This window comes from Cinclus cinclus, chromosome 1 (genome assembly GCF_963662255.1).
Source record: "Cinclus cinclus chromosome 1, bCinCin1.1, whole genome shotgun sequence".
Classification (NCBI taxonomy): Eukaryota; Metazoa; Chordata; class Aves; order Passeriformes; family Cinclidae; genus Cinclus; species Cinclus cinclus.
The window spans coordinates 127,038,670-127,110,758 of NC_085046.1; the positions used below are offsets into that span (position 1 = coordinate 127,038,670).

A 72,089-nucleotide genomic window follows, 5' to 3' on the forward strand; every position below is an offset into this window, starting at 1 on the left:
AATAAATTAACCAGACTACTAAAAGTACTCTGTAGTCAATGGCACCTTCTGAGTTCTTATAGATCAGGACCCTTAAGACTGGAATTAACTCTTTGGGGGAGCCTCATTCCCCTCTTCAGCTGTGTGGGAAGCTGTTCTTCCAGGCTTGATAAACAATGAGTGACTAAAGCTTTGCAATACAAATAACCTTACGATCCCCTCTCTCAGGGGGAGCAGAGCAGGGGTGTATGGACTGCTCAGGACCATTGCTTACGCCTGAGCCTGACAGGTACTCTGAACTGAACTTCTTTGGGTTTGGATTAAATATATGTAATGGTTTAGAAATGGTACTTCTAATTCACTGTCCCCTCCAAAACTATCCTAAACCACACACCTGCTTCCCTTTGCCCTTCCCCCCTTCCCATTCTCTGGGATGGCATTGAGAACTGGAGGCACAGAAGACAAAGATAATGGGTTAAGGTAAGAATAATTTACCAAAAAAAGAAATGAAATAAGAAAATGTGCAGCAACAGCAACAATACTAATGACAGCTGTTATAAGAAAATAAATGATTTAGATGGGGGAAAAAACCCCAATACTAGAAAACACCAAGTTTTCTCCATTGGAAGGAATCCCTTCTCCCTGAACAAGTGTCCCTTTCTCTTACCCACAGCAATGACATGAGGTGGTTCAGAATAACCTCTGTGCCCTAGCCATGCCCCCTCCCAGCTATTGCTAAAATTAACACTGTCCTGGCCAGAACAAGTACATCATGAAATCATTCTAGATGCAGACTAACAATAACAGTTTTCTTCTACCTTTTCTTTTGTGGGAATGTTGCAAATGCAAAGAATTAAAGTACAAAATTTTCACTGTGCTTTCACGTTGTTTTGCTTCTGACCCTTATGCTTTGATCCTCTCCTTAATTCTTTTTCTTAGATCTTATGTGTAAATGTCTGCCTTATCCACCCAGTCTCACAGCAGGCTTTTCCTCAACATGAGCCACAATCACTGCTGGATGCCCCTTTACCCTCCCTCCTCCCCCTTGGCCAAGGGGTGCAAACCCAGCCTCAGTAAAGCACCCTGCAGTCTTCACAAATGGCCACTTGTTTTGAGTCATTAACCACTAACATCTCAGTATCTCTCAATGGTTTTACATCATATTTGTTTTCCTGGTGGTTTAGGAAAGATCTCCAATCCATGCAGACTGCTTGCAGGCTCACCTGCTGATGCTTATCCCTGTTATCTGTGTTGGTTTGCCATTGAACTGCCCTGTGGGTCCAGTATGGCCTTTGTCTGCTTTTCCTTTCCACCAGGTGGATATGGGACCAGAGGGAAAGGAGGAGGGCAGGAAAGCCATGGGAGGAGACTCAGGCCTTGTCCCAGGAGGGAGCTCAGTGAGGGTAAAGTGAACTCCCAGAGCTGGGAACCTTGAAGTGTTTTTCATCTGATGAACTATACCAACCACACATTCCTGTACGGGTGGCTGACCTAATGGTATTCCAACACTCTTTCTGGGATTTTGTACATCCACTCTTGCTGACACTGGCACAGTTACTGCATGTTGTAAGGGAGAACTTACCTTTTCATCACCAGAGTCCAATTCCTGGTAACACCGAGCTGTAGAGATACTGGGTTGTCACTTGGGTCAGATTAGTCCATGCCTGGGACACAAAGTGAAGGAAATGAGAGGTGGCCTCTTGCTTCCTCTGTTTCTGCTCATATTACAAGCCATGGCAACAAACATACTAAATCTGAATTTTCTCTGTTTTTACTTTTTGACCAGGAAAAGTTATGAGAGAGCAACTACAGGGGCAGCATTTGAGCACCCAAACCAGAGGCAGGTTTGGCGTTTGCCTACAGAGCACCAGAGCGGATGGTCAAACCATGACAAAACAGCAGGTTTTGAAAGCTAAAGGAGGACTCCGTGTAATACTGACTCAGCCCTTTGGATACCTACCAGTCAGCTCCTGCAGTGAAAAAAAAAGACCATAAAGCAGATTCATTCCCTGAGCCAAGTGCAAATAGTACTGTCCTTCTGTTGGAAAGGTTGTATTTTGACATAAGTATTACACAGTATTTTTCCTGTCAGTTAGAGGCCACACACATAGAGTGTGGAATCATGGAGTGGTTTAGTAACACGATTAGACACTTGGGCACCTTGCATTTCCTCAGTAAAAAGGAAGTTTTGCTGTTTATCTATCTCAGCATCAATGGCTCTTGTTGCACATCACAGTCCACTGCATAGGAAATGGAAGGTAGCTCTTGCTGCCAGTTTTCATTTGTTTTTTTTCCCCCAGATTAAAGGGCAAAATCATTACACACTTGCTAACCATTTCACATGAACAAAGATGCTGGCAAAGTATCTGGTTTCTAAATGAAGGTTTAATGATTTGACACAAATCAAGAGAAAACTGGGTTCTTTTAGGTTTTATCCTCAGACACACACAGAACAACTTTTATTTCTTGTACTAGATGGTGAGCAGCACGGGTCTGTGGCTGCAGAGGGGAGCATGTCACTGAGTGCTGACCTTTGCTAAGCTCACCTGGGCAGGTCACAAAGCCATCATCCTCCCAGTAAGGCAGTACATGTACTCCCACATTACAGGGCACCACACAGCTGCATTCCCCTCTCCTCACATCTTCTTGCTCAGAGACAGAGGAAGATCATTGAATGTGTATGGAACCTAGTAAAATTCAGAGCTCCAGTTCTGCTTCTGGCATTGATATTGAGCTATTGCTTCAGGTAATTTTAAAGCAATATAAAAACTATCATCATCATCAGAAAGTTTCACATATACTCTACTCACAACTTTCTCATATAATAAAAGTCCTATGAGACATTTTTTGATTCTTATTTTTAAATTTTTACCCTAAAATATCAAGATGGCACAATAGTTTTTCTTACAATTTTGAAGGAAGGTGTCTGTAGACAAACAAAATATTCTTAGTGAATGTTAAGGCTAAGCAAAAAGAAAGGTAATGGTTCTTCATCAAAGGTCTTTTTTATTCCAAGATTGAAATTAGTCCAAAAATTTAAATATATAAAATATTAACGTTGTTGTCATAAAATTTAACAAAACCAAACCCCTCTACAGTCTAAATAAACTTGTTCTTATTTCCACTCACCCTCCTGGTTCTTGAGACAACCTTTAGAATTTTTTCTTCTTTCCTCTCTCTGGAAAACAATATATTCTCATACTTCCATCATAAAAGTCAGATTTAAAAAAAGCCTTTCAGTATTATTGAAAAGCAAAAATAGCCTGAGATGATCTTTCCATCTCTTTTTCAAGCTATCTTTATTAATTGAGAAAAAAATTGCTCACCCTGTGAAATGCCTTGTCTTTCCAGTTGGACAGTTCTCTCTTCCATCTCTCATGTTTTCCTCTGAAATGTGGAAAAGGGAGGTGAGAGAAGCAGAAACTTTCAAGTCACACCACGGCTGAGGCTTTTCATCCACAAAGGTATTTAAAAACCAAAACTTCACTCTGATATTTGTTAAGAAGCATAGTATCATATATGGTAATCATTAACTGTGGTATGTAGTATACAACACTGTTGTAATAAATTATGTATAATTGCAATGCCAGCTGTTCGTGGTGTGTGGTGGGAGCACAGAGTCAAAGCTCCTGTTACACAATGTCCATGTGATAACTTATTGGCACGGGTCTGCAATAGTTCTCCTCAGAGCTCCCCTCCTTCTCCCTCACCCGGGACCCTTTTCCTGTGCTGCCCTCGCCCTGCAGGCACTTCCCACAGCTCCCCGCTTGCTTCCTTGCAGGAGCACCAGCACTACGTGCTGCAGCCCCTGATTTTTTTGGCCAGACCACTTGGAGGGATATTCTATTTCTATTTCTATTTCTATTTCTATTTCTATTTCTATTTCTATTTCTATTTCTATTTCTATTTCTATTTCTATTATTTCTATTTCTATTTCTATTCCCTTGTTAAGAATCCCGAGCGCTTTTGCAGAGCGCAGTGTTGGCGGTCCCTCCCCGCCCAGCTGTGTGGAAGCAGCACCTGCGAGCTGGCGGCTTGTGGTTTGCTTGAGAAAGATCTCCCAAAAGTGACTGCTGAAGGGGAAGGCGGCCAAAAGGACCGTGCAAAGGTGGCCCGAGAGATCGCAAGACCCAAGGTTCTTTCATGGAGAGAAAGCGAGTGTTGCCAGAGCGCGCTTGAAGGATGCAAGAGGGTGCGCTCCTGCCCTGCCCTGCCCTGCCTGGGGCGGGCTCTCGGGGCAGCCGGAGGGACCCCGGGCCCGGCCCCGGGCAGGCTGTGCGGGAGCAGGGAGGCGGAACGGGGAGCGGGGAGGCGGAACGGGGAGCAGGGAGGCGGAACGGGGAGCGGGGCTGCGCATCTTCCGCCATGTGAGTGAGTACGCGGCACCCCGGCACGGAGCGCATCCTTGAGGATGGGACACCTGCGAGTGTCTGGGGAGGGGGCACCTGGTTGCTTGTGTTTTGCCTTTTTCGCTTGTCTTTTTTTTTCTCTCCATTCTTCTTTTCCCCCCCTCCCCCCATTTTATTTTATTTCTTATTTTCTTTTTTTTTCTTTTCCTCGAGCTGTTATCTCCTCTTTCGGTGTAAGGGGGTGAAGCCCAGTGAGGCTGTGAGGCTTTCCTTTGCCCTTGCCCTTGCCCTTGCCCTTGCCCTTCACCTCCCCTTCCCTTTCCCCTTATCCTTTTCTTTTCCCTTTTCCCTTTTCTCTTTTCCCCTTCCCCTTATCCTTTTCTCATTTCCCTTTTCCCCTTTTGCATCTAATGTCTGCATGTGTGAGGAGAGCAGGTCAGTGTTTGGGGGTGAATAGGAGAAGTCCTGGGTGAAAACAGTCACTTTTCCAAATAAGTTGCTTCAATTTTTTTTTTATTTTTATTTGAACAGGGGAAGAGTAGCACTTTTCACTAGAGTTTCTCACCCTAAAAGTGTTGGGTTTTTTTCACTAACCATGCAGGTTCTTCCCATCCCTTTATACCCCAATGAATTTGAAGTGCCCAAAGTCAATGTGGAGAGAATCCTGAACCCCTCAGCCCTTTGGGGGTGAGCCCAGGGATGTACCCTGGTGTGCCTCTGGCCACACAGCCCCCAAGAGGTGACATGCTAGACTGTCACCAAGGGCTCAAGCATCTTGCAAGGTGCAGCTGTAAAGATTTTTTTTGTCTGAATTTGTGCAGCACAGAGCATTTCTTTGTTCCAAGGGAAATCCTGGTGAAAGGCAAACTCCCACCCAAAGATCTTCAAAGTATCCCCTGACCTTGGTGAGACCTACAAATCTTGAGACCAACTCTGATCTGCTTCAGACCAGCTCTGGTATTGGCATTATTCCACAATATCAGCTGAAAATGGCATGTAAAGGACTCTTTATCTAGATGTTTTCTCTGATATACCCACTTCAACTTCCCCAACCTTTCCCCAAATTATTTCAACCAATCCTCATCTGCTCATCTCCTGATTTCTCTAGCCTCCACAGAAAATAATTTAAGTAAGATCTTTTATTGACTTTTATTATTTCAATTCAAGTGTATATTGAAAATACAGATTTGATTTTTGTCTCAGAGATACCACTTGTAAAAGAAATGGGAGAATTACAGTCATACATCACAAAACCAGAAGAGAAATATAAATTGCCAGGAAAGAGTTAAAAAACATTTAATGGAACCAACTCCCCGGTTTAACTCAGCACACTGGGTTAGGAAATTCCCATGGTCAAATTATCTGATAAACTGAAAACCAGGTTTCTTGTCCAGCCTGGCCTCTAGCACTGCCATCCACAACCTCCGTGGGCCACCTGTACCAGTGCCTCAGCACCCACAGTAAAGGGTTTTTTTCCCTAACAACTAATATAAACATATTATCTTTCACTTTGAAGCCATTCCCTATTGTCCTGTCACTAAATGCTCTTATAAATAATCTCTCCCCAGAGATACCTAATGAGAGTGATTAATGATTGTTAAAGCAACCTCTTCCTCCTCCCTGGTCTTATGTCAAACTCCCTCTCAAGTGTCTAAAGGATTTTAATATTTCCTTAAGGTTGGGGGCAGGGGAGTTAATTAAAACAAATTAATATAAACTTTTAAAAAATATTATAAAATAATAAATGTATAAAATAATTTATTTTAAATAATTTTTAATTATTTATGCAGAAACTTTTGCCACTCTTGGCCCACGGTTATGGAACATTTCTATTTGATTGAAACTCCACTGCTGCATCCCTTCAAAAGTCCAATCCTTATACTGAAAATTGAGTATATGATTTATTTGGAAAAATAGGGAGGGAAAATGTCATTTTACTAAGTAAATTTCATATTTTATGTGCTGTAAATTTGGTCCAATGCAAAGTTCAGCTAGAAACCATCTGTGAAGTCCTGGATGTGGGTCACAACTCTGTTGGTTTCCTGACAACCCCACCCTACACAAAACCATCATGAAAGTGCTCCAACAGAGCTTGGCACTTGGATCCATCTTGTGTGGTTTCACTTCTAGGAGCAGAGCAGTCATGGCATGTGATGGTGAAGCTGTTTAAATGCTACTAACATTTTAATAAACCAGAGAATGTTTCCATTGCTGTCAGCTCTCAAAAATACACGTTCCAATTTTGAAACACTTTACTGATATTCACAGCAGCAATAGAAAGTACATTTGGAAGAATTGCTATTTTTCCTTTGCCTACATTTGTTGCAGCATTTTCTGGATGCCTCCCCATTGCAGTTCAGGCTGAAGTAGCCTGTGACACCGAGTCTGATCCCTTTGTGCCACTCGGCTCCTCTCCTGACTTATCCCTTTGCTTCTTCCACCCACACAAACCACGAGTCTTTCTCATCATCTCAGCACATCCCCCCAGCCATAATTCTTGCTCTGTTTCTTTAAGCTTCTTCTCTCAAACCTGAATCCAGTATCATGGTAGCCATATGGCATCAGGTTTTGTGCCTGAACATCATCCTTGCAATCCATAAACAAACTAGAAATAAAGCTGGTTATTGTTATGGTTTTGGTTTTTAGTGCACACAGCAAGGGAGGAGCTAAAAAAAACAAAAAAAACCAATACACTGTGGGAAGGATGGATACAGATTAAGAACTTTAAAATTTTATGCAACTTTGTGAAAGTGTGATGTAGACCCCAAACTGTAAATATGTACTAAGAAGAACATTGTTACTAACCCATACAATTTTTTTTTAAAAATGACTGTGTTCTTTCCGTCTCTCTTTTTGTTTAGATATTAAGAAGAGCAAACAAGAATGGTAAGATTGCTCCCATGTCTTGCCCCCTTCCTTTGGAAAAAATAATCCATCATTAATTCAGTGTTTTAAGTCATGTTTTTAAATTCCTAACAGAAAAAACAGACATCCCTCATGTCATTTTAAGTTTCCTGCAGATTCAGTACCATGTATTATGTTGTACTCTGATCTTCCCTTCATTAAGAACAGATCTTATGCTTTCACAATCTGACATTTGTGTGTCTGATTTGCACTTTGGCTGCATGTGGGTGTTTTCTAGTGACACTGACTCAAGATTTGAAATACTTGGTAGTAGCTCCATCTTACTACGTTTTAAAAGCACCACAGGGAACATCCAGAAATCAGACTTGGTTTTGTATTTATTCTGTATTTGTATCACACTATTTTTGTAGTGTGTTAGTAGGAAGAATAAACCCTTGAATCCAACTCACATATGTATAGCACAGAAGTCATAAGTTTTATTAACAAGAGAAGCATTGAACAGTGTCAAACCCACAGATCAGACAGGTCTAACCCTGACGAGTAATTCCCGGTCCAGTCAATCCTCAGAAAACAGATACTGTGTGCATTCAATAAAGAAAAGTTAAACAGATACCACTGAGAAAATCAGTGATAGTAGCTTACAAGGGAGAACTCTTGGACAGCAAGTGGCTGCTGTACAATTTGGTGGTGTAACTGAGCACGTTGAATAACTGTTTACTGTTCCTGAGAGAGAAATCCCACATCCACAGCCCACTTCTGGTTGCTATTCCTGTCCCAGCTCACATGCAGCGACTGGCACTTCCCACAAGACCATGGCAGGCTCCTTCAGAGAGCTCAGGAGCCACAGAATCCATCACTGTGAGAGTCTTTTGGTAGTGTTTCCTTTGTTATCTCCCTCAGTCTGCTTGCCAGTGGTTTGCATGGGCAGTGATGGTTGAATTCCAAGGTGAATTCCAAGGTGAGGGCTGCCATGGGGAGGAGGAGGAGGACTCCATGCATCTGCAGTGGTGCATCTCTAGCTTGGTCACCTGCCAACCACAGCAAAGCTCTGCTGGCATCCCCCTCAGACCCCCTTGTGGTGTTTGGAATAATGTGTGTGTATCTGCCCTGAAGATGGATGAGGGTCAGAGCACACGGTACAGAGCAGAACTCATCACACCCCCAGAGTCCAAACGAGACCCCAGAGTTTTGTGTCCCTGCCCTGCACTTTGGGCTCATGCTGTCCCAGCTCTGGTGGATCCACAGCACTTTGGTGGTTAGGAGCACTTCAGTCCTCATTTGGGCTTCCCCACAGCTCATTATTATACATTGCTATGAAAACAGGGGAACAGCTCCCAGTATTAGTGAAAAACCTGCTTGTTCCAGAACAATACAAAACTGCATCAACCTCAGAGACCTTGGTCACCGTATTCCTGTACCTCGGTCACTGGTATAAGGTTTCTTTGCAACATGTTATTGGCAGAAAAGTGACTAAGTTCAGTCATTTCAGTTCTATTAATTTAAGTCCATGAACTTGAAATTATTTCAGCTTTTAGGTCTTAATTGTGTTTGCTCAACCATCAATTGCCCATGGGACTTCCACTTTGCTTATCTAGCAATGCACAGACTTGTGCCACATTGATAGGAAGATTTGTTTCCAGGCTGTGAAGTTAAGTACATTTTCAGAAAGGTTATTGGATATGTAACCACTTACTGAAAATATTTACACTGTTGTCACCATAAATTATTAGCTTTGGTTAATGGTTGGTCTACTTACATGTTCAGTGTCACCTCTGTGTGCTACAGGAAACCAGCTATTGGCTTTCAGTAGCAAATACTACATTACTGTCCATGACACAGCCCTGTTAAATTCTCCCATATACTTTTAATAGAACCTTCTCTGCCGTATTCATTTGCTTTGTGAGATTAAAATACCTTCAGAGAAAATACCATCACAAACTTTACTAGATTCTTGCTAGACAGCAAGGAAAAACTATATTTAAAAAAAAAAGTGGATAAATAGGAGCATAGTATAAACATTTTTACTATGAATCTGTGGGCTGTGGGACTTCAGGTAGCCTTCCACCGCAAGGAAAGACAAATATTCTTAAAAAGGCAATATAAAATGAGAGTTTAAAAGAGCCAAGAAATTCTGCTGAACTGCTGGTACTCAAAAATGCTACAGTAATTTATGGCATCTGTGTTAAATTAAGAAAGTCCTTTAACAAACAGCCTTGTGAATCAAGTCATAAAAATGGCTTCTTTCTTTGCCAGCCCCAGTACATATATCATTCTGTTACTGTCCTGTTTCTGGAAATATCAGCTTTGCAGAGATTCTGTGAGAGGATCTGCTTCATAAACTCTATCTGTAGCTCTTATTTCATGGCTGTGCAGCTCTTCTTTTTGTGGAGGTGATTCATGCACCTCCCATAAATGAAAAGGTCATATGATTTTTTTTATTAAAGGGAGAACAAGGCATAGGGGAGGATTTTTAAGAACAATATGGTTCATAATATTGACAAAAGCAACAGAAAATCTTGAAGGGAAAAAAGCATTTTCATAAAGGTGAGATGCTGTACACTGACCTTTTTGGAAAGAAGTTTCAGGTGCATGTGACGAAATGAAATTTTGGTCAGGTTTACTCAAGAGAACTCCATGTGCTCAAAGGAAAGCATGTGGATTTCACACAGAACTAATTTGGAAAAAAAATCCAGCTAAAAGGAAAAAATCTTCATTTGTTTAATTTCTTTTGCTGTTTAAAACAAAATCGAATTCATTAATTCCCTCTCAAAAAGTAAATTCTTGTCCCTAGACTGCAGGGGAGGGAGAGAAGACAAATGGGGAACTGGAACTGCCAAATCCAGTCTTTCCTAACAAAAAAAAAAAAAAATTACTTCCCTCATCTCAAAGGCAACAGTGGTTGTCTCACCTGTGTGTGAATGCAGCACCTGTACAGTGCTTGTCTGCCTGAGGTGTCTCTTTTATCCCCTGATATGCCAGGAAGGACATGGGCACCCCATTTGCCTTGCAGTGACCTGCAGTCAAGTGAAATGATATCAGTTGTTGATGAATGTCACCCAGGGGCCTCTTCTGACCATGCAGCTGTGACATGTGCCCAATTAGAATTGCCTCCTGCCAGAATTCCCTCCTCTTAGCACAGAAAGGGAATTTCAAATATGGACAACATTGCAGAAATTCTATCACAAACAGTCTGACTGTGAAAATAGATGGGGGGGAAAAAAGGTAATAATCTACTGAGAATGCAACCCTTGATCTTGCAAGAGTAAATCTTCCTTCAGCATGGGGAAGGTGCCGGAACACTGATGGTTCAACACAGACCAAAGACAAAGAACACCACAAAATAACCAGAGAAAAGTGCCCTGCCTTTGCTGGCATCATGGTAGGGGTCATTTCCCATCCCTCTGGGGAAGAGGACCACTGCCTTTGCCTTTTAGCAGAGTCTATCTTCTCCAGCTCTGGCTCTCCTCTCCTGCTCTGGAAACATGGCATGTTCTGGCATTTGAGACTCCCCTTGGCAGTTTTCAGTGTCCATCCAGTCAAACCAGGAGGGAGTGACTCCTAGCCCTGTCCCCCAGGAGCAGGACCTTTCAGCTGTCTCTCCACAAGATTCAAATTGGCATTTGAATATGACCTTCTTCCAAACCTAACAGCTCCTGCCCCTAAGATCTTGGATACCTCTAAGCCCTAAGGAGGACAACTGTAATATGAGAGGTTTAGAAAGGATGGTCTGTATACAGTTGCTTTCATTGATTTGCAAATACAAGTCAGCTGTTTTGAAAAAGCACTGAGTAAAACCTATACCTCAAACATTCTACCTCCTAAGAGGAAGGTATTTGAAAACATCATTGGTAATATCAGGTACAGAAGCACGCATTTTCATGAAAACCCAAAAAGCCTGAACCATAAGGAACACTGTAAACAGTATGCTTCAGGCAGTCAGGAATAACTGGAAACAAATGAGGGAAATTTTTAAAAACTGGCTAAACAAAAGAAGACTAAAGCTCCATAGACTGGCAAATCTGAATATCAAACAACCAGCAGACTTGCAACACAATCTTATTAATGTCAGAATCACTGCATTTATGTCTGGTTTAATTTTTTTTCCTCTGAGATTTCAAACAAGTACTCACTGAAAGCTTTTTTTCCCCCCTAATATATATATATTTTTTTTTAAAAGTATTTGAACTAGGATCTGTAAAATGAAAAGTAGTCAGATGGGACTAATCTTTGCATTCTGTCATATGCCTTCATTCAGTACCTCTGATGTCCATGATATAGAGCAGGGACACGAGGCTTTTAAATGTAAAATTCTGAAACTATATAAAATACTGTGATAATACATACAGGATGTTGATTACAATAATCTGGGGATTTCAGCCCAGCTCTAAAACTGTGCAAACATTGGCCCAACAAAAACTGTGGGTCATAAATAAAGGATTCCTTAAAATAAGGCAAGTGAAACAGTAGCACCTTGTCCCTTTCACTGGTGTCAGTGACAAAGGTATTGATTCACTGATCATAAGCTTTTGAGTAACTCAACAAGATCTCCAGAAAATAACCAAAACTCCTCTGAAGTGCATGATCATCAGGAGGAGATCTTGCAATGCCTACTCCAGAATCAGTTTTGCAGAGGTCAGAATAGGTGTTTTCCTATTAATTATCTATTGACAGTGCCATTGCAGAATAAACACTGACTTTACAGGTGAGTCTTCTACCATCTGTGTTGGCCCATGTGTGTGTAGATGAGCTCTGACAGGTTGAAAGCTGCCTCACTGCATCAGTCCTCACACTGTGACTTCTCAGTGGCTCCAGCTTGTTTACCAGAGTGCTAGTTTATACTGTGCCACAGTATTAAGGGAAATTGCCTCTGAGAGGCAGAGAAAGCACCTTGGGAAAGGGATCTCTTGAATCTTCCCGAAAGTGAACTGTCAGAGTTGGCCTGCAGGCTCTCAAGATTGCCACTTAGTGGGTTAAACTTTTTTCTGAGAAAAATTTTTGAGTTATACCAAAGCAAAGAATGCCAAGTCCTCAATTTCAGCATTTTTTATCTAGGCCAGTATGTCCTAACCTTTGGGTGTTTGTACTACAGATTTAGTGAATTACTTTGCAGAGCACATTTTCTATATAGAAGCCAGAGGACAGAAATTCTCTGAACTATAACATTCCTGATTTAAGCTCCCAAGTTACTCAGTGAATGGATTAGTAAGGCAAAACCACTGCAGAACATCCCACGAGCTCTCTCTACACTGCTGTTTGCTTCCTGACCATCTGGATCCACTGCAGATCCTGCATCCTTTTCCAGAGCCCAGGCTCAGTCTAGGGTGGTATTCCCCATCCCACCCCCCTGGTGCAATTCAAGTGCTGCAAGGCTGGACTCTGTGCTCCAGAGCCCCAAAAATATTTCTATAGAAATAACCTAACCCCCTTCCCTGTTAGCCTTGGAATCATTTGGTTGCTTGTGTGAAGCTTTTCCAGCATAACAGGTTGAATAATGGCTCAAAATTCTTCTTTCTGATTATATCAACATACAATACAGATCAGAGTCAGTAAAAGCTTAGTGCATTTGCCCAGATTCTTTAAACCTTCACCCATGTCTGAGATTTTTCTGATGCAGCCCCTTATGACTGAGTGGATATTACTACCGTGCTCGCCTTGGACATTGAAATTTGTTACTTTGGCAGATCTTTCATGGTCTGATTCCAGCCTATGTGCTATATGTCAATAAACCATGTGGGTTTTTGCATCTGGTTCAGTCCATCTATGTCTGTTGTGATGTGCCCCCCACACTACCTGGTTTTCTCTGTGTATGGGGCAATATCTTACAGCACTCGAGTAATCTGATCCAAACCTTTTTCAGCAAGTGTGAACTGTCAGTTCCTTCCAAAGGCCAAGACCCACAGCAGGTTCCCAGGAGCAGGTGAGCTGGGAGGAGGACCCACATTTACACCTTTAAAGGGCATTTGCTCTAGACACGCAGGCAGCTGTGGCTCACGTGAAACACTTGAAGGCTTTAGGTTCTGTAATCTATAAAGGCAGATGGATTCAAAAATCCATAAAGGGCTGTCACAACCCTCACAAGAGATTTAGAAACTGAGATCCCATCAAGAATTGTGAGGGCCAGGATAGGTCTGTATTTTGGCCCTTGGCTTTCCCATGGCACAAGTGACTTTCAGTACTGTTACTTCCTTGTCCCTTCCTGAGACTGTACCTTCCTGGTGAATAAATACTTTCTCCCTCAGGGAGTTCTTCCATTTATTAATTTCACTTGTTGTTTTCTCTTCTTCCTTTGCTAATTGTTTGCCTACGAGGGCAGAGGTCTGTGCTTATAGAGCCCCAGACCCTAAACAACCTCACTGCCCTGGTAGTGTGCATGCTGCCAGCCTGGAGGCAGGCTTGGCACTGTCTGATTGGGCCAAGACAGCTCTGAGGGCTCGACTACCCAAATCACATCCTTCTAAGGTGAACCTCAGGATGAGCTCTAGCCAAGTGTGGCTTTCCCTTCTGGTTGCCAAAAACTCTTACATGTGGCTCTGACAAGAGCATTAACGCTGGGGTTGCCATTCAGCCATGTAAGCTCCATCTGATGTGGCTCCTGCTGTGAAAAGACTGTTTTTTAACTGCTGAGAATGCCTTGCAATCCTAACAGGATGCTCAAAATAGGGGACAGTGGAAATGGTTTAATGTCCTCTAGCATTTGCTGGTACCTCTGTGAGACATTCTTCTTCTCTACATCACTGTAACTTCCTTCACTGGCTGTAGTCTCACCATTTGCCATTATTTTTGTGCACACAAACTCCAAATACATCTGTGCCCTTGCCCATTATTCGCTTGATACCTTTTGACTCTCTGAAATCACCTTTCAACTCAGAGATTGTGTGTGACTTTCCTCTGTCAGATATGCTGCTCTACACTGAAGCCATCAGCTATCCAAAGGATATCCTGGAGATTATACCAGTGTTTCTGCAGCAGACTGGCTGGGGGATATCCCTTGGGCATATTTTACACAGAAAATCATCTATTCAATAGACAGGTGAATTTTACTGAAATAAATGTGAGAATGCAATTGTAACCTGAAGGAAGGCTCCTGTAAACCTCTGTGTGAATTTATTCCTAAATTTGCAAGTGCAACTTGGTGAGATTCATTTTATTGTTTATATTTTCATTCTATTTATTTGTCTGCCAGTTGGGAGACAAAGGAGAGCAGGTGACTGTGCCTGTTTATGAAGAAGCCCTTCTTTTAAAAAATGTCAGAGAAAACAGACAAAAACAAGCAAGTCTTACAAAACAGCTTCTTAAACAACATTGCCAAGGCAAATACAGCTGAAGGTTGATTTCCCTGATGGATGCATAGCTTCAGAGAAGTTTGCCTTTCATTACTCATCCTTCCCCTGTCACTTTGCCAGCAGCAAGGATTGAAGGATCTCTAATAAAGGTTTTTGCTCGGCTACTCTGTAGCACTTAAACCAAATAGTGTTTATCTGGGCACTCCAAGGGCAGTGAGGTGTGCCCAGGGCAGTGGTGCTGAGGACACATGAGACAGTCTTTAAAATAAAAGCTATTCTTGACACTTGGGGAAAGAGAAAAAAAAATAAAAAAAGAAAACCCACCAAAAAACCAAAAACCTGTCTAGGCAAATGACTCTTCAGTTAAACAGCCAAGGGAGCACTTGTTCAGCCTTGAGTCTGAGCTTCCTCTGAACCCTGAGGAAGCACAAGGATGGCCACTGGCAGTGGAGCCCTCCTCAGCTGCTCTGGCAAATCATTTACACTCATACAAAATCAGAGAAATGCCCTGGATAATCAAAGCGCTTTTTTTGACTAAAAGTGACCGTATGGAGTCTGTAAGTACCAAACAGGTTCGAAAGTCCTTGTGTTTTGCCAGAAACAATATCAGTGATTTGTCACTCAATGTCAGTAACATTCAGAATGTTATTAAGAATAAGCAGCAATAAACCAAAAGGCAATGTCTGCTCTTGGATGACAAATAATTTAAAGAAAATAGCTAAAGTACCCAATCTGTTGGTGGATCAGTGATTTTTCTGGACTGAGATAAAGCCAATTATCCTGAAGGACCAAAATAGATTTGTTTAATATTTTGTGTCACACCCCAGAGTATTCTGTGGGTAAACTCATATGTTTATCTCAGGAAAGTTGCCAAAAGTGACTAGTTTCTTGAGTATGTGTATGATTTACATGCATATCAGCCTTCCCAGCAAAGGATAAAACTTCAGAGGTTGTTTGATTAAGCAATCGATTGCATCTGTAAAAGCAAAAGGAAGCATGGCTGTGAGAACACTCAGCTCAACACCCTCAATATTTTTATATTCCTCCTCTGTAACCAGAGCCAAATGGCAAATGTATTTAGATTTTCCACTAGGTAATCGTTGCAGTTTTGTGGCATCTTGGTTTCTGGCTCTTGAAGATCTTGACATGTTATTTTGATTGTAATGATGATCATCTCCAGCTAAAATTTGCTTTTTCATATTAAACATTTCAAAATTGTTTTGTTGAAGGAGACATTTAATTTGTACAATTTTGAAACCTCTTCAAGATATCTGAAGCCATATATTCCAGACAAAGTAATTATGAGACAATAGCAAGTAAAACAAGAAGGAAACTTCTCAGCTCTACTCTTCAAATCTGTAGTACAGCATGTAGTTACAGGAATTAGGGACTGCCTTTTCAATATATTCTTCACCACTATAAAATTAAGTCACAATACATTGTAGATTAATCTGATGCTTAGAACATCTTAGTCTTATCCTGTACAGTTTTTAGTGCCCTATGAGCTTTTCAGTATGTTACTGAAGGAAAGAAAGAAACATGTGTACTTACATTTAGTGCTACCCAAAGAAGTTATGAAGTATTAGGCTATAAAAATATTCTTTATGCTTTGTGCAAAGGCTCAATCAATTTAGATAAATTATTGCTTAAGTACAATTTATCAGCCTTGCATTTAAAATGTAAATTTTCTACATCAAAAATGAAGACGTAGAGGTTTTTATTATTTCCTCTTCTACTGCATTGAATTAAATAAGAAAACAAATAAATTAAATTAAGTCAATTTCAATTTCTTCATTGTTTCAGATGATGGAAAACTGTCCTTTGATGAATTCAAAGCTTACTTTGCTGATGGAGTTCTGAGTGGAGAAGAACTGCATGAACTTTTTTGCACCATTGATACACACAATACTAAGTAAGTGCCCCCTTCTTACAATTCCAGCACCACTTACTGTACCTGAGAATGGAAAACAGACATCAGGCTGATTTTAGGAAACAAGTTTATGTAGAAAGGTGCTTGAGGGAAGCCAGGCTGTGTCATATGGCTATAAACAGTGTAAGTGAAGTATTTTGAAAACTTGTTGTAATATTTGCATATTCCAATAGATGTGATTTGGGTCCTGAAAATACAGGGTAGAAACTGGATGATTTCTGTATTCCCCCACCACAGAAAGGAAAGGAAAGGAGCTGGGGTCTCCTTCAGTCTTAAATATCAATTCCTCAATTCTGTCAATTCCACTGAGTCACACTGAGATGAATACTTGGAGCAGATGTTGAGAAGGAAATAAAATAAATGAAGCAATTATATATAGTAAAGTGTTGGAAAAGCCATCCTGTCTGGTGGCGTGGTACTTGTGCTGGTGAGGTCCCAGGGGATATTCCCATTATGGTTGGGTTTACCTGGGCCACAGGGAAATAAGCTGACAGGAACGTCATGAAGTTTGCAAGGAGAAGTGCAAAGTCCTGCTTCTGGAGAGGAACAACCCCAAGCTTTTGTGGGAAATTTAATCAAATTAAATGTGGTTTCATAGTAGAATTCACAAGATTTTAGAGTTTGTTCTAAAATAATGTCCTGAAGTAAGCAGAAGAAATGGTAATCAATCTTGCGGGGAATAAAAAATACTGCAGGTTTTATAAGATGATTAAGGGATGAAGTGATGGAGACAGGGATGGGGAGTCACCACCCTGGAGGTATTTGGGGGATTTGGTTGTGCTGGGTTTTAAACCCCCCAAGGGTTTTAGAGGTCTGTTCTAAGCCAAACAATTCTATGATTCTATGGTTCCATGCACCAATATATGATGGAGCCCACCCAGCTGGAAAGCAGCTTGGTAGAAAAAGATATTGGGTGAACACCAAGTTGAACTTGAGCTAACAATGTGCCCTTATGGCCAGGAAGGTCATTGAATGGTATGAATGGCCCAGAGTCAAAAACTTATTTCAGAGCCAGACTCATTCATACATCTTTTGACTTCCTCATATGTATTCCATATCTACAAAAGTGGTTTTATTTTACCATATTTCCATTTGTCTGCAAGCATCCTGATAAGGGCAGAAATTCTTGATACTAATCAAGATTTCTAAGAAAAAAAGACAGATGTTCTACATCTATTTTTAATTTATTTTTATTTGTAAAGCTTTTTTGACTTGCAAATTGTAAAATATTTTTGTTTTTATTATTGATACAGAATTTTCTCTTTAGCAGAGAGTGTATAAACCTGAAAAATATGTAGAAAAGTGAGGATGGCATTATGTTTTTCCTCATGGTAGATAGGAACACCTGAAGAATAGGTGCAATTGCTGAGTGCTGCTGCTATTAACTGAAAATAGGTAATTAGACTGTCATAGCAGTCATCAAGAGAGAGAGATCATTCTCACTGTCCAGAAAAAGCCTGGCAAAAATCTGGGCACGAAAGTCACAGAATAGATACTGTGAAGGGTTCAGTTTTCCTGTATTTCAGGGAATGGAGCAGGTGGAAGATTAAGAAAAGCTACTAAATTAATTTTATGAACCAGAAGAAAGGGTGCTTTGTATTGGTGGATTAACATTTTTTCCAGGAGGAGAACCTAGATATGGTTAAGAAAACATACGTGAAACTTGGATTTAAAACAGCAACAAGAAGCTTTTAAAGTGTTTCTTTTCATGGAGTCATAAAGTGATAACAGGCTTTAGGGTGACTTTGCAGCTGAAAAATGTTCTACTAGCCTTGATATTTAACAAATATATTTTAAAGCCTTTCCCTTACCCCTTTGTAAGCTTTTGAGAAACCTGTCAGCAAGATGTCACAGGCCAAATATCAGATATAGCAAAGAGAGACAGTATAATAAAATTTCCCTGTTAGCATAGGTTTTTAAAAAAGAAACAAAAACACACGGAGAAGATATAAAGAGGCAAAAACTTTATTCACTGGCATTTCCTGAAAAGGGCAGGTTATGTAAAACATCTCAAATTAACGAGCTAAGAAAAGTAGCAAAATGTTCATTGAACCTTGGGAAGTGTTTTAATGTAAGCATTAGGAGAATCATGTGCATATTAAACAATCCCCAAACCATCTATTTTTAGATGTTTTCACTTCCAAATTATCCAAGGGAATGAAATGGAAATGATGCAACTCAGAAGTAGTTTATGGCTGGTTTTCAGTAGGGGAGGGCAAAGAATTCTGCTCAATTTTGTAGCTAGTGGGAGGAGATTTGCATAGATTATTTTGTCTCTGTTATCCAATTAAAATGCAGACACTTTCAAACTCTGGGCAAATCTTTTATCCTCTCTCTGCTTCTCTTCACTATTTACAGATTGCAGGCTGTGGCTCCCTTTCCCAGAAATATTTCGTAAGCATTGAGATTATGCAGTGATTTACACTACATGTAAATGCCCAGGACAGATGTCTAGGGAAGCATGTCATGATCCCTCATTTCATTTCTTGGAGTATCTCGAGATTTCATGACCAGCTTGTCACAAGAGCAGACTTTGGGTTGTTTCCACCTGTGTTAAATCCTTTAGCTCTGCTAGCATTCAAAACCTCACTGTCTGTGTGCACAAGTCTTTGTACTTTAAAGCCTGAAGATGAAAAAGAAGACGTAGCCTTGGGGTGATAGCCATGGACCACAAAGTCAGGCAATTTGAATTCCCTTCTCAGCTATGGTAAAGCAACTTTTCAATAAAATATTAAAAGCACGAAAGACTTACACTGGCTTAACATTTCCAAGAGAACCAAATTAGGCAGGTATTAAACTCCACTCTTACACAGGCCCTAATGTCAGTCTTGTTGAAGTGAGATTTAGATTATTAACTTTTAAAAAGACCAATCCAAGCTAATGCAACATGCTTCTCAAAAAAGCAGATAGACTGTGGAAGACTGCTGAAATGAGTAATTACCATTTCCAGTGTGGTAGCGGGGCAAATAACAGAGGGTTTGACTTCCCAGTAATTCAGGTTGTGTCTGCTTGACTGACTAGAATGTCTGTACCTTAGTATTTGAAGCACTCAGGTGTTCTCTTTTTACAAAGCAAAAGAAGAGTCAATTAGTGCATAATCAGCAGGGGAAAAAAATTAAGATGAGTAGGAATTAGTCACTGACACATAAAGTTTCCAAGACATAAGTTGAATAGGATCTTGTAATGATAGGGTGAATTTAAATGTACAATTTTTCTAGACCCTAAAGTACAGGTTATTCATTCAGGGCAAATAATTTCTTTTACTGAAAATTTGCATTAGCTGAGGGTATTTCCTCAGTACATAATTTGGACATATATTTTGCAGTTTAGGGAAGTACTTCCATATATACTATTTTTCTTCCTATTTAAGAAATTTATTCTTTTCTATTTATTATATTTATTCTTTCTATTTATTCTATTTCTTTCATACCTTTTCATAACATTTGAAATATTAAATAAATACCATTAAAGACACAGTGTTCAAATTGATTGCCTAAATTTTTTACCTTCCATTCCTTTTTCCTTTGGATACAGCCAGAAACAAATGCATAAGACAACAAAACTATGTGAAGTAGTGTATCCATGCAAGAAGGAATTTATCTTTCCTTTATTTTATTTATTTATTTTTGCTATGATATTTTACCTTTCTTGAAGCTAAGCTTTGATTAGGCCATACAAAGAGAATTCCTGACAGGTAATTAGTACAAGGTGACTGCTTTAGGGGGGTATCAGTTATCCATTCTTCTGTCAGTGCAGTTTCCAGTATTGTCATTACTTCAGAGTGAATCTGAAAGCTGATTAGCCATTTGACTGCCACTGAGAGTCACTTCTATTTGTGCTTTCCAGGATCTCATGACATTTTGGGGAATCACATACCATTAAATGGCATAAAGAAGCATTTACGGAGGGTCCACACTCAGCTGCCTTCAATGTGCCAGTGGAAGGAAAGGCTTTGCATTGTCACAGAAGTGATCAGGTCTAGGTTGTCACAGCCAAATCTCCAGGTTCTTAGTGTTCATTTTCTTCTACTGCAAAGTAGTGTCTTGTATTTAAAGCCCCTTTTAAAAACCCCAACCAAACAAATATAATCAAGAAATCAAGAACAGTGACTTAAACTTCAACCTGGAGTTTGTACAGTGGTTCTCCTCCCTTTTTTCATAATGCTTTAAGTGTTTTGTAAGTAGGCCCAATATAAACACACTCTTAAGCATCTGGGCAACATCTTAGGCTCTTTTTAAGTTATCAGGAAGCCAAGGTAGATCCCCACAGTTTCTTGAGTAGGAGCCAGGCCCCCAGAGTAAGACTAAGACCAACATAAGTGCATGTCTGTGAGCAGGAAAGGGGCAAGGGGAAGCTTATCTTTGTGTCCCGATTTGACATATATTTGGCATTATATCCATGTTATACATCTGTAATGTCAGTTTGGACCTGGTGAGTGTTTGTCCTATCACTTCAAAAGTGTTTCTCAGTGCACTCTATTTGAAAACTGAGTTAGCTTTTTGGAGATTTGTAAGGGTGAAGGAAACCCAGTGTGGTTCCTCACAACTTTCTCCTCCCCTAGTCTGATCTCCAAGTCCCACAGTGCTCAGTGAGGCTCCGTGGGGCTGATGGGAGCAATGGGAAAAGGGTGCTGGAGCAAATGTGAGTGCTCCAAAGACACCAGAAGGCTTTCTTTGTGCTGACAAGGAGGATCATGGAGAACATGGTCTGCAGGTTGTAATAATTTTGGAGCTGAAGTAATTTCAGAGCTGAAGATCCTACATACTCTGCTGTCTCAGAGCATTTTGGTTATTAACTGAATGCAAAACATCCTTCATATAAAACAGCGTTGAAGCACAGTTGAGGAAGCTCTGCAGAAATACAGCTGTTTTGTCTACATGTGTTATTGCATGAATAATTGTACTGAAAGTAGAGAAATGTATCAGAAGCACAGGTCTTTTTATACATGGAGAGAAACATACAGGAAAAGTTTGAAATTAGCAGTTAAAGAGGTGAAGGCTGTTACAACTCATTTCATTGGTAAATCATCTACTTAATTTTAATGTCAACTCTCATGAGCTTGTGTTTCAGCAGAGGAAGAATCCTTGACATGATTAATGGTTTAGTGAATAAGCCTTCACAAAAGTCATTGGAAATGTAACCTCCCTTTTACTCTTACCCCTTACCCTTCCCAACCCCTCCCACTCATGGCTTCCATGGAAATTGCTTTAGCATAATGGCATCCTTTGGGAAAAGGAGTCAGAAGATAATGAGAATATTTGGCAAAGTTACAAACTAGGAGATATACAGAAGGTCTCAAGGGGATTTAGTCTGCAGCACTGCCAGAGAGATAGTGCTTTAAATGCTTCACTGATTAGTGACTCACAGGTCTCTGTGGGGAATCAGACTTATTTTCCCCTCTTTATTCATTGGTAAAATGAAGTCCTGAGTCAGGACCCTAGTTACAAAGTAGGAGGGATGGTAGAACTATTGAGGGCCTGGGGCACAGGCAAGCTCCCAAAGATAGGGAGGTCCCATTAAACCTTTGTGTGTGGTGTAAGTTAAACTGTGCACAAGCACAGTTGAGTTTGGTGAGGATCTGAGAGCCTCGGCCACCTGCAGCACTGAGCTTATGCTGGGCATTTGGGAGTGGGTCATGCTGCATGCACAGCAGATGTAGGGATGGACTATGGAGACACATCTGCACTGGCATGCCTGGGTGTCTAAGGCTCCCTCATGGGCAGGGAAGTCATTGGCACCTAAGACATGATACTGTTCATATAGGCTTCAGCAAATGCCCAGGGATTGGGCATTTAAGATACTCACACTTGAAAATCAGCCCAAGGTAGAAAGGATAACACAGGAGAAGTAGTAGGGACGTGGGTGGTGGGAGAAATGCTAGGGCATTTGAAGCAACACTAGATGCCTGTGTTATACCAAATTACTTCTGAGTCTCCTCCTATCTGGTCTGTTAAACTCTCTGAACTCCACTGAATACACTGGGGCTCCTTTGCCTGGCAGGGGAGGTTGGACAGCCAGCACACATAAGGACATCTACATTTAGGACTCATCCTCAAGGTTAATAAACTTTCCTCCCACCTGCCCAGGTCTTCATTAGCAGAGCCCTAGTTCCTCCCTTGGATCAAAAGGGATATGCTGAGATCATCTGCCCTAGCAGCAAACTCCAAAGGTGGCAATAGGATGTTGAGAAGAAGAGGCTGGTTAGCAATCCTTGCAGCCGTGGGAACCCATGAGCCTGGAGCCCAGTGCTGTGCCCTGGAAACTAAAATGAAAGGCATATTTATATGGACCAGAATGTTTCCTTCAAGTTCTAGTTGCAAGCTTAAATAATAACAAGCCCTCAGTAATTTAAGGTTACTCTAAATGTACTAATTATCTCTACCGTGGGTGGTTTCCTTTTGTTTTAGTTGGAATGCATATTTCAGTCTCGTGCTATTGCTGATCTTTCACAGTTCAATACATGTGCACAGAAAAAGTAATTCACTTCTAAGTAAAACAAGGAAAATTTAAAAAAAAGAGAAAAATATGACATACAGACAGGATTTTTAATTAGGTGAACTGCAGGTGAGTAATTTTTTAAAGGCATTTTTGAATGCAAATTTGCAGGAGGAAAAGAATATATTGGGCTTTCATGATATTTTAAAAACTGGTTCTTTTAGATTAAATTAGAATTTCAGGCACATGGTGCAGTATTGGCATGAGAAAGGTGTGTTGGCCAATATTTAAGACATGTAAATGCTGCTATTGGCCTTAACATAGATTTCTCAAGACCATAGCTAGAAATCACTTTGGAAACGAAGCACATATACAAAGGTAAGATACTGGCCAGAGTGAGTTGATTATACGTTTTAGTATTCCACAGCTGATCAAAACAAGTTCACCAAGAATGATTTGGAAAATCCTCATGCTAACAAATCCTCTGGTCAGACAGACAAGCTGCCAATAGAATTTTGCTTGGAAATTTTTCATATGAGTGGTTATTTTTAATGTGAAATTCAGCCTTCTGCAGAAACAAATGGCAATCCCTCTCAGTGAAAAAATCAAACAGTAATGACTATTTTCAGTTGCCTTAACTAAAAGGAGCTGACTTAAAGTCAGTTCTGCAGCAGATAGCATTGGCTTTCCTGTAGTAAATTTCTTGCTTAATGGTAGGTGTAGTTTGGAAGCCTGGTCCCTTCTGTAATCTGGGTTTCCCAGAGATCCACAAGAGTTTTCAAACTGCTCAAAAATCACTAGGAGAGGTTTTAGCATGACATCAGATAGCTCTGAATATTCTTAGATGAGTCCCACAAGGCCCCATAGATTTGTGGGGATCCAGCTGAAGCAGCAGATCCCACACAATTTCAGGGTCTACTGAGAATCAAACATTCTCACAGCCATGGTCCTCCAGCTCAGGGCAGTGCTCCACCATCTCTTGATCCATCATCTGTGTTGAAGACAGAGGCAAAGAATGCATTAAACATCTCTGTCTTGTCCATGTCCGTATTTGTGAGGTGCGCATCCTCATCCTGAACAGGCTGATGTTATTTCTATGCTGCCTTTTGCCATTAATATATTTAAAATAGCTTTTTATTTTCTCACACATTTCTGGGCAGATTCAACTCCAGTTGATCTTTGGCTGTATGAATTTTCTCCCTACACTGGCAAGCTGCATCTCTGTATTCTTCCCATGTCACCTGAACTTGCTTACACTAGGCACCTTCCTTTTTCCAAAAGAAGATGCCTGCTCAGCAAAGCTGACCTTCTTCCTTGTTTGCTTGATTTCTGATATTTTGGAATTGCCTGCTCCTGTGAATTTCTATGGACTGTAAGAAACCAAAGTAAACATTTTATTTCCTCTAAGAATAAATAAAAATTTAATCTCAGAGCTTTGTGGGGTTTTTTTAAATAATTTTGTGACAAAACCAGAAATTGAAACGTTATCCTCTCCTATGGGGTTAAAACACTGAAATTTTCTCTCTGTGGCAAAAGAGCCACTGTGATGCTGCATCTCATTTCCTCATTCAGGTTTGTGCTGCTCAGACTCTGCAAAAAAATCATAGCCCTGCAGCCCTTGTACAGTGCTCTAAAATTTTAGCATATAACACAAGTTTAAATAGCATTATTAAGCCTCTTTTAGCAACACCGAGGCTGTTACAGCTGGGATGATTAACACGACTTGTCAGCTATGTAGTCATCGCATCCCTGTGAATCACTGCTGAATGCAAAGGACTAGAGGGTTGTTTTTTCAGATGAAGTTCTTAGTCAGGAAAAAAACCCTTTATTCTCTCCTTCAGTCCTGCCACAGGCAGAGCAGGAAGTGATGATTCTGAAGTTATCACTTAGCCTGGAGCTAAGCAAACCAGGCAATTATTTAATGATGCAAAATGTGGGATAGTAAAAGAGCTGTGACCCCGCTGCCCATGTCAGAGCCCAGAGAGCCAAGCTGGCTGATGCCTTTGAGATCCCAGAGGGTGCACAGTCCAGATGGACTTGGGGTTGAAGAGCAGCAGTGTCCTCAGGGCAGCAGGAAGTTTTTCTCCCCAGGGACAGAAGCTTTGTCCCATTTCTGATCCCTCTTCCTCCTCTCCGTTTTCTGTGTCCAGAGGCCAATGCTTTGAGCTTTTTGCAGCACTGCATCCTACTGGAAGCAGATTTGCCTCTACTGGTAAGGAACCTTGAACAAACCTGAACAATAGGTATTGCTTGCTGTTGCAAAGGAGCCATGAGGCAGAAAATCCTTAAAAATCAAAGTGCACACATAGGACTCCTTTGCAAAAACCCCTCAGTAGTGTTGGAACAGTTGCTTCATTTTGCTGACTTAAAGTGAGATGATACACAGGTTTTCTTATTGCAAAGACTTACAGCTTTTTGGCTGAGATAGTCCATGGATGCCTATTCAGTTACCCTTGCATAGTTTAAGTAATGCTTAATTCCTTTCACTCAGAAATTATATGCTGCTACTTAACAATAGGCAATACTAGCTTCAAACTTTCATCCCTGACACCAAATTTGGCAGAAAAACATGAAAACAGGCCTGAAAAGATAGTTAGTTCAAGGTTTTGAAATAAATCCTTCTTATATCTGAGAATGAAGAGAGATCTGAAGAAGAAAGTGTAATCTCCAGCTTTAATTTGTGGCAATATTTTTCCTAAATTAAGTTAGTTCATAAAGTCTTTCATATAGTATTGTGTTCTTCAATAAAATAACTGCTTTATATTTCAGACTCTGTGTTCTGTAAGATACTGCCTTTTCTTGTAGTTCAGGGAAAATATGTGGCTCTTCTGCTGGTTCCTCTGCCTAGAGCACAGCTGCTTTGCAATTCTGTATTTTGGACCACTTCCAGAGGTATCGTGAATAAGAACTTTTGCCACAGTTCATTCAAATGAATTTGCTTATTTTTTGTCACTGACCAATGGATATGATCTACTTTTCAGTGATCAGGATTGCTCAGTGTAATAGTCCTTTAAAAATAGCTCATGTTGTGTTAGGTAGAGAACATTTTAGACATGGGCAGGTAGAAGGACTGCATCTAGCAGTCAGAAAGCAAATTGAGAATTATCATTCTGACATGATGTGTGAATGCATTTGCCTCATCCTATGCTTTGGTTGCTTATTGTGAGTGGAGGACTGGTGCCTGGATGTGAGTCATCCAGCAAATATTGTTAATAACATATTTGGCATTGCCAAATGAGTCTGAGCAGAAGCATCCTTGGCATATGTACCCACTGAAATGAGGAACAGGTGCCTCCTGTAAACCTGAGCACTGAGTTACAGAAAGAGCCCTCTGCTGTGCATCTCACTCCTGTACTACTAAACACTTACCAAACTTCTTTATTTCTGTAGCATCTTTCAGGGAGCTTTAAATTGTTTGTATGCAGCAAAAGAATTCCTAGGTTTATTCACAACTGTTTTTCAAGTGTCATGTCATTACTTCAGAGAAAATGAAATAATCACTGACACAAACTTATAGCTTCCCTGCCTAGAACAGCATCCCCTTCAAACAGGATGCCAAGAACGAAGTCTCCAAGGGTGTTTCTAACAGAAGGAAATACTGAGTATGCTAGACAAAAATCTGTGTTCTTTATGTCTTTTCTGTGTTTTTTTTCACAGGCTTGCTGCACAAAATGCTTTGGATAATATTTTCTGGTTATTCAGGTGTCCAATTCTAACTGAAAATGAATTCAGCACCTGAATACTTTTCCATTTTCACTGGTAGTCCATTTGCAGCTGTGCCACTCCTGTCAATAGGACGAACAGCCTGTTGAAAACAGGAGTGCTGAAAGCCTCTGAGCTTCTCATGATGTCACTAACATGGTGCTGAGGATGTTGCAAAAGAACATGGACCAGAAGGGATTTAAATATAAAATTTTAAAAGAGAGCATTAATTTGACTGGTTAACAATGTGAAAGGCCATTTTAAACACAGTTATCAAGCTGTGCATTAAGAAATGTGTATTTTACATTAAGTCATTAAGACAGGTTGATATGAAGGAGCAGAAAATGCAGGGACAGCAAAAAAAGAGTAGGCATTATAACTGAAGACTCCTGTCATTAACCACATCACATCCTGTCAAGGCTCTTTGACTCAGGAAATTTTCCAGCTTTCAGGGTTCCAGTTTGCGTTTAAGAGGTGAACATCTGGACTGTTCCAAAATTGACTGCTGGACTGTTCCAAAATTGACTGCTGAACTGCAGAAGTGTTGGTCAGACACATTTGATGATAGGTACTGTAGTGATCTGTGGTGAGCAGCCCTAAGGAGTGGCAGACACTCTTCCCCATCACACAGTTTGTTTACCTAAGAGTTGAGTTTCACAGCTTCAGCACCTGTTCTTACAGACTGTGAGTTCCTTTATACCTGCCACCAAGGTCATTGGAGCAATCAGGTGCAAGTCTCATTTGCAGCCATCTAACTTGGCCTGTTCAAATGCAGTTAAGAATCACCTTCAATTAATAAATGTTGTGTGAAAATCTCATTTACATTATGAATTAAAAGTGTTCCGAAGCTTTTATAGCCCTGAGTATGCAAGTTTGTGATAATCCAGGATCCTGCAATTTCTATCAGTTTCTCTCTCTTGTGAAATAAAAGCCAGATATATGGAAGTTAGCAATGGAGAAAGTGATTTTAAGATAGTACTGTGTCATCATTTTCTTAACAGGTCAATTAAAAAACTCCACTAAAAATATAAGTGAAAAAAATGCTAAGTGCAATCAGCCGTTGAATATTCACCCATCAGCAAGATTCAAAGGGGCTATTCATGCTTTTAAGTTTCTTTAATAATCTGTTTTTTTTCCTCCTTGGAAGAAAGGCAATATGCTAACTTTCAGTAATGAGCTGTAGGTCAACTATTTTTTTCTTTTAAGCCTTGCTTATGAGAGAAAATATCACTTCAAAGTTGATCTAGATGAAATCTGCTTCAAGCAAACAGGTTTGAATTGAATGGAATACTTCCCTGCATTTATGTATTTATATAATGATGGCATGGGAATATGGCAGTATCTGTATTTTTCACATCACTCATTTTGCCAAAGTTAGTAGTGGTGAAATGATTTTACATGGCTAGAAAGTCTTAGGAATTGCATGTACTCATGGACTGTGTGTGGTTTTATCCTCCTTCCGTAAGGCTCTCCCACAGAGCACTATTGCACAGCAAGGATTGCAAACAGGAGAATCTTATTGGCTTTTTTCTTCTTTAGCATGAAGGGCCAAGATCTCTGAGCCTTGTTGTCCAGCATGGCAGCCACAGAGGAGGAGGACAGGCAGAAAGGTAGAGAAAAAAACCCCAAACCCAAAAATTTCTGATGTTTAGATGGGTTCCTGCCAGAACTGGGACCAAATATGTAAAGCTTGAAGAGCAGCGACTGCATCATGATGCACAAAGGGTGAATTTCAGAGTTTGCAGTGAGTAGGAAGGTGCCAGTGGGAATGTGCTCAGGAAGGAAGGCTGCAGCTGCAGCCAGCTTCAGAAAGGCTGCAGCCTTCTGCCCTAAGGCAGCAGAGCAAGGCCAGCAAGAGCCAGGCACTTGCATCCTGCTGTAGCCCAAGCAGGGGGCTTCATATCCCAGTCCGTCCAATATTTAAGCTGCACTATTTACCAATACAACAAAAAACATTACTAACCTTCCATACTCTTATCTTTCCAGCAATCTTGGCACAGAAGAGCTCTGTGGTAAGTTCTTTTTTGGGAAAGAGCATTTATGCCTGCAGCAGACCTCTGCAAATCAAATAAACGTGCCATGTGATTATTTTTTTCTGTTTAATCTTTGTAGCTCAAACAGAAAATAATTTCCACTCAGAGTAACTCCTGGGAAAATACAGATGGCTTGTAATCTTTTCTGTCATCCTCTGTGTGCAGAATACATTTTGAAAATATTTTTCCTATACTGTCTGAAATTCAAGACCTGTTCTGACACAAAGATTAGATAGATAGACAGATAGATAGATAGATAGATAGATAGATAGATAGATAGATAGATAGATAGATAGATAGATAGATAATGTCTTATTTCTCTTTAGGGTGAAATATCTTTTCTAGTTAGTTTCTCACTTTAACACTTGTCATATACCCCACTAAAAGAAAATTCATTACATTCCACCTACTTGAGCTGGGGAGAAGAAGAAGTTTGACAAGTTCTATGTTCCTTTGTCACAATTAAACTCCTGCAAGGCCTAAATTTTGGCCCAATTACCCATTTCTGTACTTCATTCTGAGCTGTGAGTCATTTCCCCAACACCATGTTTGCTCTTCAGCTTATCTTACAGCACCTGATTTCAGAGTGGTTCTTGCAGCAGAAAACAATTTACAAAGGTTATTACAGGTTCTTCCACACAAAATTAGAAAAAAAAAAAATCATACTTGTCAACACCAGCCAATTTCTGAGGGAAAGATGGTAGCCTGATAAATGGTCAATAATGTTGAAGACCTTTAAAAGCTGAACATACTGTCAAGTTAAATATCAGCTGGTTCACTCACCAACGCGGCGACATGGCCAAGAACCCTAAAAGACACCTCACCCTGTGGCTTATAAATATATGTCAAGAGGCTCATCTGAAGTGAGCTGGACTGTGACAACTTCTGCTTGTTGAGCATCTGGCAAAACCTGTGCAAGCCTGGCTGAGGAAGAGAGGTGGTTTTGCACCACAAGGGATTTTCTGCAGCTGATGCTGCACTGGAGGTGTACAGGCTCGCTGGGCTGGGGGTGTCAGTCCAGCACTGACTCTGTTTACTGCCTGTTTTAATTTAATACAGGCTGCTTCAAATACCTTTTAAATCTTTCAAATGTTGCCACTTGGGTGTTTCTCATCCGTGAATCTGGTACTGAATTTACTCAATCCATGTTTAAGCTTGTGATTACACAGCTCTTTCTGAGTTATATCAGTTCATCTCAGAAATGAAGCTCAAAAAACATCCAGGGCACTAATTAATAATACATTTTCATTCTAAATAATTTCATTCAACCTCTCAGCAATACCAGGTTACAACACAGTGTTCCTGGTAACTTTCATGATTCCCCTGAGAAGCTCATGCTGACCACTTAAAAACCTCAAAGGGTTACTATTTATTATTTGAGAAAGCTATCTGATCTTGTTCTTCCTTAGATGTTAATTTTTGCTCTCTTCCAGGTGATCTGATGTCTAAATGCCTTGTTTATCACAGTGTCTAAGCTTCAACATAATTTTATTTATTTATTTTTCACACTGTTTCCTTCCTGTGCTTTCCTCTATTGTATTTCACCATATCAACCAAATGGGAACTCTGGTCATGGTTTCCCAGGTTTGCTTCCTCCTCTTGCTGTAATCCCTCTGATTTTACATCAGCTCTTACTGTTAAAAAAATCCTTTGCTTTGAGAAGCTACACAAGGACATCCTGCAATTTGTTATTTACATGATTTTCATTAAAATGAATTTTGCATGCATCATATTTGTTGAAAATATCACAGTACCTGGGACTAGAAGCTCATTTGGCTAACTCATAGTCTTTTCATTTCTCAGAGAAACTACTGCTCTCAACCAGCCCTGCTTCACAACAGCCCTCACATGATATTATCTCCTCTAATAATTTACCAGAATTATTCATTTTTGTATCCATATAATCAAAATCACCACATATATACAAAAACTTCCTTTGCTAATAGTAATTGTAGACTATTAGAATGAAAATTCAGTTTACAAAGAAAATGTAGATATTTTTGAAAATAAGTTTGCTTCAGCTGTCAAATTGATATTTGCATTTTTTGTGAATTTGACAGCTCATTTATTGAAAGAAGATGTTTTTAAATACCGATTTTAATATTTTAAGTATGCCAGGAATTATTTAACAGAGAAAGTTTACAAAATTTTTAAAGAAAATTACCCTTTTCATTGTAACTCCTTTTCATTTTGTATTTAAATATTCAATAATGCCATAACTTAACCCAGACTTGATAAAGCTGATATTTAATGAAATATTGATTTTTCAGGTCAATTGTAGGTAATGTCGATTTTTGTCTTCTTTTAGATTATTTTTCAAAGCACTTAGGAGAGTATGAAAATGTTCTATGTGTCTTGGAAGACCTAAACAAGCATACTGAAGGCGATGGACAAAACAAAGAAAGTAAGTAAAAATTGTGACATTTTCTGTACATTGCATATTTTGTATATACAAGGTATATTATCTATATAAATGTATATACAATATACATTATATATATATATATATATATAATGTACATTTATATATATATAAATGTGTATTTGTTTGGATTATTTTCAGTAGTGTTCTTATTGGAATTTGCTAATTCATATTTAAGTTCTTCAAGTATACATGTTTGTAGCACAATCCATTAAGAAAAGCCTCGTCAAAATGGTTGCATACTAAATCTTAAAAGTCCTGCCTGCATACTATTACAGTTTGGATATAGCCAAATTTGTCTTGGTGAATGATCTGAAGAACGTTCTTTGCATTGTTGTATGAAGAGGGTTCTATGTCCCCTGCCAAACATGGGTAAGTATGAGCATCAGCATTTGGAAACAGACCAAATTTTAAAAAAATGACCTGGTGGGTTGAGCGAAACCTGGTAGTCAAGAACAAGATTTAATTTCCCTTTGAGGCATTTTAAATAAAAGCAGTGGTCACAGAGCCTGCCAAGAGGAGGTGTTAGGGCTGGTGCCCACCAGCACAGCAAGGGGACCTTTACCCTGGAGGGAGGAGTTGTTCCCAGGGGAAGAAGGTTGGTTTTCCACCCACACCTCTGACCAGGAATGTGACCGTGCTGCAGGACAATCCAGGCAGCTGATCCACCTGGCACTCCATCCATTCCTCGTGGTTGCACCTGCTCCTGTGTTCAGACCACTTCCCAGCTCTTTGTCTGACCAAAAGTGCCTTGATATGTTGGGTGACTCACTGCTCTTCCCTTGCTGAACAGGTAAATATCCTGTGCAAGGTGGAACAGCTTCAAAAGGTGAGGGAAAGAACAAACCAGGGAACTGAACCCAGATCCTCCAAAGCCAGCCACAAATTCACACCAGGCTAATTATCAAAACCAGAAATTTCAGCCAAAATTATTCAGTGAGATCCCGTGGGGTATAAAACCCTGGGCTTTTTTAAATCAGTCAGTCAGTGGAGAGATCAGTGTGGAGAAAGTTGTGCTTCTTTAGTGAAGCTGCTATCTTTGGTATTGGGGTGTTTGCAGGAGAAAAGTACTCATACATTTTATATAACCTGCCAAAATAAAAACCCAAAAGTGTACCTTATTTATTTAGAGCTTGAGGCAGGAAGTTGAATGTCTCTTCATTCATGCTGTGCATCTTCCACTCCTAAAGAAGTGAATAGGCACTGACTCACTGTCTTGTTGAGCTGGATATTAAAAAGCAACAGACTGGTTCATATTAAATATGCATAACTTTAAAAAAATAACCATATATGTAAAATACTGCTGCTGAAGGGCAGGATGTCATCTCATAACAACTCAAAGTAAATAAAAGACAACATTAAAGAATTACTTCAGAAGCTAATTACAAGGAGGAGTCCCAGCAGAGTAATGAGATTATAAAATATATGTGCTGGATTGACTAGAAATATGGACAAGAAAATAGGCAATATTAATAAGTGTTTCATTTGTCTACTTGAAGACCCCATCTAAAATATAACCAAACCTTAGTTTCTTTGAATTTTATCCTCTTAACTAAAGATTCAAGCCTGATGGGTTTTCTGTCTTTCAGGTATACTTCAGCTGACTATTTGTTAGGGATGGCTGAAATAGAGCAAGGTTAACACTGGAAAAGAACTTTTAATTCCATTTAGTAGGAACTGGGTGTGAATACAGTCAAACAAAAAAGGTGTCCATAAATATTCTAAAATAGTGCTTTCTGCCAGAGAGATGCTCATCCTTGTACAAAAACTACAGCTTTGTATGGAAATTAAATTTTCAATTCAAAATTTGGATTGTTTCCAACAGGAGTTCAGTTCTCAGGAAACAGATGTGTTATGTAACCTCATTACCTGATAAATCATTGGAGTACAAATATTAACATTTCTATCTTAAATAGTTCAAGTTTTACTTTAGTTCGTGGTCTAAAATCTGGACTACAGCCACCTAAAATCAGAGCTGGAGATGCAACAAAAGTTAGTTATCACACTGAGAAAGCATAAGAAAGGATGTTCATCACCAGTGACACACAAGATGTGAGGCAGCTCACAGCTCGAGCTGACTCCCTGCTCATGCAAACAGGTGCTCAGAAATGGTTGGTCTGGTTTTAAATGCATCCCAGCCAAGACTTGGTTTTCCTCTCCTAGTGCAGCACAACACTTTGTCACCATTCTGCCACTGCAGCCACTGAGTCCCTGGAACAGCCACTGAGTAGCAGCAGCATTTATTACTATCTTCTAAGATAAATAGTTGGAAAATTCATATATAGAAAAGAAGTCTGGAATTGGAGACCTGCACTGTGACACTCAACAGCATGCAGTGTATCTACAGTGGCTGAGTCAATTTCCAGTGACCCAGACCAAATTTCCAAGGACTAAATTTTCCTATTAAAAACCAAGATAAAGACTGCCGAGATTGAATCTTAACTCCATCCTGCAATGCATGGGATTGATTATGATTCCCAGTCCTCAGAGCTGCCATGAGCTTTGCATCTCCTCTGACTTTGTGGATTGAAGAAAGTTCAGCACCTCTATCAGTCTCTGCTAAACTTCTCCAGAGCGTGTTCCACTTGAGGTGGAGAGCTCATTCATTCTTAAATATTTAGTGGGGAAAGGAGCAACTTGGTGCTATATTGATTTATAGATTTTAGAATCAGACAAAAAACCACCACTCAGTCTTTCCTATAGAAAATCCATATCAGTTACTGTTGCCCATATTCAGTAGGTTCTTTTCACGAGAGGCAGCTGCAGAATTGAAGCCCTAGAAGAATTCTTCAGCTTTAGTTTCACAGAAACCCTTGAGAAGGAAGATGTGTCAGTCTTCAATGAAAAACATGGATGGGAATGTCTGAAAAATCTAAATCCTTAATCTATCACAGAGTGCAATCCTTCAGGAACAGGCTGCTTCAGCATGGGTACACTGCAGGGTCATAAGTCCTGGCAGCAAACCTGCTCCAGCACAGGCAGCTCTCCATGGGGACACAGGTGCCACCTGTGCAGGCTTCCCACAGCATCACAGCATCCTTTGGGCACATCCACCTGCTCTGGTGTGGGTCTCCCTCAGGGGCTGCAGGTGAATCTCTGCTCCAACCTCCATGGGCTGTAGGGACACGGCTGCCTCATCATGCTCTGCACCAGGGACTTCAGGGAAATTCAGCTCCAGTGCCTGGAGCACCTCCTGCCCCTCCTTCTGTGCTGATCCCAGCGTCTGCAGAGCTCTTTCTCTCACATATTCCCACTCCTCTCTTCTCAGGCTGTAATTTGCTTCTCTAATGTAACTTTTCCCCTCTTATATCTGTTATCCCAGAGGTAACACCAGCAGCCCTGATGGGCTCAGCCTTGGCCAGTGGCAGGTCCAACTTGGAGCTGGCTGGCATTGGTTCTGTCAGTCATAGGGGAAGCTTCTGGCAGCTCCTCACAGAAAATATCCCTGTAGTCCCTCCCCAAACCTGGCCAAACAAACTGAATATAATATCCCAACAAGAGCAACTGGACCTTGGCTTGGCTATGGACTCCTGAATTTAAATCAAGATCAACCAAATTGTCTCCGTCACTCTGAATGATTTCCCTGTGTAGATATTTTTCCCCAGTGGATTAGCAGGAGCCTTTCTCCTGCAAGGCAATTTCAGCATGATTTCTGTGTACTTTATTGCCCTCTGTAGTTTGAAGGAGCTGTCAGCACAACTTTCTTGACGTGAGCTTTCTCCAGCCTTCCAGTCCTCTGCTATCTGAAAATGAAAGCATCATCATCTGTGGCAGAAAACATTCCAGTGTGCTAGCAGGTTCAAGAACCTTTGACTTCCTTTCACTGTTCTGGGGCCAGATCCCTCCTGCCAAACCAAAATAAACAGGAAGCTCTTGTGAGTGTAGGAACTGTTCATGCTCCATTGCTTGATGGGAAGGTGCTAAGCTAAAAATGCAGAGAATTAGATTTCTCCAGGAATATCTTTAAGAAGAGGAAAGACTGAGTTCCATCTGCAAGCAATGTACTTCCATACAAACCCCACGTAACCAGAAGATGGTAGGGGAGCTACAATCTTTCTGTTTCAGTGCTGTTTTCTTGTGTCTTGTCCTTACAGCAGGAAGGAAAGTGATGACCTCTGGGTGCACACTACTCCTGTAAATACTGAGGTACAGTTCTTTTGGAGACAAAAGCACAGCAGGCTTGCATGGAAAGGAATGGCAGGCAACACAGGAAAAGAGGGATGGGACACTGCAAATTTTCTCCTTTTCAGACTCTGTAAAATCAGATTCTTTGCTTTGGAGTGACTTTTTTCCCTCCTTTGCAGCTCTGTTGTGAAAGACAGTTGACAATCTATCTGTGATAGCAAGGGATCAGACTAGGTGATCTAGCAAAACGCATTTGAGCAGTAGTGATCAAAATTAGTTTATTTAAGAACTGGTTTTCACACAGTATTTACACGCACATAAACATTAATTTTAGCATGGAAACAAGACAATTCTTCAGTGGAGCTACAAAGTTCTCTAATAGCCTTCCAAATATTTTGGGGGAAGGAAACCCTAATTTTTTTTTTACATGTTGCTTGCAAAAACATAGAAATGGGGGTGTGCAACATCAGGATGCTGGATCAACACAGCAAGTCTAATTATTGCTTCCATGAAATCATTAATTTTTCTGCTTTGCTCTAAAAACCCCAAAGCTAAGCAAATTCAGTGCAGCCTTATTATTACTCGAAAATTTCTTGAATAGTCTAAAAATAGGAGCCAGTAGAGTAAAAGAGAAGATTATAGAAGCTGAGAGAGTAACACAGGGCTTGAAATTTAGTTACTGATGGTTCATTTATGATAATTATGTAAATCACTGCAATCTTGAGGGTTGATAGACATTATAAACCAGAATACCTAGGCTTTTTTACTTGCATATTTGACTAACAGTAACAGTAGCATTTATGTAAATTTTATCTCAAAAGAAATTATCTGGGAAGAAAGTTAGATCAGAATTTGTTGACAACGGTGTTGACAACAGCTAACATTCTGTTTGAGCAAAATTTTTTTTTGCTTCTTTGTTTTCTCAAAAACTGTGTTAAATTGGCTGGCATCCATTTTTACATGCAGTTAGAATTTATTAAAATTTTTCACAGAATCTTGTCTTGTTCTCTTTGGAATTGCACTTTTTAGAAATGCACCTTTCACAGAATTAGTGCAATGAATAGCTGCTGCACAAGAATAACAGGTATTGCTCAGGTTATCTGAGTATTAATTTTCATGCACTGAATTGGAAAACGGTTAATTTTTTTTTAGATTTATTGCTAATTTTTTTTTACATCAATCAAAAATCATAGTCTCATTAAGGTTTAGAATCATTCAAGTTGGAAAAAATCCTTAAATTCATCAAGTCCAACCATTAACCTCCTGACACTGCCAAATCTGCCACTCAACCATGTCCCCAAGTGCCACATCTACACATCTTTTAAACACCTCCAAGGATGATGACTCCAACACTTCCCTGAGAAGCCTGTCCCAGTCAGTGACTGAATTGGCTGTCTCTCAACTGGGGAGTGATAATATATCACCAGTGCTAAAATATATCACCAGTTCCACCCTGCTACAAGGCAGAGAGGATCCTAGGAATAAATGCGATTTTTATCTGGGAACATTATTAAATTATGTTTTGTAATTTTTATTTTTGTTTCTTTTTAAGATTGTGACTATTAGTGCAAGCCAAAGCAAACTAAGATAAATTCAAAAGGTGGAATCAATTAATTCTGAGCAGTCATGCAAAGATATTCTAGATATTTACTCTTTTCCTCTTCTAGTTCCTTATCAGAGTAATGAAAATTCTTGGTAACTTCTTTAATCTTTTTATTTGTGGACGTTTTATACCTTCTGGGTCAGAAAGACACAATGCTCCAATTTTTGCCAGTAGCAGAGAAGATGTGTTTAGTCAGAAATAAAGATAAAACAAAAACCCCCTTAATTTAATATTCATACCACTTAAGAGAAATTACTTCACAGCAGAAAAATAAACATTTAACCAGCCATTCTCCTATGGATACCTATCAAAAGTACCAGAAGCTTTGATGTTTTCTATGTATCATTGCAACTTTCTCCCTGGAGCAATGGCGTTACACATTTCCCTGCTACATGCCAATATCAAGCACAGCCAAAACAGTTTCTTGTCTCTAAGCTATGTGATGCACCCAATAGCACTTAAATAGGAGTTACTTTTTATCCATGGACAGATTTTTTTACACACTATTATTGCAACAAAAGTGCATTGCTCTTTCAGTAATCCCAGTAGAGGAGAGTGATAGACTGTTCTGAGAGATGCTATTACAGATGTGTGATGGTCTTCTTTCTTTAGAAGAAAGCCATGCCTGTCTACTTTATTTCATTGCTGTTATGTCAGCACTGCAGATGGTTAGTAGAAATTGTTACTGTTCCAATTCTCTAGGTAGAATTCAAACACATAATTTATGCTAAGTATAATACTTGGATAAACTTGTAAAACTTGTGCCTTATTCAAAGCTGAATCTAGCAATAATTGGGCACATCCTGCCTTTGATCACTTTTACAGTGAGGATGCTGTAAGGGTTACATTTGTGTGATGTCAGTACATTGAGCATCTCTCAATATGGCTTCTGGTGAAATTATGATTTTATTTTGGTGCTGTTTTGATTTCTTCCTACAGTCTGAAGAATTAGATCTTAGGGATTTCATTTTAGTGAAGTTATTCTGAGTAATTTTATATACTCAATTCAAAGTTGTAACCCAGGGCATTGTACCTCTAATTTGGGATCTAAAATTATATGGGGCAGGAGACAGTCCATGATAAGAGGAAATTTAAATTGATTATTCCTTACTGAGTTCTACTCAGTGATAATTGTTTTTTTCAGCTGACTTGAGTGTATTTTCTGTAAAGATAAGTATAAATATTTTTTGTGAAATTATGTTTAATATGGCATATAAATACAAAACAGAAAATTGCTAAGTAATATATCAGTAGGAAGTGTGCCACTCCTTCTCCATCTCAGGTTGCTGCTCTTCTGATAAATGAAGCAGCATGGTCAAGTCACCCAGGGGAGAGGGCTGAGGCTGGCACCAGAGACTGAGGGGCTCAAGAGTTGCTGAACCTTGGTAAACCTGAGATGGGGACTGCACCAGGAGATTCCTAAACCCTGTCTCCTCTGCTTTGTAAAAGAAGAACCTCTTCTACACTTTTTTAAGACAGCCTTTAGACACTTTAAAATACCACAGTAACCTTTTCCACGGTAAAATCCCTAATTATGTGCATTTTCAATTGCATTAAAGGAAACTAAAATCTTTGCTGCTCACAAAGGTCACAGTTGCCTCTTGATGAGGAAGATGTGGAAAATTACCCTCATTCATTCACACTCAGTAAAACTAACAAGCAGAACAATATGTTAACACAGACTTACTTCATCGGGACTGCCCAAACTGTGGTGCAGTGTAAAGTGTATGCTAATGAATAGTAACTTACAGATAATGAAATTCAAGAAATGGGCCATTTTTCTAGTTTATGTACAGACACCATCCATGGGTCCCATTACTGACTGGTGGCACGATGCACTGACAATACCAATGCTGGGCATGCTAGTTAAGCTGATTCTACCCTAATCTATACCTAATAAATTATACAGAAATGTTGTGTACCTTTAGTAAAATACAAAATAAGGTACTTTTTGAAGGAAATAAAGTGGTGAAACAATACCAAAGCATGGCTACTAATGAGGTTTAAATAGCTATTTGAGGTTTAAATTGAATTGTAATGGAAAATCTTTGCCCCTCTATGACTTAAATTATTGTTATTAGATGATTTATATATGCTGAATACCTTCTTCTGTGATCTCTGAGGAACTTCAGAGAGACAGGTAGTAGTTATTTTTCACTTGGCAGGAGTTGAAGCTGCCCAGCATTGCTGTGAGCTCAGCATTTCTTGACTCAGCAATTCTTTAAAGAAAACAGTAAATAATTTGTAATTATTTGCTCAACTACATGCATTAAGAGAGTTAAGTAATTCCACATAGAATAATTGTAAGCACTAATATTTGGGTAAAATATACATAAGGAAAGAGTCTTTGATAATACTAGACTACCACAGATGATGTTAGCATCCTGCCTACCTGTCCCATCTTTACAACAATAGCTCTGTAAATCTGATAAGGTAACTCTAAGACATAGCTAAAGATCACACAGAACTTTTCCATAGGGAAGCCTTTAAATATAGAAATTATGGGACAGGAATATAAAGAAAAAAATATTAAATCCCAATGCAATGCAAAAACTTGGAGTAGTTCTAATGAAAAAAAAAAATCTTAATTAACTTTCAGATGCAAGAAAGCTTTTCTAGGTAATTTTTTTTTCTGAAGGGGTTAGAAAGCAGTAGCCTCAGACAGCAGCAAGTATTATATAGCTAATGTTTATATGATAAAATAATCTATCTGTGAGAGCCCACCTGGACAGTTTTCAAGATGAAACAATCCTGATGTACATTTATGTTTTAATTCAGCATGTCTGTATTAGATTGACCATGAGTATCAACAGGAAGCAATATGGAGATATCTGCAACATTTACTTTCTGCATGCCCACAGTTTTAAAACACAGTTCAAAAATTTACAGGAAATTGTCAGTTCTGGGATGCTTTGTTCACATATTTTGAAGAACAATGTCAGAAGCTGAGAAAAAAAAAAAAGAAAGAAAATATACCCAGGATTTCTACTGAAGGGTTTTAATCATCTGTCCATGCTGCACAGATTCATACATGTTTTTCTAACTTGCCAAATACTCGAAATTTTTGGAAATTAAATGATCTGTCAGGTTCACTGAAGTTTTAAATCAATTACTATTGAGATAGTTTAGAAGAAGAATAAAATAACAGCTTTCCTATTGCACAAATATATTAAGTAATCATAAAAAAGGTTGTCACAAACATTATTTATAGACTGCTGTGCATCCCTCAGGTAGACAATCTCTCATGAACATCTATTTTAAAATTGCATCAATGAAGATTATTTGCTGGAAAATTACTCAGAATTATTAATCTGAAGACAGAATAAGTAAATGTAGAAGACCACAAATCTTTTGGGTACAAAAGTAGCTTCTGATGATTCATGGGGGGTGTAACATCACCCCTGAAATTTCTGTGGCAGAACTCTTCCAACAAGAACTAACTTACTAACATATATTGTGAAAGGACTGTGCTCATTTGAGAGCAAAATGCTTTTAAAGCTATTATTTGAGAATCTTTCATTTTACATTCAAATTTCAAAACATCTTGTATTTGTGTTCTGATTGCAAACACATATATAGAAAAATTCTAAGGGAAGTCTAAAAATCAGAAAGGCATTTCAGCTGGAATTCACATTGGAAAGAATATGGAATACCTTAGAAATACCCATATGAATTGCCAAAAATACTCAAATGGGTTTTCAGATAATGTAGGAGGCAATGCCATTGAAGCAACAGGTCTTTAAAGCTTGGAGGTAGGGGACCATCCTCTCTCTTCAGATGTGGTGACTAAAGAAAACTTTCATTGAAGGCCCCTCATATTTTATGAAACTGTTTTAGATTGAATTGTGCCCAAAGGTTTTCAAGATCAGCTGAGTGAGGAGCCAACAAATTCATTCACAGCTTAAGAGATACAAATCTATTTTCTATCTCTGTTCCTGATGTGACCTCAACACATGAAGCAGAAGTTCTAGGGGTCTGTTCTATCCTCTCTAGTAGATTTATTAAGGAGGAAAAAAGAAAGAGGATGTTTACATTATTGTAAAGGTAACCCCCACTCACAAAGCATTACCTACATATTACAGCAGAACTGCCAGTCACAGAATCACATAATGGGCACGGTTGGAAGGGAACACTGTAGGGTTTTGGAGGTCTGGGCTTGCCAGAAAAGTCAAATTTGACCCCAGCCATAGAAATATATGATTTATTGGGCCAGGGAAACAATAGGCATAAAAACTGATTTCTGAAATTATCTACATTAAAAAAAATCCCCATAAATATTTTTTGATACATACAATACATTGGAAATGTCATTATTCAGAAAACCACTACAAATTGCTAAGCATAGGTACAAACTTTCATAATAACTAAACTCTAGTTTAAATAACACTTAGATGCATTTAATGAAATTGTTATTTACTGATATATGGTTTCAAAAATAATTGAACAAATTAAAGGAACAAAAATCAGTCAAAGACTATTAAATTCAGAAGGCAACCTCTCTCACAAAGTCCTTCAGCCAACTGCTAGTGGGATTTTTCAGGGGAGTATCCTAAGCATGTGCCCTGCTCGAAAACTATTCCCATCATCAATATCTGAGAAGGCCAGTGAGCTTAAGAAACATCTTTTCACAAGAGTGGATCTGAATTAAAACTTTAAATTCAGTTCTGCAGCTGTCAATCTTATTTCAGCTTTTCCCCATTTCAGAAGTAAAGTGGTGCTGCCATCAGCTGGAGTTAATGATGCACAGAAAAGGGTCTTTGTGAGTAGAAACTGTGTTGTGTCACTGTGTACTTGGGCCTCTCAGTTTGAGTCTTGTGTCTTTGAGTTGTGTCTACACCTGAAAATTCAGAGGTCTTTTTGTCTATCAACAAAGGTTTCTTACATGGTTTACATATATAAACATGGAAACATCCAACCTGTTTCATTTCTCAACCTTCCCTTGCGCATTTCTAACTTAGTCAGCAAAGCCAGACCTCTTGGGGCTTTTTTTTCATGTAATTCTTAGGAGTATCAGGAAGCTTCCAATTTGGAGCAGTTTGTAACTCGCTTTCTTTTGAAGGAGTCACTGAACCAGCTGCAATCCCTCCAGAGCTCCCTGGAGTGTGCCATGGAAACCACAGAGGAGCAGACCTGGCAGGAGAGGTGAGCAAAGCCCTCTTCAGCTGCAGGGAAGGGGGTGAGGAGTGAAGTCACTGTGAACCTCCACATGTGACCACTTTACATTTCACCCAGAAATCTGATATGGGGAATAACAGGAGAAACAAGGATACACTTCTAATTCCCTATATGAACTCACTAATAGGAGTTTTCCTGAAACTGAATACATGTGATCCTGTGCTGGGCTGCCTGTAGGACAAGCATTTTGGTACATGCTAGGTTCTGCTGACTTCTTTTTAAATCCCTGGACAGTTTAATATCAAATGGAGAAAACAAACTGCAATAAAAAGAGCTCTGAAATTACTAAGATGACTGACTGTTTTGTTTGGTTTTTTTCAACTTTGTGATTTATTTTCATGCACAATGATCTCCATGTTGAAAGAAGAAATAGCCAGGCTTTTGCTTGTCACAGCTTCTTCCTAGAATAGATGGCCATATTCTTGGTAAACATCTAGCTCTATAAACTCTCAATCACCTGGGTAGCCTTTATCCATACAAGGATTTTAGCTGAATTTAGTACAATGATCTCCATGATAAGGGTTTGTACAATCAAAGATCATCAAAATATTTTTGAAAAGTTACTTGGCTATATGGAATTTTTTCATCAGTATGCTCTTGTTAAAGACCATAGGGAAAGCAAAATACAAACTGTTGTTTGGACAAAAAAGATGGACAAAAAAATCTTAAGACCTTTCTGTTGGAAATGCTATTTTCTTTTTCTGTTAGAAGTGTTATTCTTTTGTTTGTTTTGCTATTGGGTTTGAGATTCCTGAAGTCAGGAGTAATAACTTGTGGTTTTGTGCCAGCCCCTTGACTGTTGGGATCAAGCAGGTTTTGAAAGCCTGAGGGTTCACTGACATGCACAGAGTCTGTGTACCTCTATTCATGTGAGTTCCTCTGCAGTGATGCTACAAAACTCCTGTGAATGAAGAAAGTGTGAATGATTGCTTAGTCAGAACCACATCATTGAGATTGAGATACTGACCTTGAGATTTGTCCCCCTCAATGATTTAGGTTTATACCAGTTTAACATTCTTTTTTTTTCCTTTTAACTTCTTTAATGACCTAATCAAAACTAATGAGTAACACTGAAAATCCAGAAAATAATCCAGCACTCTTAATAGGTATTTCTTTTTATTTAGTTTAAAAGGGAACATAGAAGCACATTTTGTGAGAACAGAAAGAGAAGAGCTCTCCCACATTTTTCCTTAAGAAGTCTCCTGTGTTTCTGTGCAGAAAAGACCCAACAAAACCAGAAGTGCTCTCAGTTCAGTGGCCAGGAAAATGCTTAGCTAGAAGGCTTCAGAGGAACAACAGCCTGTCATCAAATAACCCTTACTCTAGCACAGGTATGGTATTTCACATTTTAAAACATGTGCATTCACACATATACAGAAAAATATACACATATCTTCCTCTCAAAAATTTAATTTAGACATGTAACTAACTCAGATACTTTACTGACAGAAAACAATTTCAATTTAATACAGAAGGTATTAACCGAAAACTGAGGAAACTGAGGAAAATAAATGCATATCCATAGATCTGAAATGATAAAAGATAAAATCTTAATCGTGGGCCAAACTGTGTGTTTTGGATTCATTCAACTTTACTGCCTGCAGATATGAATGAAAAGGTGAAGGCTACAACTTAGATACAACCAAGTTCTCTGCTATGACTCACATCTCAGCTGAGGGGAATAAATAAAAAGCAGAAAGGGAAAATACAAAACCTGAAAGAAATGAGTATTTCAAGTAAGATAATAAAAAAAAAAGTCTGCAGCAGCATTTCTGCTTTGGAAAATGATAGAGTACTTTGGTAAATGGGATTAATGGGATTCTTTGGAAGCATGAGGCTGCAGTGAAGACATCTCCGTGCTTAGTGCCGTGTCCCAGAATCAAGGCATGGAGATGACTGAAACAACAAAATATGTGATGGGTCTAGCCCACTTCTTGACCAGTCACTGCTTGCACCCAGGTGCTGACCTCTTCCCTTTAAACCCTCTCCTGAGGACCTTTCTGTCACTACATTCATGACTCGCTTCCTGCCACTCACCAATGATGCTGCTCATTGAGAGCACTGGTGCAGGATGATGTTTGGTCTCTTGTGAGTTTATGTTGCTCCTAACAAGGCCACAGAGCCTTGTAGCTATGATTCTATGATCAGGTCACTACACAGACAGGAATATACCTGCAGTGGAGATGGAGAACTTTCTCCTGTTACCAGCATGATTTCAAAAGCAGTGACTTTAATCTAGAATATAGCCTTCATTCTGTATTGGATTTTTATTCTATCTTAAACAGAAAGAAAATCATTCATAGACTCAAATCATGCTTTCCTTTAGTTTCATCTAAATGAACACTGAACTAGTTGCACCACAATCTTTGAGAAGTCAAATAAGTTGCAGGGCAATTTTTTTCACATAAAATACAGGAATACACCGTGTACTAGCAACTTAGTAACATTTTATAAATGTTTATCATTTATCTTTTCTAAAGGTTGGATTGAGGAAGACAGCCAATGGGTGATCCAGATAAACAGACTCCAGAAGCTAATTGATAGACTGGAAAAGAAGGTGTGTGGGCTTTTTCACCTGTTTCTTCTTTCACTTTCTTTAAGTAAAGCAATCCTTAAAACCCAAGTGTTTTCAACGGCCCAGCTGCAACATTGCCTAAGAGAGCTAACACTCATTAAATGCCTGTTTTTTTCTTCCACCTTTCTCTTTCCTATTTATGGAATTGTTTTTCCATGGTTCCTTTTCCCCCTCCCATCACCACAGATTCAACTTTTCATAAAGATGTGAAAAATTGTATTATTCGATGACTGGAGGATGTTAATGTATTTAGTTATGCTTGAGGGAACATGCTACAACTTTCCCCTTTTAGGGGCTATATTTTCCTCTTCTTCTCCAAACCTTGCATGAAAGTTTGACAGAAAGTTTTGTTTCCTCCTTTCCCATCAGAGAAAGATTATTTCCCACTAATAAAGATTAAACCACTTTCCTTGTCAGTACACTTCAGCCAAAATCTGATGCAAATCCTTCTTGGGAGCCAGCTGCAGCAGCCCCCAGAGCCCAGAAACCACCTGTAGTTCCCACACCAAAGCAGAGCCCTCCAGGAGTCTGACAAATGATCCATCTGATCCAGCAATGCCATGGCTTCACACTGCTTGTAAAATCCTGAGCCACATCTGTCAGTACAGAAAACATCTATTCTTCTTAATTATTATTCAGACTTGATTGCTAGTCTGGTGTTCAAAAGTTGTCTTATAATCTGTGTGTGAAGATTTCTTGTTTTTTCTTTTGTTTTTGAGAAGAAAGAACAGAAGATGAAAATGCAAGATTATAAATTCCTGAACTGTTCCCTGCACAAAGTTTCCCTATTGAAGGATAGACAGACAATTTCAGATAGGTGCTAGAGGAGTGGCTAAATTCAGTGGATTTTGAGACCCAGGGTGTTTCTTCCTCCTTGTCCACTAGAGGTGAGGTTTTGGGTTGAAGTGCTCTCAGACTCAGGAGTAGCTCCAGTCCCAGTGCAGCTGATGCTGTTCCTCCCCACAGGTCAGTGCTCATCAGCAGTGAGACTGTGTCTGTCCTCCAAAGACTTTGGCAGGGGTCTCTTCACCAGCAGCCACACACAGGCAGCACTCACAGGGACATGGAACAGCCTGATTCTGTTCTTTCTTTCTATCTGGTTGGGATATTCCCCTGTGAATATTGTCATTCGGTATTTGTGGCTGGACCCATACTCCTTGTCCAAGTACTGGCTCAGACCTTGGATCATGGCAGAAAAATATCTCCTGTTACTCAACCACTAGCCCAACTTGAGTTCAGTAGCAAGTTACACACAGAGAAAATAGTTAAGGGATTTAAAAAGTCCCCAGTAAATGGTGGTGACTTGGCACATGGCTCAGCAAGAGAAGCATACTGACCTTTCTCTGCTGTTCCTCCCTCCCAAATGAAAAGACTTCCCCTAATTACTTTTCCCCTTTGGCCCTAGTTTAGTATTTCTGTTATCTCAGCCTTCTTACTGATTAGCTGCATATGGCCACCCCCAGCACTGCTGGCCTTGCTCCAAAAGGAGCCCAGTATTCCCTTTGGTTATCCCTGCAGTCTGAGTTTCTTGCATCACTTCTCCTTAACCAGCTGTGAAATTCAGCCATTCCTTGTGGCACTGTCCATGACTTCTGTCATCTCTTCTGTCACTCAGCTCCTTGCCATGCTCTGCAGCTCCTCATGGTCTGCTCAGTCCAGTGAGTTCTGGCCAGGGAATAACCCTGAGCCTCTGTCCAACCACTTGCCCTGGAGGTAATTTCTGCATGGAAAAGGCAATTACACAGTTACCACTTTAGTGGCATTTTAGTAGCAACTTGATCTTTTTCTGAATAGATTTAAATTGGAGTTTGAAATGTCAAGTCCACCATGAAAGGAAGGTCTGGCTTTACTCTGCACTCTGCTCTGGAAAGAGCAGCTCACTGCCCTGCCACCATTGCCACCTGACATGGACTGATGCCAAAAGAAAACATTTTAAAGGATGTTACTTAGAAAAGAAATAAAGCTGCACTCAGCAATAATGTTATGCAAATGTTACATAAAGCAGACAAACATTTTGTGGTAAATAAACTTACAACAAGGATGCTATAAAATGATTGAATTTCCTGTAGGAACATGATAGAGAACTTCAGTCTGAAAAGGAGCTTGGTGCCAAAGGGAAACAGTATCAGGGCATAGACCTCCCATAATTACCTCATTGTCAATATAAAACCTGATTAATAAAACATAGCAATTACATAAGTCTAATTTTTCCAGTAGACAATCTGTCTATATCCACTTATGCCTAAATTTGCATCTGCTTGATTTTGTATCTCACAACCATACCTGACTGAGAGGCATTATATACCAGATGCCTTTCAGCAGCTACTAAAACACCTCTTTTTGACTTTGCCCTGAAACAGATTAGAAAGGATTGTACAATCATACTAAAAGGTAATTTTAGAAGCCACCACTTCTCAGCTGAGGCAAGGTAGGATTGGAAAGGCATTTTAAAGCCCTAGCTCTGAGCTGCATCCATTTTTATTTCCAGGCTGAGTGGCACTGGGCTGGCAGGACCTCTGTTCTGCACTGGGCTACTTCCATTAGGCTCAGGAGCCAAGCTCCCAGTGCAGAAGCCCTCTTTCCACACAGATGGGGACCAGGTGCCAGTGCTCACACACTCTGAGGTCTCACAGGCTGGCTGTGCACACCTACCCCATCTGTGCAGCCATGCTCTGCTTGATGACCAAACATTACTGAAGAAATACCAGAAATTATTTTTAACTCCAAAAGGGCGCTAGTAAGTTATGAGTCAGTGTTCCTACTGGAAAGCTACCTGGTGAAGGGTAGATTTAATGTTGTCTAAGTCTTCTGCTGCATTTTGTCAAAGGGGAATTTGACCATGAATCAGTCCTACAATTTGTCTATTTCCACTCAAGTTATAAATATACATATACATATACATATACATATACATATACATGTACATGTACATGTACATATACAACAATTATTTTCTTGCTACATTCTACATTTAGAGAAACTTTGCAGTACTTCCTTGTGTAATTCCTTTCCTCTCTTTTTCCATCTGTTTCTTGAGAAAAAAAATAGCAGTGAAAGTGAACTTTCACTTCAGGAATACACATTTTTCCCTCAGTTTTTTTATCTAAAGCGTCTGCACTTACAATAAAGCTGGCTGTCCTTCCCTTCACACACATATTTCATGACTCCAACTACTCAGCAGTTTCTGAATACTTCACTCCTGCCTTGCTCTGCCACCTGCTGCTGATGGAGGTCCTCTGTTCATTTGAATTCTACCTGTACATCTCTTGTTGACTTTTCAGCAAGTACAGCATCTGTGCTGGCAGAACAGCTGCTACCTGAGGTTAATCAATCCTTACCCACACTGGGAGTGGAAGAGAAGTTTTCTCTTTGTTGCACAAGAATTGTGTTCAGTAAGAAGTGAAGCACTGCCAACAGTGTGTTTTGCTCCAGCTGCTTATTGCCAATCAATCTGCTTTTTTTTGGTCAGGCATATGGATATTTTTCAGAATATAATAATGGCACTGGGTTAGGAGGTACTGTATGTGCCTGGCAAGTAAAGAATGATTTTGTGTGTGCTACTGGTTGGTGTTTGTATGAATCACTGTTTCCTGAAGTGCACATCCAGTTTGTGTAGCAGGTGTACTCACAAACATCTCTTTGCTGCTGCCCAGCCCATCCTCATAGCGAGGGCAGCAGTTCAGAAACCTGACTTGGACCATCATGCGCATCTCTTTCAATGCTAGAAAACAACTCCCTGCAGGGAAGTTTCTTCTGTGTAAAGTTTTATGATTGCACAATAACAGCTGATAGTTCATTTCCAATTACCATGCTTGCTCATCTCCACAGTCCCTGTGACAATTTGAGAGGATGTCTGTCTTTTCTCAATTAAGTCCAACATACATTTGGGAACAAGCAGATTTATTAAAGTGAAAAATCACCTGCCAAGCACTATAAATAAAACTTTACAAGACAGCCTGGGCTGGAATTAACCACTGAGGCATGCAAGATCATGTAAACACTTGTGCTTGATTTAGAACTAATAAAGAAGGGATTTAACTTCTTGAGGTAGAACAGGATCTAGTTATTGGAATAGCTTATTAAAAACATAAGAGGGGAATACAGCTGTAGTACTGACTCGTCTTGCTATGTCTATTTTCTTTTCAATTGCCTCAAGGACCTAAAGCTTGAGCCACTTGAAGAGGAAGTATTGGAAGAAAATGCAAGATCTGTAAGTACTGTTCAAGATAATGATTTTGACATTTTATTTCAAACACTAGGCATTGAGACCACACCTGGTCTCTTTTGTTAAAAAAATAATTTTAAAAATCTTTATCCTCACTTTTTCCAGTGATAAGAATCCATTTTATTTTGCAGAATACACTGTAGAAAAGGCAATAGAACAAAACTTAGAAAATGTGGGCAAAACATTTGTATTAAATTTTTGCATTGCTTTCAAAGGATAGAGTGAGGCAAAACCTTAACATACATAAGGATAAAAATGTGCCATTAGTAAGATTTATCAAACTTGGCAGCATGTTTATGGGGTGGTAGCTTCTCTGCTCCAAATGCTGCACTCATGCTTTAACCATTGTTGTACAACTCCCTCCCTCCCTCCCAAAAACTGCTATAGGAAATTTTATGAGGAAAAATGGAAGAGTACCTCATGCTCATTACAACCTACAAAACCAAACTTGTTTAATGGTTTATGTCCCAAGACTGAAACACTAGCTTTCCTAAATTCATTTGAACCTAACAAAATGCAAATCAAATACACATGAAAAAAAGATTTAATCACAGGAGTGGTATCAGATTTTTTAAAATGCAGTATAAAATGCAGTAATACAGACTGCTTATAATCCATGATATAAAAGTATTCCTAATCAAGGCAGACACAAGTCAAAAACGTGTACAACAAATTAAATTGTACTCATTAAGAAACACAGAGTGCCGCTTTAAATATTCTATTAGTAAAGTTGACAGGCTTCAATAGATTAATCAATAAACGACTTGAAAGAGCTAAATTATAATTATATTAATTCAGGATAAATAGGTCTTCTGCACTGATGACTGTTTCCATAGTCCTGCTTATAAAAACTGTTCATTTTCCTGCAGAATTATGGAGGGAAAACCCCCTCTACTCATCACTTAACATGGGCTATCTTAGGCATCTCACTCAGTTTAGGGTCAGGGCTCTAAAAGGTAAAAATTGTAAAAGCACCTTAACAAAAGCAACAATGCATCCTGTGCAGATTGTGGGGATATAGTCTTATCTCCAGCCTCAAACCTGCTGGCATACATATTCATCCGAGGAAACTCACTGACTTTATTACTGAACATCTCAAAGATCCACCTTTGATTTGCCCTCTTCTGAAAAGACTCTCCTCCAGAGTTTGGACAGCTGTCTGATGTGGATGAGTGAATGACACTCATGCCTAGACATAAAAGCCATGCTTGAACATTTCTACTTCTCCACTCCAGATCACTAGAACAGGGACTGCAAACTTCAAGGGAACTTTTGTCGGTTTTCTGTTATGATTGCAGTTTGTATTGTTTCATGATAGACTTTTCTCAGTTTAAAGTACAAGGAATTCAGAGGAAGATGTGGAAGTAATATTGTAATGGTTTTGTATCAGCACATAATGATCAGCATCAAATGTCTGTGATAGAAGAAAAGTGGAAGAACTCCGTCTTGCTCTGAAGCAGTACGTGGAATCTGCTTCTGCTCAAGGTGGCTGCTTGCAGTAAGTACAGTGTTATTGTCCTCGGGCTGAAGGAAGAACTGCAGTCTCTTTTCTTTAATAACTTGGATTATTTATTAAGAAAGAACCTATGACACCTTTCTTGGTGGGTTATGTGTGTGTGTAAGAGCTTTTCAAAGACACCTAGAACTAGAAATAGATGTCAGAATGTGCACATTTTAGGTACTATCACAAAATGACCATACATCCCAAAGGTGCTACACGATCTTTTCACGCTTGATAGCTCTGCAGGTGATCAATTCATGACTTCTGGAAGCTCCTAGGCTGACATTCTTCATTGGAAAACTCTTTTGCCAAACTTCATTTTTCTCACCTGGCAAAGGAGCAATTTCCAAGTGTTGAGGGTTAGTTCTTTCTCTTTATTTTTCCCTCTGTGGAATTTTCCCCATTGTCATGTTAAGATACCTGTTGATTGGGCCCTGGTGACAAGGGGGAGGGGACGGGAGGGAAGAAGCAAGCCCCGCGAGATTCAAACAGCCAGAAGAGGAAGGGAAGGCTGGGTCTCGGCCCATTTCCCCCGTGGAGTTCGGATGAGAAGGACGATCGCTGCCTGTGTCCCATCCCTGCCATCCCAGCGTCGGGAAACCACCATCGGACCCTGCCCGGCTGTCTTCTCGCTGTGAACTACCACCATCCAGCACTCTGCTGAGCACCAGGACCCACACTGTGAGCAGAGAGCTCTCTCTCCATCTCTCTCCCCCTGGGACAGCGCTGCCATCACCCCCAGCCCTCCTGCAGCTCTGCGGGACCCGCCCGCCCCCAGCACCGGGAACTGCAGCTCAGGGAAAAGGTGCCTGCAGCCAGAAAAAACTGAAACTAAGTTACTATTCTGTTTGTAAATAATTTCATTGTTGTTGTTGTTCTTATTTGTCTTGTTAAATATACTAATAAAAAACTGTTATTCCTACCCCCATATCTTTACCTAAAAACTCTCTTAATTCCAAAATTATAATAATCAAAAAAAATCACATTTTCTTTCAGTCCAAGGGAAAGCTTCTGCTTTCCTTGGCAAACACCTGTCCTTCAAACCAGGACACCAAGCCAGTTCTCTGCTTAGCAATTTTCAGAATCTTCCATTTAGGCTGTCATTATAAAATTTTAATTCATAATAAAGAATTTAAAAATTAAACAGCAAAATTGTCAATGAAACTGTGCTTCTGCTTTTCTCCTTTTAGAATTAATAGAACATTAGAGCTGGGTTAAGAAAAAATTTTAGTGGCTTACCGCTGTATTTAATTTCTGAATTTAACACAGTGGAGAGATCTACTATGATACATACTACAGACCATTATGAAAAAAATATTTTTGTTATGTGTAGACAATACAGAATCTTCCTATATATTCAAGGGCTTCAAAAACTGCCAATCATGTTCCTAATTTATGAGTCTTGTTGCTATGAGATTATCACATTTAGGATTTTATCAGTAGTGCTCACATAGACCAGAAGAATTAAGCTGGAAGAAGAGTGATCTTTCTGCAGTGGTTCACTTGTAAAGGCAGGCTGATGAGGAAAATAAAATTATCTTGTTGGCCAAGAGATGGGAAAAAACCCAATGAGAAGTCCTCCTGGCCTCCTCTCATAAATGAACATCCAGCAAAACACTGTATTGACTGCAGAATGTTGGGAAAGAGAGATTACATGACTTCAGAATGCAAGTTAACAAATGGTGGCAGAAAGTTCCTTTCTTTCCTAAGTTTACAGGCATTTGGTAAGTCTGTAATGCCACCTAACGGATGGGTTTTGCTGTAGCTTTAATTGACAGTGACAATTAAATTGATTTTTCCAGCAGCTTTTGATATTTTTGCTATTTTATCACATAATTTCACATAGAGCAGGAGAAAAACCAATAAATCATAAAACATCATGAAGTATAAGCTGAGACCAGGTTTCAAGCACATCATTATTGAGGTCAGCAATCTCACACTTGGGCACATAGAAAAATCTGTATGTACACTTCCTGTGCTACTTATCTAAACACCAATTTGAGTACCCAAGTGAATAAGTACCCTACACACTATAAATCTTTTATGCTCAGGATAACAAGCAGGATGATTCTGTGTAGAGGATCAACAGATATTCTGTAGGTCATTTTTCAATCTTGAGAAATGTTACTTGAATAACTTAAGAACAAGTAACTAGTACACAAAATACTATTTTAAAAGCATGTCTGCAGCAGATAGCCTATCTGGCTTGTACTCCATTATACATATACATTTACTTCATTATACATATATATTATACATATACATTTACTTCATTTGCTTTCAAAGCACCTAAATTCTATGACACTTTGATGCATCTCTCATATAAAAGGGTAACTTCTACTTATTAGATGATCTTCCCTGAACAGCTGTTTGGTTCATTTTCTGTTTAGCATTTGTTTAGATAAATGACACTATTGGAGCAAGATGAAAAATTAGTTTAATAAAAATTATTAATAAAAATAAACATCCAAGGGTTTTTATCATTAAAAGCTCACAAAATTTGAAGTATATGATCACTATGATCACTCATTTGTTAAATTTATTAATTGGGTTGGGTTTGGGTTTGGTTTTCTTGTTTTGTCCTGTGGAGTTTTTTTCAAAAATCACCACATTTGCTCCTACTCATAAACAGTTAGGAATAAAATGCATATGTCCAAAAACTTTGTTTTGTTTTGTTTCATTAAATTAGTTCTATTGTGAAATTTTTAGTTTTTCCATACAGAAGCTTCCAAGTAATTTGTACTTCAATGTGTATGAGTTCTGGGAAAACAGCAATAGCTGGAATAGGTAAGTGTCAGGACTTTGGTGGGTTTCTTTTTGTTTTTTTTGAAAATCAGTTGTCAATTGTGTAGAAAGACTCAGTACAAATTACTTTAAATACTGCTAACTGATCTTTTGCTAAATATATCACAATTAATACTTCAGAACTTTTGTTGCTAAAGACTTGAATATACTGAAACATAAATAAAAATGCCAGAAAGACAACAGTGATTATTCAAAACTGAAAAGGTCAGAACGTGAGTATACAATGATATAGCATTAGGTGGATGTTAGTTCATCAGAGATAGAAAATCAGGAGGATAGCAGTATCTCTAGTTTCATGGTAAAGAAGAAACAATTATTGAAATAGATGTGCCAGCCTGCAGCACACTTCAGCATGCAAGTGGTTATGGGGAGCTCTCCCAAAACTTCCCAGTCCACATCACAGGAACCCATCCAACAGACTCCCAGAGCGTCTCTTTTGGGCCTAAACCAGAAATTACTAAACAACCTACCAGCTGAAGTAGAGACAAAAAGGATTGTCCTTATCTACACTTAGTTAAAACACTCAAACAAACCAACCCTATGATCCTAAATCTGTAAAGAGAACCTGTTCTTAGGGAGATGGAGAAGTCTCTTGCAGCTCTTTTGCTTTCCTTTCAAACAAAACCCTTGGTTTTACTGGGTTTCCTACTACAGAGACTCAAGAACGCTGGTAACACATGTCAACACTGTACTGGGTCACAACCAAGAGATGAGCATCAGACTGACAGCAAGCTGCACAGAAGAAAAGCAGTGTTTAATATAACATGTTTAATATAACTTCATAGCTTGTCTGGTCTCCTCTCCCACTATCACTGGAAGTTTTGAAGCACAGAATCTCTGTACAGCATTAATTGTGAAATTCCTAACGCTCACTGAAAAAAAATGAGCCCCTTTAAAAAAGCTGTTACATTTTTACTTTTTACAATTATTTAGCCACCTTCAAAGGAATTACAACAAGGCATTCCAAAGAAGAAAGGTGGACTTCTTGGAAACCCCAGAGCTCATCACAACAATGCTAGTCCCTGGTAAATACAACTTTTTGCATTTTTTTTTTTTTTGTTCCATGGGAAAGGTTCTATTAGTGTGTTCCATATGCAAGACCATTGCATAATACCACCCTTATTCAGATCTTCTTTGGCAAAGTATAAAGGAGAAAAGGTCTCAGAATGTTTTTATTTTAACCAAATAAATATAAAATGCATCAGCAAGGACAAGACCCACAGTGCTTTATTTTACATAGTGTGAAGTTACACTAATACACCCTGTTTAAGAAAATATCTAGAATAAACAGTACTATTTGTGAATGGTAAAATAGACACCATTTAAGCTTTTCAAGGAAAAAAAATGCTTTCTGATTAAGACTTCAATTTATTCCTACTTACATTGACTGAAGGGGGCCTTAATTACTAATAATTGCTATTTACTAACCAACTTGTTGTACATATTTCCCGTGTTTAAAAAAAAGCAAGTTGGTAAAGATTCCAAATTATTATTCTTAATACAAACCAATGAGCATGTCACATTTTTCTCCTAGAACTAAGAGTTAAAAGACACAGTACAGGTGCAGGATGAAGCAAAGAAAGCATCAGTCCCATATTTACAGAGAGAGGATGGTATTTTTTTTTTTATTTTAGGGAACACAAATCTATTACAATGAAGCCCTAACTTCCCATGTGTCTGAGTGCAGACTAAATTTAAAATAATAAAACTCCACTTAGTAGAAAAATAAATGTAGTCCTGTACCGTGGTTTGTCCTTAAAAGAAACCAGCCAAGACATCTTCAGACCTCATGAGCCTGATGTGGACACAAAATTATACACCAAGGGTTCCTGCACATTCAGGAGATTGAAGTTAATGAACCAAATATCTCTGTAAAGCCTGTATCTTACTGGGATATTGCTGGATTTAAGACAAACTTGATTGTAGGAAACAATGAAGCCTTTTCCCAAAATTCTTTGTGTCCAAGAGGCTGCACATGATCCAGCAGTGTTCCAGGGTGGTTTACTCACAGGTAAAGCACAGTTGACATAAAATAAAATGTAAACATAATTTTTAAGTGCCTAGATATGGAAGTGTCTGAATTTGGATTCCAAGTACTAATTAAAGTGTTTACTCTGCCTGCTGGGAAGGATTTCAGTCTGCAGTACTCTGTCCTGGCAGATAGTTACCATAGAAACAGCATTTCTCACTGTGCACTCCTTGCTGGGGTTGGGGATGGAGGGGGCAATGCGAATTAGTGCACTCACAGTTCTTGTTGCAGTTTTATACATTACCTGTATTACCTGCTATTTAGGTATACCATATTTTGGTTTGAAAGACAGAAAAGGATCTTGAAGTAAAAAATTATGGCTGCAATCCCACCAGTACACTTTACAAAATAATTTTAGACACCATATAGTGATATCACTGTAAAATCAGAAGGAAAAAAACCCAAACTTGTCTGCAATTAGAGCACAGATAGCCTCTATTCTAAAAACAAAATTACCCTAGCTGAGGAACTTCCAAACTTCTTTTACAAATTTGGGTAGCTAAGAACTAAATCAATTGCAAATTGTAGTCTGAATATGATTCACTCAACATTTATAACCCATAAGTCATTACCAATTAACTAAAATTAGTAAGGATACACTTTTGTGGTCAAGAATTACTCAGGAATACAAGTTTTCAAGAGTGTTTGATCCAGTGTTGTGCTAAAGAAAATTCATTTATCATCAGTTAAGAGGAACCACAAGCTATTATAACCACTCATACACCTGTTAACTCACCCAGTTGCTTCAGCCAGTCTACCAGGGTGGCATGAATGACTCAGTTCACATTCAGTGAATGTCTCATTTTTTTACAAGATCTGGACTTGAAAATTCTAGAGAACCTTTGGGTGAAGAAAACAAGATAGGGGGAAACCACGGAATACTTATACACTATAACCCATTAAATAAACAGCTACATTGGCATTTTTGGGGGCTGAAATGCATTAATCCACTGATGTTTCAGAGACTTCTAGGGTCACAGCCTGAATTCAAGTAGGACTCTTGAGTATCTTCTCATCATTTTTCTTCATGAATAATAATTTTCATTAAAATAGCATTAATAGAAGCATTTATGGATACATACACAAGAAGTAAGCTCTGCTAATGAATTTGTGTAGTGTGAAACCTATGTAGCCTAGAACACCCCTCTACTAAGGGCATTTGGCATCTCAGATACATTAGCAATTCTTTCCTTCCTTCCCATCGCTCTCCATAAATCTTGTGGTTCCTCTCTGCATAAGATTCCATTTGAAAAGGCCAAAGGCTAGAGATTGTGGGGAAGAAACACAAATTGGTTTCACCCCAGCATTGCCTATAATCTGGTGATTACAGAACTTTTTATGGGAATGACATTTTATGAGTCCACCAATTCTCTTACTTTTGAGGACAAAAAGCTATTAATTCCTAGAGCTGTGTAAAAAACCCATCAGATTTGAATAATGTCAGCAGGAAAGCAAGTCATTAAAGCCAATACAACCACCCAGGGAACATAGTGCTTGGCTTAAAAACTGACACACACAGCAGCACAGGACTGAGGATATGTTTGGTTTGCTCTCAGAGATCTGGGTGCTTAATTAATGCTTCTTTGGATGTTATCAAAAGCAGATTTATTCTTGTGATAAAGCCACCTTCTCACCACTTACACTCAGCTCTCCCAGTATTCTGATTATTTTTTCTCACCAGTATTAGCTGCATATATAAACAAACATTTAATTATATACGTTATAGGTATTTTATTTAGAATTTTTACCAGATGTCAAAAAAGAAATGCAATTTATGCTAACAAATAAATAAACTCTGCTCCCTCTCAGCATCGTGGTGGGTCCTCAATAACAACTAGAAGTTGTGGTTCCAAGTAATGTTAATGTTGTACTGTCTTTCATTACACTTACATTCAAATTGCAGGGTACAGCTAAATTTATGATGTGATAAAATTTGTTATTATGGATGACAAATATCTTTTCCAATTTATCCATTCTAAAATCTGGAAAACTGTGCATTTATTTTTCTTCTTGTGACTTATTTGGTGAAATGATGCATTCTAAAAACTGAAATAAGACAACTATGATAAACTACTTCTGTGACAGTTCAAACTGTCAAACAGTTTTTCCAAAGAGAAAAGTATGTCTTGAATGTATGACTATGTATTTGTGAAAAATTTTATTACTGCATTAATAAACAACCATTACTTAATGCTTCTGTGGTCTCCTTTTACAAAAGAAAGAAGTATGAACCTGAACACACATTTTCACACCTGTCTGCAGAGAAGCTCTAAGTCATTAATGAAAAGAATAAACATAGGGACAACTCTTTGTGCTAATACCGAACTTCCTCAGGATATTTTCTGCCCATGGTTAGAAAAGGCAGCACTATCTTCTCTTAACAGACTCTTAGCCCTTACACTCGCAAGAAGAAATATGTCTGCCTCTCTGTTGTCACTGTAGATCCCCAGACTGAACATTGCACAACCTCTATGTCCTGACCACTCAGAAAATATTTTCTTTAGATCTCTGGCAGATTACTGCAAAATCATTAGAGAAACTGCATTTCCAGCATAAATAGCCATAAACCTTGAACTTGTTTGGAGGGTGGTTCTAGCAGGGGGAAGGGCTACCATATACTCTTGACTGATGAACAGCACCATCTCCATGGGAAAGATCACCCTCTTCAACCAGTGTGCATTTTTGGTAGGGATGGACACGGAGCATTGAGAAGGAAGTGGATACCCACCAAGCCAGCCAGGTCAGCTCAATCAGCCTGGTCATCAGTGGGATGATGGATGTTGCAGCCAGATTGCCCTCACGTCCAGTGATCTGGGGGTCTTGGTTGATTGATTATGAGTCATTGTGCCCTGGCAGCCAGGAGGGCCAACCCTGTCCTGGGGTGCATCAGGCACAGCATCACCAGCTGGGCAAGGGAAGGGATTGTCCTGCTCTGCTCTGAGCTGGGCACCACAATATAGAAGAGATATAAAGCTATTTAAGAGTGTCCAAAGGAGGGCCATTAGGATGGTGAAGGGCCTACAGGGGAAGCCATACGAGGAGGCTTGAGGTCACTTGGTTGGTTCAGCCTGGAGGAGACTGACAGGAGACCTCACTGCAGTCTGCAACTTCCTCATGAGGAGGAGAAGCAGGTACTGATTCCTTCTCTCTAGTGACCAGTGACAGGACCTGAGGGAATAGTATCAAGTTGTATGAGGGGAGATTGATGCTAGGCACTAGGAGAAGGTTCTTTACCCAGAGGGTGGTGGAACACTGGAACAGGGAAGTGGTCACAGCACCTAGCCTAAGAGAGTTCAAGCAGCATTTGGACAACACTCTCAGGCACATGGTATGAGTCTAAGCATATCCTGTGCAGGTCCAGGAGCTGGACCTCAATGATCCTTGTGAGTCCCTTCTAACCGAAGATATTCTGTGATTCTGTAACACCTAAAAGTAGCAATGCTTTTGTTCCCTAACAAGTCATGGTGTAATCACCTGCACCTTGGTCCTCCAGCCAAAGAATGGGCAAGCAACCACTGTAACCTCACACCTCCACAGCAGGTTGACAAGATCTACATGCTACATGACCACTCTCCATTTATTTAGCAGTCTAAGGTTACAAACAGTACCCAAAAAGAAACTTAAAAACCATGTTCAATAAAATACCTTCTTGTCTAGTTTTATTTCTTCTCAACAAAAAAATTACCGTAAGTAACTGAAAGGGGGGAATTTCAACTACAAACAAGCAGTCTTCATTGCAATAAGGTTCTCTATTCCAGAAATGATGACAAGGTGTGAGCTCAAGATTAAGAAAGGCATCACATCTAGGTTCCTGCATGCCAAGGCAATTTGGCTCTTATTTTATCAGTACAGTTCTGAAGCAAGTTATTTGCCTAAACGAAGACATTAGTGCACGTGAGTTACTGTAGAGGACACCAACTGCTCTCCAGCTCCCAGCTGAGAATGACACGCGTTACCTATGGTTTATCTGTCATTTATGCCAGGCTCATGCAGCATGTGGACTGGAATTCCAGGAGAGTCTCAGAAGACACCAGATGCCTACCTTCCAGCAACTGAATCAAGCCCTTTCCCAATAAAGCTCATGAGGCCTTGGTTCTCCACACAAATGTGGATGTCAGAGAGGGATACATGCACATCTAAATTTATGGGCCCATATTACTGATAAATTTCACCTTTATTGCTCTCACAGTAACTCAGTGAAAGTGAATGCTTTTAATAGTGAAGTACAAGGCTTTCCTGTATTGATATGATGCAGTTACTAATCTGTCCATTTTTAAAAGGGCACTGAAATTAGCCTCACAAACGACATCAGTTTAAAGGTTTCTTGTCCTTAATCAAAGTAAATCTACTCATACTCCTGAACAACTGGCTGCTGGTTTTCCTATCCCAAGATGTTAGGCTAGTGTATAGCATGGGGATTTTTGTCACTACTGACGTACCAACAAAGGAAATACAGTGATGTGACATAGATTCAGGGACAATCCTTAAGTGAAAAACTACATACCACACTAAGGTTTGTAACTTTTCCTTTTCACTGGAAAAAAAAATGTATTAAAATCAATCTTAAAATAACCTGCTTTAGAACTTCATGTCAATTAGGTGCTGGACAGATGGAAAAAGTTGTAGCACATCATACGTCTTTGTAACAGTTACTCACCTTTGTATATTTACCAGTAAACACTTTGATGAATCATACAAGAAGTTCGAGAAGTTTCACTTAGGAGTTTTGAGAGCTACACAGAGAAACTGACTCACACTGGGGAAAAAAATCCATATGACCCACTCTAAGAAACTCCCAGTGATTAAAAATTAACTAACAAAAAATTATTTGCATCATTCAGGTAAAGAAATCTAGTGCCAATCTAATGCAGCTTGACAGGCTTTTGCATTACTGCAACTGTCATTTAACACATCCTGATTTAGTCTTCATTGTGACAGAGGGTAAAAAATTGCCTGCAGTACCCAAACGATACTACTGTAGGTCTAAATACACATTTAGAAGTTAATTATATTCATACAAAATACTTATTATTGATGCCTGTCAACCGATGGATGCTTTCAGGAAGTACTTGAACTACTGCTTTACAATTCAGTATTGGATACCACACTCATTCATGTGAAAAGGAGAGAATTAACTCTGCATTGGTACCCATATACCCATATTTAATCCATACCCATATGGATTAAAATCTGTCTTCTTCCTTAGTTTTTTACTTTCACTTTTCAAAGTCAAGAACACTGGACAATTATCTACAAAGAACTTTAAGGAATGCAATGCATGCATAGGCAGGTCTCCTGCTCTGATCCAGGATGAGAGAAAATTTCTCTGGTTAGTGAAACTATTATGTAAGAGACTTCATAGCTTGAAAGAAGGTATGTGCATCCACAAAATATCAAGGAATATCTTGCGTCAAGATGAAGATTTCAAATTAAAAAGCAAGTCAAGTTTTGTCCAAAAACCCCCAAAAACTAGAGGAGCAGATACCCCAAGACACCTGAGACTTGACACAGCCAGTATTTGTTGTTACATTTTTACTTCTGAGGAAGGGAGTTGGGAGCAAACAAAAAGTCCCAGTCAAGTATTTATTTAGAATTTATGGTAGGGCAAAATACATGGCTACATAACACAAACAATTCAATGACAAAATTCTGCCGCACCAATATGTAAAATTATTTGTTTTCACTTTAATCATATTACCATTTCAGGCATTACAAATTAAAGATTTGTCTCTTAAAGCATTCAGGCAATTACAGGAAGAAACAGGCATTTTCTTAAGTTTCACAGGGTCGTACTTCCATTTGCAGGCACCCAAGTATCTTCAAAAATCTTGAAGACCTACATCAAACGTAGCTCCCTCACTGACAGCCTTCAGATCTTCCAAACAACATGTCACTTCTTGCAGATGTCAATGTAAGGTTTGTTCTTTACCTGTATGACAAACCAACCCTCAAATTACTTCAGTTATAACAGATCACTTAAAGTTTTCATTTCAGTCTGCTTGTCACTCTTTTCCACTCCATGTACATTTAACAATTTGATTTTTTTTATTATGGCAAACAGTTCTACTTTCATTAATCATAGAGACTTTATCTAAAATTTTCTTATTGTGTGTCAACACAGTAACATCTGTTCAAATGCTGAGCTATATATTGGTAGTCCTGATCCCCACATCTCAAAAAAAACCCCTGTGTCCTTCAGGACAAATGCAGTCCATGGTCCACCAACTGTAAAAACCACATCTCCCTTGTACAAGTCATTCTATGAAGTTTTCTTCATCTGAAAATACAACTTTTATTCATAAATGGGCACATACTTCAGCAGTGGCTTCAAAAATTCAGAACTAGAAAAGTCTTACTAGAAAAGTCTTCATAGGCATGAACTGTCTGAATACTCAGTTCAACAGCAAACTGTTGAAAACCATCTGCTCCAAAATACAATCTCACTGACACTGTAGGATTGTCTGTTTGTCATTAGAAATTTATTTGCAGGCCATTTTCTGACACTTTTAAGCATCATTTATTTAATTTGACATGCATCTTGTCAATCCCTCTGATTTCTGTGCAGAAAAACAATGATGTGATCAGTAAGCAAGCTGGAATTTTGGCTGAACTAGGTGATCTCACTGGTTTCTGTAGGGACCCTCCTTTTTCCTAGGAATGTAAAACATCTGAAAGCATAGAGATTATCAAAATGTGCCACTCCTAGAAACACAGGTGGTGGGAGAGGGAGGAAAGTTAGGAAATTAAAGAGTTGAGACTTCTGCATCTGAAAGCAGGTTTTCAAACAAATAAAGCTTTCATCTTGAGGGTAAATAGAAAGACGTAAAAAGTAAGATCAGAGAAAGCTGATTATGGTAATATATTAGTTAATTTTTGTTTTTTCAAAGGACAGAAATTTTAAAAGTTTTTAAATGCTTCCAAATGTGGCCAACACAGTAATCACGTGGACATGCTTCTCCATAATAGGAAATGTATTTCTGGCAGAACTACATCCCAATGGTCTCAAAAGCTAACTAGTATGTAGTCTAATTTGAAATGATGTTTACACAGAAGATTTTCCCACACTTGGGATCTGGAATGTGATCCAGTAGATGTTTTCTCCTAGCATATGAAGTATTTGAGGATTATTTCATCACAGACATTAAGGTAGCACACATGGATATCCTTCACCTTCATCATTAATTTCTATTGATTTCTCCCCAAAACAGAAGACCAAAAATGATGATAGCACAAACTGCATTGAGCTCATTAATGGTTTTGTAGTGGACACTGATGCATGAACAACTCAAACACTGAATTTAAACTTCTACCAAGCTGTAAATTTATCAAGATTGTTCTCTTTTATTTTGAAAACATGGAAACATATCTGATCTTGTTCCTGAAAACAAATTAAAAACCCTTTTGCTTTATATGGTACTACCCAGGTTAAGATGTCAAATACCAACCAGAGAAGTTACACACAAAAATTGTGCTGAACTGCACAATCTCTCCTTTGAAGGTTTTGCCAATTTGGTAGGTCAGTTTAAAATAAAATGTTTCCTGTCAAATGACTTATCAAAACCTCCATTTTGTAACGACACTTACTACAAAAAAGGCACTTACTGGCTTTTCAAGTACAATTGGGTGATCAGGAAGAAACTCTGGTTTCTTTTGAGAGAGAGAAACATTTGAAAGCTTCAGAAGGAAATCTCTGCTGTATTGGATCCTTTCTGTGAATATACAAAATCACTAAATTCAACATTCTTGTTTAAGGGATTAAGATTGGGAATTCTGTTTGGTTACTTGCTACACATGGAATATAAAAATCACTTTTAAAAACAGAAGTAATTTAGGTCTCATCTTGCATCAGGAAATCTGAAGTAAATTACAGAGCATTTCACTTCAACTGTATCAAACTGACACAGTAAATCAACACAAAAGAAATAAGGCCATTCCAACCTTACACCAGACAGACTCCATGTATCTTGTTCTAATTAGCAGAAATACCACAAACTGGTCTTGAAGCCCACAAGAAAATCTATTTATGACTCACTCCAAAGTGGCACCTATTTCTAATGGACAGATAATGAAAATGGAGTGTCTCTTTTCTTGGAGCTAGTAAGTTAAATCTATTTCAACACCTACAAGTAATGAAGAGATCTGCTGCATGTAAAATGGCAAATAGATTAATAGCAGTAAAATACTTTTTAGGGGTATGCTGAATCAACAGGAGTCAGAATTTAGGTTTCTCATTTGAGTTTATAGCACCATCTCTATTATGACATAGCTTTGGATACAGTATGTCAAGCAATGTCGTATTTGAGCAGATATTCTCAAACAAGAGCAGAAAACAGAGGAAAGGAATTAGGCAAAGAAGAAACAAACTTTATCTCTGGTCCTTCTTAAGAAGCTTATTCTTTTAGAATGATAGGCTTCCTGCAAGATTGTTACACTGTCACCTAATGGATAATAGTTTTCATTTCTCAGACTGTAGGATGTTGAAGAGAAGCTGACATCAACTATGACACGAATTTTTCCTGCCTTTGCACACAAATGATGCAGTAGCTGGTGAACCTAAGGGAGGGCATGTGGGTAACTTTGAAAAAAAACAGCGTAAAGAATATGAGAATACTAGAAAACTTTTGTCTTGCTTTTACCTCCCCTTGATTAAAAACTTATGAAAATGATGACTTCTGCAAGGCCTTTGACACAGCCCCCCACAACACCTTTGTCTCTAAATTGGAGAGATGTGGACTAGATTGGGAGCTGGATGAAGAACTCGGTGGACAGTTGCATCTGATCTCATATTGGAACAAGTCCAGAGGAGAGTCCCTGAGTTGATCACAGGGCTGGAACACCTCTCCTATGATGACAGGCTTAGATACTTGGGGATGTTCAGCCTGGAGAAGAGAAGGCTCTGGGGGGACTCTGGGGAAGCCTTCCAGTACCTAATGGGGGCCTACAAGAAGGCTAGAGAGAGACTTTTCAGAGGCATGTAGTGACAGGAAAAGGGGGAATGGCCTTAAACTGAGGGACAGTAGGTTTAGGTTAGATAGGAGAACGGAAGTCTTTACTGTGAGTATGGTGAGGCACTAGAAAAGGCTGCACAGAGAAGTTATGGATACCCCATCTCTGGGAGTGTTCAACATCATGCTGGTGGGGTTTTGAGTAACATGGTCTAGTGGCAGGTGTCCCCGCCGATGGCAGGGGGTTAGAACTTGATGATCTTTTAATCCCCTAAAACCCAAACCATCCTATGATCCAAAGAGTAGTGGCCATGTCTGGATGTAGCTCATTGAGTGACGAGTGGTATTCCTCAGGGTTTCACATTTGGACCAGTACTGTTGAATATCTTCATCTGAGTATCTTCATCTGTGAGAGACATTGGGATCAGCAACACCCTCAGCAAATCTGCACGTAACACCAAGCTCGGTGGTGTGGTGGATACACCTAAAGACCGGATACCATCCAGAGAGACCTGAAAAAGCTCAAAGAGGGGGCTCATGGGAACCCCATGCTGCACTTAAGAACTGCTGAGACAGATAATTGAAAACATAGTACTGCTGAAGAGATATCAAATGGAAATTATTATCTGGAACCTAAAGTACAGCTGAACATAAACAGTGGTCTATAAGAAATTTTTCCTGTGCAAGGAGAAACCAAAGACTTATTTGTAAGCAGTAGCTAAACAGTAGGACCTCTAAAGTTGTCTAACTCTGAAGGAAAAGATTACAACAATCAGCAAACAAACAAAAGCCAATTAACCACTGAAAATAACCCAAAGTGACAGCTTATACAAGAGACCAGAATTTGACGAGAATCTGTTTAAGATCTTGGAGAACAAAACAATCTCTACCCACCACAAGCAGAATTGATAAGAAAGGATCAGAAAGACACCAGATAGAACTTGACAAGTCTGTCATCTAACTAGATCCAAAAACCAGAACTCTCTTCTATTTATCAAGACCAAAACTAGAAGAAATGAACCTGAGGTTGAGAGAAGATATATGAAAACTTATTTTCAAGTCAGTAACACACAACAGAACAGAACTAACGCTCAAGAACCTGAGAGATGGTAACCTCAGACTAAGAAAAATATGAAAGCCTCATTAAAACTTAAAAGTATTCTTTCAAATTTTGAGCACTAAGAGCAAAAAACAAACCACATCTTCAGAGATTACTTAAGGACTGGAGATTACAGATGGATTCCTGATCACAGGCAGACACAGACAAAAGAAATTGTCTCAATAAACTGGTGACCTAACCTGAGTCAATGATGCAGTTTCTATGACATATTAAGAATGAAGAATTAGGTAGGAAGCAGGGCAGAGAAGTACAGTGAGAATACATTTGAAATCTGAGATTATCCCTTAATGTAAAAAAAAAAAAAGGAGTAAAATTTTGACTTGGTTAAACTACCAAGTCTCTGTGAGTACAGTAGAAGCAGTACAGAGAAAATAGCATAAGGAGAAAACCTTAATGAGAGTCCTGACACAAATTGTCCAGGATGAATCATTTAAAAAAATTAATGTCTGTCTAACCACCCAAATACTATGATTTCAGAACCACTGTAGTAAGAGCAGGACAAGCAAGCCAAAATACTGAATTCTTAACTTGATTACATTCAATAGTCTGTATGCCACAACTGAGCCCTGCAACAGACTAAAGGATGCAACTCAAATCTGTACTTCTACACACACAAGCAATCTAGACAAACCCAGGATTTTGTGGGAAGAATTTTTTTATGTTTGGGGTCTGTTTTTTCAGGGGGTTGGTAGCAGTTTTTTGTTTGTTTTGCTGGGTTTGTTTGGGTTTTTTTAAGAACCAGTATCCCTTTATGTAAGCAACTCTACCAGTGGAAGTTTTCCACCTCAGTTATGATCAACTTTTATGCCTTCTCTAGAGTGTTATGCGAAAAGCAGAAAAGTTTCATATTGCTCTCCAAACTAGGCATTGGCTGATCAGAAAAAATGAAGTGCAGCCCACATCACTTAAAAGTTCATTTGTCCTCCATCCAGAAAATACAGTCCTGACACAAGTCCCCATGCAGTATTTTACCTTTTTTTGCTCCTGATTCATGTTGTTTTGGTTGACAGAGCATCACAGTTTGAGTTAAGATCTTCACTTCAGTCATTTCAGATGACTAAAATAGGAAGGAAAGTTATGAAGCTCATCTCCTTAAAGCATATTAAAACAAGGATACATGTTTCTTAGTTAAAAGTAACAGTTTAATTTGAACCTGCAGAATGTTACTAGATTACATACAGTAAGGAAATAGTTCACTAAAACAATACAGATTAACACAATGGAGAGGAATTTTTTTACATGGAATTTTAAGTGCTACTGCTAGTTTTTAAAAAGAACACATTTATCCCCTCCTTTTCTGTCATTCCACCTAGAAGACAGCCACAAGCTGTTACATTTGGGAATAATAAAAGCAGGAAGGACTCTCCTTAAGTCCAAAGTATGGACTTGGATTCTCCCACTTAGCAAAAAGGTTTGCTTGATAAGCATCAAGACCCAATACCCACAGTATAATGCCAAGATTTTTCCACCTGCCAAAACCTTGAAGAAAGTGTTTTGGAAAGTTGGAAAGCAGTTTATCCTCAAGAGCTTGTCTTAGCTCTATAAAGGCTCTACAGGTTGGAGGAATCTTAACATCACTCTGAGTCAGATGGGAAGCAGGCAAGAATTGAAAATTGCTCATCAAGCAGGGGTTGCTAGGGCACTATTCAGATGGTATTTGGGGTACCCATGGAACACTTCATGGTCAAAAGTATTATTTAAAATTATTTTCCATATACTACAAAAAGAAGTTTTAAAAAATACAAAAAATACATCTATACCTATATCAAACAAATGCAATATGCAGCTACATGTAGCTAAATACTCATGACACTGAATATTACAACACTGATGACCAGAGGCTTATTTAAGAGTTGTTTGTTCTACTCAGTAAATACTGCTCAAGAGACAACTGTGTTAATTTCTCTATGTTGAATCAAAGACAGGTTCCCAAGATCTTGACTTTTTAAATTTTTTTTCAGTCAAAGGCAGCTTGAAGAAACTTAATACAATAATGAAGGATTAGTAAAGCTCCTCTAAAATGATTTAAAAAATAAAATAAACATAAAAAAACAGGCATTTGTTCCAACAAAAACCCCCATCTATCACCGCTCTGAAAAAAAAACATTCAAATCAGAATCAACAGAAAATCAAATTCAGGCTATGAAACATGAAGCATTCTAGCTGGAAGACCTCAAACTTCATTTTCCAGCAAACAGCTACAACCAATTTCAAGTCTGAAAAACATATTTGTACCATGTCCAAAGCCAAGCCCTTCTAGCAATAAAGCATAAAGTTTTATATTACTGTCTTAAATGAATTTGTGTATGTGCTATCAACAACAAAAAAATGTGATTTTATTATTTACACATAATAAGTGAAGACAGAATACATGCACTCTAACTTTAAAAGAGGCAACTTAAATTCAATAAAGACTGAAGAAATGCCACACAGACTTTTGTAAGAATCTTAAATTCCTAAGCTGCATTTTTCAGCTCTTAGTGTATGCAAATACCAGGGAAAGGCATTCCTGAAACTCAATTCTTTTCAACAGTTCTAATACTGCTGGTTTAGCACATTCGTAGTCAAGGATATTCCAAGGTGGAAATAGTTTTCATTTGGTTACATAACAGATCAGCTGACCTCCAGCTTATAAATAATTATATATTTACTCAATACTCACCCAGTTAACCTCACTCTGCAAACATACTTCAGTGCTGCTGGGTAATTCAGTCCGAATGTTTAATGCAATGGGCGATGCTGGTGAGCACAAAACATTAAGAAATAATAATTTCAACAGACTCCACAATATTATTTTGTGAATATATGCCCCAAGAACATTCCTTGCTGCAAAGAGATTATATGGGCATTTATCCACAACTCAGAAGCTCTACATCACCACAGGACCCCTTTTCCATTACTCCACAAATTTTATACAAAGTAAAAATTTACGATGGCACTTAGCTTCAGTTCACATCAGCACAACTGATGATTTTCTGGTCACCAAAAATGTCTAACTTAACAATAACAACAACTATAATACCGCAGTATCTGGGCTTTAATCTATAGGAATTTAAAATTTAAACCAAAATATTCACACCTGACATAAATACTGCAAGATTTTTTTTTTTCTGCATGATTTTCTGGGTTTTTGTTTTGAATTTGTATGAAATCTAGGTAAGAATAATGCTGTGTAGTGAACTGTACTTGCAATAAAACTTAAATAATCTGTTAAATTATGTGTATTTTATGTTTTCATTAGTAGGAGTAAACTACCCAAGAAATCTAAATTTAACAGAGAAGCCTGATCCAGCTTTCTGAAGCTACATTTCACATGTCAAGCTAGAAGAGCAGTACCAAAGAGCTCTGCATAAACCTAATACAGTTTAAATTCAGATTTTATCAGAGAGATGATGTACTAAGATCAACACACAGCAAGGTATTTACTCACCGTAGCTGAACAAAGTCATTTAAAAAGAAAACAAAACAAGACACATTACACATCCATGTCACTTCCCAAAACATAACCCAAGCTTTGGCAACCACGCACCTCAGCCGTGCTGCTCACCTTGTTTAGAAGACAGTTGATGCACAGGTCGTGCTGGCTGAAGGGATTTACCAATAAACTTTTTTGCTTCTGTAACATTTCGAAACATCGCACTTCAAAAAAGCAGCTGAAATCATTAGCATTCAGTTTCACACATGGATGTTAAACAAGAAGAGCAATCTACCTACTCCTTGTTAGTTGCATTTGACAAGGCAATATTATATGTGAGCAGGAAAAAGCAGAAAGGTCTGATGCATAAATGTTTTTAGATGATTGAACATGCTGGATAAAATTTGCATGAAAACAGAATCAGACGCTTTTGTCATTTTTCCTTCCAACTGAGCTACCCTACCTGCTTCTCAAGAAGATTCTTCCCCTGTATGTCTGTTTGCATTTGGAAAAAGGAGATGATGGATATGATGGAAATAAGGGGGTTTTCAATACCTTAGTTCAAGGGGTTTTTAATTAATTAGCATCAGCATGTCCCTCATCAATCTGTTGCTTGCACAGGAGTTCCTTACATATCTATATAAACTTACTGGGTTTTAATAGCTACTTTAGTTAAATTAATGGAGTTTTTTATCTTCCCACTCAGTTTAGCTACCAGGGAAGCATCAAAAACTGCTAAGGGGGTGCTAGGATGAAAAATCTCACACTTTAAGTAAGCAATGAGCTGGAAAATGTTCATTTGGAGTATCTCCTCATTCCCATCTCTTTCGTCAACTGGAATATTTTATGATTTGAAGAAGAAATTTCAGCTATTTTTAGAGAAAAAGAATACCTGAAAGAACAACTACCACAACAAAAATTACACTTTTTTTCTCTAAGAAAGTGTAGAGCACAAGAGAATAATTGTTAGAGCAAAAAAAAAACCCCAAGAAATAATCATGACTGCAAGAGTTACAACTACATTATCCATTTGTATGCATACATACATTTTGGTATGAAACAGGAAAAGAGAAGCTAGGGTATTAGACTCAGATCATACCCAACTTTAGTTGGTTTTTGTGTTATAAGAAGAAAACTAAAAATCATCTGACAATTTACTACATTATAATTTTTTGAACACTTCTAACATAGTCAAGTAACCATGTTCCAACATATGAGGTTTGAGCCCACCCAGGTCTGGAAACCAACTGTTTGATGGTTACTGTCTGAATTAGAAATGCTTAGCTAGGGTAAGAAAATATGGTTTGATTCTCTGATTTCCTACCTGTTCATCTGAAAACAGGAATAGTTCAAAGCTTTAGTCAAAAGCAGCAATGAAAATTCCTGCAGCTGAATTAACTAAGACTACAGATATGGATATTTTATTTTACCCATGCTTGTATAAATCACATTTGTCTTAGCAAATTTCCACAAAAAGCAATGCAGAAATAATATGTATTTGAATCAGAAGGGTGAAAAAAAAAAAAAAACAACAAGCAGGCAAGTTTCCTTTCATGCCCTGACAAAAAATCATATTCATGCTTTTTAAAAAGAGGCAACCCTGTTTAGGAGGCTGGCTAGCTCCTAGAATGCAGCACACCTCTGTTTTTTTGTAGTGTTCTGACAATAAAAACAAGTTGTGTGGTGACAGCAAACAACACATTTTGCTGCTCTTCCCTCACCGTGCCCTAGGAAGACTCTAGAAAAGATTTCAACATGTTACCTAGCCCAACCTCCTCAATTAAGTGTTCTTTCTGACCGGCATCAAGAAAAAGTGGAGAAAGATTCGTTTTAATAGCTGGGAAATAAACTGCTTCCATGAGAGACTACTGCAGTAGGGGCGGCATCCCAAGAATTCCCCCCTCCAAGGCCACACTGCCTCTCTGGGGTCATTGCCATGGGACACCTGCCCAGCAGAAGGGAAGCCTTCGGGCACCAGCAAACAGGCCTAGAAGCAGTTCTGTAGAACCCAGGAATTTTTTTTTAGTATCTTAACAAGCTGGACATTGACAGCAACCATCTTCCAAGGGCCCATCTCAAGTGTTTGGAAGGCTCCTCCCTAAATGCGTGAGGGAGATTTGACGCTATTTTCGTGAAAAATCCCCGTGAGTAACCAGAAACTGACCGTCCCCCCCTCACCCGAAATGGCACCGCACTGGGAGCCCCACAAGAAACAAAACCTCCCTCCGCCGCCCGGCCCCTCGCCCCCTGCCCTCCTCTGGCCGGGGGATGCCCAGCCCACCTCCAGCCGCCGGCAGCGCCCCTGCCCCGCGATGCCGCTGCCCGTGGGTGCCGCTGCCCGTGGGTGCCCCTGCCCCGCGATGCCGCTTCCCGTGGGTGCCGCTGCCCGTGGGTGCCCCTGCCCCGCGATGCCGCTTCCCGTGGATGCCGCTGCCCGTGGGTGCCCCTGCCCCGCGATGCCGCTGCCCGTGGGTGCCGCTGCCCGTGGGTGCCGCTGCCCGTGGGTGCCCCTGCCCCGCGATGCCGCTGCCCGTGGGTGCCGCTGCCCGTGGGTGCCGCTGCCCGTGGGTGCCGCTGAGGCCGCTCCGACCCTCAGCGCGGCCGGGCGGGGCGGCCTTCGCGCGGCGGCTCGGCCGGGGCCGCGTGCCGGGCGGGGCCGTTCAACGTCGCGCCGCGGGCCGGGCGCGGCCGGGGCTCCGCGGGGCCCGCCGCCCAGCCCCGCACCTTCCCGCACCCCCTTGGGATCCAGGGAAGCGGGGCACACCTGAGAGCTGCCCTGCAAGGAACAGGAGAGTTGAGATGAGGTGCTGCTGCTGCCCAGCTCCCTCTGGGGTTAGACCTGAGAGGGAGTGGACGTTGATAAAGACGGTGCCCTCCTCTGTCCCACAGAGGGAGGCATGTTTTGTCAGGGCCTGACAGTGGAAACTGGGAGAAATAAATTACTTTTGAACACAACTGTGAAGCCTCTACAGCTAACCTTATCGAGAAAGAAAAGGGCAGTTTGCAGGCCCTGGAAAGCTGTCAGTGAACTGGAAACTTCTCTCACCAGTCTGCCCTGTGGCACCAGGCAGGAGGGACCAGAGAACAGCCTCTGGCTTCTCAGTCACGGAAATGATGGCATCCTCTATGCTTTGGAAATTCAGATTTTTTTTTTTCTCATTTTTTGCTCACAACATGTAATCGACTGTAGCAATGAATACACCCTGCTAACTCCCAGAGTGCAGAACTTCAGAACACTGAAGTTCCCTGATGTTAGTTTGCTGGACTTCACCTTGCTTACTTAAGTATACAATATTAATTAAAAGTCCTTACGTTTTGTGGATTTTTTTAAACATATATATTCCTTATCACCTACTAAGAACTCCAGAAGGTCAGAACAGGAAGCTAACACCAAGTACGTTATCACATAAATAACAACTAATTAATTATTAATATCCAATGCTAAGATTTATAGTCCTGGCTAGTTTATAAAAACTGTTTTATTGTTTCCATCAAGCATATTGGCTCTGCTTTTCTGCAGTCTCTGAATTTTATAGACTTAGGTATTCAGAGATGAATACCATTCCTGAAATA

At 39.3% G+C, this 72,089-nt stretch overlaps 2 protein-coding genes across 2 annotated transcripts; one reads left to right on the plus strand and one right to left on the minus strand.

Annotated features, from left to right (window-relative positions):
- The first annotated feature begins 412 nt into the window (after positions 1-412).
- On the plus strand, positions 413-56,874 carry NECAB1 (N-terminal EF-hand calcium binding protein 1). Its single transcript, XM_062514750.1, is given in 17 exon segments — positions 413-459; positions 1,766-1,823; positions 3,932-4,346; positions 7,149-7,214; positions 16,280-16,388; positions 28,530-28,555; positions 30,885-30,945; positions 30,947-30,980; positions 41,732-41,868; positions 43,120-43,232; positions 44,382-44,458; positions 48,633-48,690; positions 50,092-50,130; positions 50,133-50,199; positions 52,912-52,989; positions 53,941-54,032; positions 56,846-56,874. Coding segments are annotated over 17 exon segments (1,506 nt in total).
- Positions 56,875-60,926: 4,052 nt separating this feature from the next.
- C1H8orf88 (chromosome 1 C8orf88 homolog) lies at positions 60,927-68,736 on the minus strand. The gene is made up of 5 exons (XM_062502865.1): positions 68,649-68,736; positions 67,764-67,840; positions 66,074-66,158; positions 62,639-62,745; positions 60,927-60,965 (listed from the first exon to the last, which is right to left on the minus strand). The coding sequence occupies exons 1-5, from the start codon at positions 68,734-68,736 to the stop codon at positions 60,927-60,929; spliced, it is 396 nt and encodes a 131-aa protein (XP_062358849.1).
- Between the last annotated feature and the right edge of the window lie 3,353 nt (positions 68,737-72,089).

Bases quoted from the DNA above. Each gene is read 5' to 3' on its own strand.
- C1H8orf88 (XM_062502865.1), bottom strand. From the start codon at position 68,736: ATGTTTCGAAATGTTACAGAAGCAAAAAAGTTTATTGGTAAATCCCTT. The intron at 67,841-68,648 runs GTGAGCAGCACG...TGTGCTCACCAG, and splicing joins TCAACTGTCTTCTAAACAAG to CATCGCCCATTGCATTAAAC. The intron at 66,159-67,763 runs GTGAGTATTGAG...TTCCTATTTTAG, and splicing joins TGCAGAGTGAGGTTAACTGG to TCATCTGAAATGACTGAAGT.